Below are 72,089 nucleotides of genomic sequence, written 5' to 3'. Positions count from 1 at the left end.
AATGGTACCAATATAAACGTCAACTCGTCCCGCAAAAAACAAGACCTCACATGACTCTGTAAGCCAAAATATAGAAAATTATAGGTCTCAAAATGTTGTAACGCAAAAAATATTTTTTGCAATAAAAAGCGTCTTTTAGTGTGTGACAGCTGCCAATCATAAAAATCTGCTAAAAAAAACGAAAAACGCTATAAAAAAGTAAATCAAACCCCCCTTCATCACCCCCTTAGTTAGAGAAAAATAAAAAAATTAAAAAAATGTATTTATTTCCATTTTCCCATTAGGGTTAGGGTTAGGGCTAGGGTTAGGGCTAGGGTTAAGGCTAGTGCTAGGGTTAGGGCTAGGGTGTTAGGGTTAGGGTTGGGGTTAGGGTTAGGGCTAGGGTTGGGGTTGGGGTTGGGGCTAGGGTTAGGGCTAGGGTTAGGGCTAGGGCTAGGGTTAGGGTTGGGGCTAGGGTTAGGGCTAGGGTTAGGGCTAGGGTTAGGGCTAGGGTTAGGGTTAGGGTTGGGGCTAGGGTTAGGGCTAGGGTTAGGGCTAGGGTTAGGGCTAAGGTTAGGGTTGGGGTTAGGGTTGGGGCTAGGGTTAGGGCTAGTTAGGGTTAAGGCTACAGTTAGGGTTGGGGCTAAACTTAGGGTTAGGGCTGGGGTAAAGTTAGGGTTAGGGCTAGGGCTAAAGTTAAGGTTAGGGCTACAGTTAGGGTTGGGGCTAAAGTTAGGGTTAGGTTAGGGCTTAAGTTAGAGTTAGGGTTGGGGCTAAAGTTAGGGTTAGGGCTAAAGTTAGGGTTAGGGTTTGGATTACATTTATGGTTGGGATTAGGGTTAGGGGTGTGTCAGGGTTAGGGGTGTGGTTAGGGTTACGGTTGGGATTAGGGTTAGGGGTGTGTTTGGATTAGGGGTTCCATTAGAATTGGGAGTTTCCACTGTTTAGGCACATCAGGGCTCTCCAAGCGCGACATGGCGTCTGATCTCAATTCCAGCCAATTCTGCATTGAAAAAGTAAAACAGTGTTCCTTCCCTTTCGAGCTTTCCCGTGCGCCAAAACAGGGGTTTACCCCAACATATGGGGTATCAGCATACTCAGGACAACAACAATTGGACAACAACAATTGGGGTCCAATTTCTCTTGTTACCCTTGGGAAAATAAAAATTTGGGGGGCTAAAAAAATATTTTTGTGGGAAAAAAATTATTTTTTATTTTCACGACTCTGCGTTATAAACTGTAGTGAAACACTTGGGGGTTCAAAGTTCTCACAACACATCTAGATAGGTTCCTTGGGGGGTCTAGCTTCCAAAATGGTGTCACTTGTGGGGGGTTTCCACTGTTTAGGTGCATCAGGGGCTCTGCAAATGCAACATGATGCCTGCAGACCAGTCCATCTAAGTCTGCACTCCAAATGGCACTCCTTCCCTTTCAAGCTCTGCCATGCACCCAAACGGTGGTTCCCCCCACATATGGGGTATCAGCGTACTCAGGACAAATTGGACAACAACTTTTGGGGTCCAATTTCCCCTGTTACCCTTGGAAAAATGCAAAACAGGGGGCTAAAAAAGAATTTTTGTGGAAAAAAAAGAATTTTTATTTTCACGGCTCTGCCTTATAAACTGGAGTGAAATACTTGGGGGTTCAAAGCTCTCAAATCACATCTAGATAAGTTCCGTAGGGGGTCTACTTTCCAAAATGGTGTCACTTGTGGGGGGTTTCAATGTTTAGGCACATCAGGGGCTCTCCAAACGTGACATGGTGTCTCATCTCAATTCCAGTCAATTTTGCATTGAAAAGTCAAATGGCGCTCCTTCCCTTCCGAGCTCTGCCATGCGCCCAAACAGTGGTTTACCCCCACATATGGGGTATCGGCGTACTCAGGACAAATGGCACAACAACTTTTGGTGTCCCATTTCTTCTCTTACCCTTGGGAAAATAAAAAATTGGGGGTGAAAAGATCATATTTGTGAAAAAATATGATTTTTTTATTTTTACGGCTCTCCTGTTACCCTTGGTAAAATAAAACAAATTGGAGCTGAAGTAAATTTTTTGTAAAAAAAAAAGTTAAATGTTCATTTTTTTAAACATTCCAAAAATTTCTGTAAAACACCTGAAGGGTTAATATACTTCTTGAATGTGGTTTTGAGCACCTTGAGGGGTGCAGTTTTTAGAATGGTGTCACACTTGGTTATTTTCTATCATATAGACCCCTCAAAATGACTTCAAATGTGATGTGGTCCCTAAAAAATATTGGTGTTGTAAAAATGAGAAATTGCTGGTCAACTTTTAACCCTTATAACTCCCTAACAAAAAAAAAATTGGTTCCAAAATTGTGCTGATGTAAAGTAGACATGTGGGAAATGTTAATTATTAATTATTTTGTGTGACATATCTCTGTGATTTAAAGGGAACCTATCACCCCGTTTTTTAAAGATTAGATAAAAATAGTGTGAAATAGGGGCAGAGCTGGGCTTTACATTAGTGCCTTTTTGTTGCCTTTATTCCCCCGTTAGGCTGCCGAAATACCTTTGTGAAGTGTCCGTTTTGTCCTGTCACTCAAGTTGGTCAGGTCGGATGGGCGTGGTTAAATAGCGGTTCCTCCCCCCTGCTTCTCGGCGTGTCTTTCGTAAACGCGATCTGTGAATGGCACAGATCGCGCTTTTTCTTAGCAGTTGCACAGTGAATAGCATATTTTATATCATTGCGCATGCGCGGGTCGTAACTTTAGCCTTGGTGCCCCGGAAGTGATCATATGGGCATAGTGTTTATCTGGATGCCGGTAAAAAACGATAGATAGAGCGATAGGCAGGCGAGCGATTTTGGCACCAAACTTACGCTCGCAGGTCGGGCTGAGAAAAAATTACCGGCATCCAGATAAACACTATGCCCTTTAAGGGCATAAAAATTCAAAGTTGGAAAATAGCAAAATTTTCAAAATTTTCACCAAATTTCCATTTTTTTCACAAATAAACGCAAGTTATATCGCAAAAATGTTACCACTATCATGAAGTTCAATATGTCATGAGAAAATATTGTCAGAATCGCCAAGATCCGCTGAAGCGTTCCAGAGTTATAAACTCATAAAGGGACAGTGGTCAGAATTGTAAAAATTGGCCCGGTCTTTAACGTGCAAACCACTCTTGGGGTTTAAAGGGTTAAGATGATACCTTGGTTGATGAAATCTGTCTTGTGGTTGTTGTTTAATCCTTATTTGCTAGAGAAGAAAAAAACATGTCTTTCTCCAAGATGGCTCTGCTGGCACCTGCGATCGCTGATAGTTGACATTGCGCAGGCACCGGCGGCGCCATCTTGAAGGAAGAAAGGTGCCATTTTCAATTGGATTTTTTAAAATATCAGGATAACCTCATTCATATTAATTATATACACAGTACACATGCGATTATGCTGTAGCGCTGGCGCCTGCAGGCAGAAGGTTTTTTTTTCCATTATGTACACTAAATATTCATTATGTAAGCCAGGGGGCAGGTCACTGAGTGATCAGTGACCTGTCAGCAGTCTTCATTATGAGTAGCTAAGCAGAACACCGCATGAAGACCCCCCCAGAGACCGCCACAGAGAAAAAGCATATCATTAATTCAAAATTAAAAATAAAGATTAAACAACAACAAGACTTATTTCATCAACTAAGGTATCATTTTATTCAGAAAACCAGGCCAACCTGACACTATCTGTAGGTTACTAAGCACAATCCTGCTGACAGGCTCCCTTTACTCAGATGAGAACACCAGTAAGTGACAATTAATATTTATTCTGTACCTCCACTGTTAGGCTTTCAGAGTGATAATGGTAGTAAAAGTCTTGTTTGTAAAGCAACCTCCTTATCATTAGCACCGTCCATTATTACATAGCATCCTTCACTATTATGTATAGTGTTGTTCATTATTAAAGTGTCCTCTCTTAGTATATAGAGTTATCAGCCTTATTAAATACAGTGATTGATACCTCTGTATGTGGTTTGTATTGATTTGCTTTCTAGTGCAAAGTCAGTTGTGGAGTCAAATCCTGTAGGTTGGGGAGTGCATGTGCAGCGCCCCAGAGTCCTGGTTGCTGCAGTAATGTTGTTCTCCCACCAGGGGGAGCAATATTACGTCTGGAGGCAATAAAGGAGATCTCCTGTTCAGGTATCACAAACACACCACACACTTCACACTCCAGCCACCAGGGGGCGCAAAGGTTCTATCTATTAGGCCACTCCTCACAGTTAGTAAAACTGGTAGTTGGAGGGAAAGTTAGTCAGAGAGTTCTAGGCTGGGGACCGAGGGAGAAAGGTCTCCAGGCCGAGCTGTCTGGAGTGATCTCCAGCAGATCCAGACTCCGGTCTGAGGAGGACAAGGGTCCACGGAGCTGCGCCTGCATCCCATGCGGCAGCATCCAAAGAAAGAGACATTGAAAGGAAGCGTGTTCTAGTGAGTGAGAAACGAAGGCATAGCAACAAGTGGATACCAGAGAGGATAGTAGATGAGAGGAGCTGCATCCTTCTGGTGCGCGTTCCGGTAGCCAGAATACCGAGGGAGTAAAGTGCTCTACGTCATTGCTTCAGAGACTGGCAGGACCGTCAATTCCAAGTTGGCTGCCCGACCTTAAATACCTAAGAAGACAGGTGGCAACTTGTGAGGGTCAGGGCGTCTCTAGGGTCCCCATAAACAAGCCTCAGGCCATCAGTCATACGGGTTTTGTTCTATCCGACCACGGGGAGCAGAGAGAGAAGAGTAACAACAGTGAGGACCTCATTAGAGCTTAAGCAAGTGAGGACCTACTGTGTTGCTGTGCGCATAGGAAGGCTATTGCATTCCACCTGGATAAGGAGACTCTGGATTTGCCTTCAGACCAGCCGGACTCTGCCTACTCTGTGATCCTGCGGCCAGGACTGTGGACACTGAAGCCTTCAGTAAAAGGTAAAGAGACTGCAACCTTGTGTACTCGTTATTCACCGCGCCTTACACCATCACCATCTACACCTCTGGGAAGCCCTGGGGATACACTTCACCTGTGGGAAGGTATACCATCTAGCTGCCATAACATCACCCCAGCGGACCCCTAAGCAGCATCGGTCACCCTGACCGAATACCACAGGTGGCGTCACGAACATTATACAAACTTCACCTTTAATTGGACGCCCCTCAAAGGGCCACGGACCGGGTCGGGCCACCGTGACATCCCCACTGAGAACCGAAGGACCCGGTACCGAGTACCCCATTGCCCTTACACGTGGGGGCGCTCCACATGAGTAAAACATTAAACCAGACATGCTACAAAAGTCACTTTTTCTCAATTCTTTTACTATCTCCCATTTGTACACATGAGCATCTCTGTGTTCATGACATCATCTGTCATGTGAAATGTTACTGAGATGTCAACCACCCAGTCACATAACCCATCAAGTGAACCATCACATGACATCAGGAGACTCACTCAGTCTGAAAAGCCCAAGCCCATGGGTACCCTTAATCCAGCCCTGCTTGTTGCTGACAGGCCTTGCAGCTGTGATTTATAGTAAAATTCTCTGACACTTCAATAACAGTCAAGCTCTGTGACTTTTCAGATATGCAAACCCCAAGCTCTGTGTTATTTTTCATCCATCCCCTCATCCCCTATTGCATTCTAGGGAGTGTTATTTCCAAGATAAATATGAGGTGGAGGATATCTTTGATGCCACCACAGTTCTGTCTACTGATAATTTTAGTTGCCTCTTTGAAGGGCTTCAGTAGGTAACACACATCCCTCATCAGCTGTCAATGGAGGATTTCTAAATAACTGAAGTTCCAGTAGGCTTGCTTAAACTCTGGTATACAATCAGTCACTCCAATTAATGAAGTGTTGATTTTCCATTGCAAATCACATGGTGCTCAGACAGACCATTTTATTTTTGCAAAACCATAAGGCAGTGCTTTGTCACATAAGAATGGTTGAAATGACTAGACACTTTCCTGGACATTACCACCACCTTCTTCAATTAGGTATAATACTTAAAAAAAGAACACAATTAAATTCAAGATGTGGGCCATTCAAGGAGCATGAGTTACATTGACCAAAAATTGTGTAACGCAGCTAAGCATTTGAACTGTAGAACTGTATTCTCTATCTCTTCTGGATCCGTGTCATCTGAGTAAAAAGGATGACTGTTCATCTCATTCAACAAATCAACTGGAAGAAGTTGCTGATGCAAGACATCTTTCTTAGCCCACGGAGTGTTATTGCTTATTGAAGGGGCAGAACGAGGGGCAGAACGAAAATGAAAGTCCACAATGTAAAATATACCAAGTACCAGTGGCAGAGAAAAAGGTTCGTGCCCAACTGTAATTCAAGCTGACATTCTCATTGTCAGAGGTAACATCTTTCTGCTGTGACTGAAACGAGTGATGTCATGTATTCCATAACTCTCTCCACTTCCTCTAATAGGCTTTCTGGAGTTAAATGAGGCCATTATGATCTGTGTTTGGCAGTACTACTGCCCACATGGCTGGTGACAGTGATGGAGGTACTGCTAGCAGCTTCCACATTCTCAGTTGTGCTATCAGATAATTTATTTTGCCACTTTTTCTTTTACCATACATTTTTCCTATACAATAACTATTGTCAAACTTTTAAACCCAAATTTGTCCACACTTGATAAAAGGGATGTAATGAAAAATTCTAGATAGTCAAGTACCAGTCCAAAAATCCAAATTCAGCAACAGTATTGGTATGGCATGTGTGGGTGTCAAATTTAACTAGTAAAAGAAAGTTGTGCAAAAAAAAACAGAAAGGCAGAGTTAAATGTCTGGATTTAAAAAAAAAAAATGTTTAATGATTTATTTAAAGGGAATCTCCAATGTCTCTAAACAATATTAACATGCAGATATGAGTTTAATAGCATTCTAAAACTGCCTTGCTGCGGCACTGAAAGCACGTTACTAGGAAAAAAAGAACTTTATTCCTCCCGGAAGATTAAATTATGTTCTAAAGCTGCCCAGCCATTTCACTGAAGGCACGGCTACCTCGAGGAATGTAATTTTATTCCTCCCAGCAGCCTCTAGCTTTCAGTCATAGAGGAGTGATGGTTCAGCTTCAGTATACAGTGGGTGGCAGCTTTAAGCTCACCCAGCACATTGTCTGACAGCTGACTCTACAGTGTCCAAAAAGAGCTATCAGTCAATCTGCTAGGGTGTGCTTACAACTATATAAAAAGAAAACGGCTAAAAGCCGTAGCCAGCTCACCAACCAGACCACCAGATGTCGAGCACGAGAGTTCGTTCTGACTGAAACGCCAGGCAGCAGCAATGAGAAAAAGTAATAGATACTCCAGCTCCGAAAATGGTAAAAGTCTTTATTAATCCAAAATTTAAAAGGATAATCCAACACTCATCATGGACATGTAGGTGAAAAAAACATTATGGCTACGCGTTTCGATCCACACGGATCTTACTCATGCCTATAAAATTTACACAGTGAATGCTGCACATATAAGGATGATTGACCAATCATAGCACTTTGCATAGTCATGTGACTAGCCCGGAAAGGTCCTAAATATATACAATAAAGATCGTAAAGTGCCAATGCGATAACATATCTAAAAACAGAAAAATAAATGTAAAATATCAACAATAGTGATATAGTATTTCATTTCTCTTATTGAGACATGCGGGAAAGCGAGTATTGAGGCTATAAATCCAAAACGCCTCTCTTGTGAGAAGACGTCTCTTCATATCGCCACCGAGACTATGCGGATATATCTTCTCAATACCGTAAACTCTTAAATCCGAGATGTCACCATTGTGTTTTGTACCAAAATGTTTTGATACCATGGAGATATTTTTATTAGAAACATTACAATTACTGACATCTCTCAAATATTCGGTAACTCGCGTTTTTAATTTTCTCGTTGTACATCCTACATAGGAAATACCGCAGGTTATACAATCCATCTTGTAAACCACATTTTTTGTATGGCAATTGATGAAGCTTTTAATATTATAACTTATCGTTCTATCAGAATTCAGGAAAATATTCCCCACCTGGGAATGTGCACAAGTGCTACACGCTGTGGTACCACACTTAAAAAAGCCTTTACAATCAAGCCACGTTTTAGATTTAGAATTGTGCATAGTAGACTCAGTCTACTCACTTTACGATCTTTATTGTATATATTTAGGACCTTTCTGGGCTAGTCACATGACTATGCAAAGTGCTATGATTGGTCAATCATCTTTATATGTGCAGTATTCACTGTGTAAATTTTATAGGCATGAGTAAGATCCGTGTGGATCGAAACGCGTAGCCATAATGTTTTTTTCACCTACATGTCCATGATGAGTGTTGGATTATCCTTTTAAATTTTGGATTAATAAAGACTTTTACCATTTTCGGAGCTGGAGTATCTATTACTTTTTCTCATTGTGCTTACAACTACTGCTTATATGCCGCTATATATTGAGTGGTGATTGAAGCCGTGGCAGCATGCCGGTGTAAAGAGGTGGCGGGACCCTTGTCTGCCCCTCTCTCCTGTGCTGGGCCCATGCCCCTTATGTGGTACCCGGATGGTGTACCTGTTTATTAATGCATTAATGCTACAGTATATTCATGTGATGTCTTTATGCTGTATCATTGTAATGTATGTGCTGTGATGTTCCTTGTGTTTTGCATTGTTACTAACATGTACTGTAGTGTGCTGTGTTTGCCATACACATGTTAGAGGCAGGGACAGAAGGGGTAGGACTAGAACTGTCATTTCATATGCAAGGGACCAGGGTGCTCATTAACTGTGACCTAGTGGACTCGGCTATGACTACCACCCCGTGCCACCTCATTACACCTTTATGACTGAAAGCCAAAGGAATATAGTTCATTTCCTCCCGATAGCTGTGCTTTCAGTGAGGCAGCCAGACTGCTTTAGAACACTGTTAACCTGCAGGTTAATGCCATATCTGCAGATTAATAGCATTGGAGACATAACAGGTTCCCTTCAAAAACAATTCTCACCCCTTTTCCAAAAAAGGATGTAACAAGAAATGCAAGATAGAGGGGTAAATGTCCAAATAGCCAGCAACTGCAACAGGCCAGTGTATTGGTGAAGGGGGTTACGGGCCAGTTTGCTGTGGGACGGAACTGAGTTCTCTTTGCCCTGAAACCCCTCTTCTAAACAGGAGTATGACTTGTGTATGTGGAATTCATTCTTTACTCATTTGTAGTTAGTGTGTCCTTGTTACTTCCCCGTCCATGGGATCGGATACGGCTATAGGCAAGACAGGAGACCTTGGGTCTGGTTTAACAGGTTGAGCTTTACTGTGCAATTTGGTTATGCACTGCTGCAGCATATAGATTGAGTCAGAGTCCTTTTTATACAAAAAACACACAAGTAGTCAGCTCACCTGGAAATCTGCCACCTCTCATCTGTTCCTGCACGGAGGTAGGAGCACACAGTCCACGAGAAAAAAATACGATAGGTCCAGCAGGAAATTTAAGTAAAACTCTTTTTTATTTCTTCATATTTAAAACATGGATAATGGTAAACCACTCAAAAAGTATTGCACAGAATCACGCATAAAAAATTCATGGAGTGGCAGCGTTATTCCAACGCGTTTTGACTTAATGTCTTAATCATGGCTTCAAGTGGTTTACCATTAACCATGTTTTAAATATGAAGAAATAAATAAGAGTTTTACTTGAATTTCTGGCTGGACCTATCATATTTTTTTCCAGAGTTCCTTTTTGGTGATGTTCCCTTTGTCCTGTGTACTATTAGTCTTTGCCTTCATTCTGCCAACCTGCCCCCTTCTCAACCTTCACTGTTGGTATCAGGGACCTTCTATCCAGCAGTACAGCTTCCCTCATGGCCACCATATTTCCCTTCCTCCCTTCCGCTGACACCAGGCTGACATTTTCCTCATAGGGGCGATAGAGATGACACTCAATGCCTCTTTTGGACCCAAAACTGACCTGGCGTCCTCAAGAAACTCATGCTGTTTGGAGACTTGGCAATGACAGAACCTTTTCACCTCTGTTGCCTCCACTGTCTTTGAACTTGTGAACACTATAAAGTCTAGCCTTCCTCTGAGCTCCATAATACTGACTCTGAACTTGACTAGACTCCAAATCTTTTCTACTCTCTTCTCCATTCTGACTCTCACTGACTCCCACCAACTAAACTAGGAAGAGCTAACCCTATAAATTAATCTAACCCCTCCCAACTAATGGTCTAATATGATGTATTAACTGTATATTTTCCTGTGTAGTGCAAACTGTACCCATATGCTGCTAATGTGGATAGATCTCCCACATTCCCAGGGACAGTGTAGGATGATAGCAGGTGCGTAGGATGCAGTGACACACAGGAGGCAGAGCAAGGGTTAACAGGTTCTTTATGTATAGGAACAGTAATGGTACAAGAAGGGGGTAAAAGATGCTTTTGGGGAATAGAGGAAAGTCAAATGCACTAGAATATAACAGGTTAACTTATCAGTCTCTGTGCGCTGGAGGAAGGTGGCTGGAAGATCCCTCGGTGGTGCCGCAGGCAGCGCGAGATGTCTCCTATCCAGTCCTGCAGATGAGCGATGCACTTTCTCCTTGCAACAACGAATCCTCCGGGTTCTTTGGCACGTGATCTCCTGATCCGTGCGCACGATGAGGTAGATGTGATGGTCGGCGGCACAGAAGAAGAAGCAGAAGGTTCAGTAGGCAAGGCTGCAGTAGGAGCACACAGTCCAGCAGACACAGCCACAGGCACGGGCCGGTCCTTAGCAGGCACCGCAAGGATGGGACTAAGCAGTGTCTCCGCAGTGGTGAGCGGAGCCAAGGTACATGCTCTATTCTTGTCACTACCCAGTGCAGAAGTCTCTCTGAGCTGAGGGTAGGATGAGTCAGCACTCTGGCTAGCTGTGGGTATAGGCACAGCTAGCGGGTGTGGGTCAGTGAAGAGGGAGTTAACCGTCTCACTACTCACAAGCTCGGACCCCACCAAGTGTCCCGTCTTCCCGCTCAAACTGCTATTTATGTCGGAGTTGCCCCCTTCTGTCAGGTGCCCTGAATTGCTCTGGTCAACAAATTTCTTCCCCCTGCAACACTGGTGACAGCCCCGATGGTTCCGGCCCAGACACGCAGGAGGGACCGTTAGCCTGGCTCTCCTCCCTACAACGCCCTGAGGCCAAGCCTCCAGAACAGAAACACAAATCTAGCCATAGGAATAAAATCTCATGCCCACTGTGGTTTTTGCATTATGTAGTGTAAACTGACCTGCACTACATGTTTTAAATCTGCAACATGTCAAATTCTCTTTTGGTAATGCTGAGTTTTATTTGCATTTTTTTCCCATAAACTTGCAATAGGTAATGTGTCTTTAGTGAGTTTCCACTCAGCAGGTTACATAGACATCAATTAGCATAGAAATTCAATATGAGTATAAATTTACACAGTATAAATGTAAAACCCTGCTAGTGTGTAGCCCGGTGCTCCAAACCATGGTTCCCCCAGCTTCATCAGGCCCCAGCATTGAAATTATGCACCTCTCTGCCACATGATGTTGCTAGACATCTTTTAATTGAGAAGGAAAGTGTAAGCATGATGCTTCTTTTATCTGCTGCACTAAGTGTCCTTGGTTGACCACTGCCAGGGTTGCCAACCTACTAAAAAAAAATTGCCAAATTCACGGACGGACTAACATTTTTATGAACATCTGGCACACCCACTAAAGATCACACCCCCTGAAATGAAGCCTCCCCCCAAAGATCAGGAGTACTCTGAAAGGACGAAAATCATACCTAACTTGTCTGTGATCTATAGATAACAAATGTCGAAAGCTGATCAAATGTTTAAAATCCTGTGAAACAGTCTATCAATAAAAAGCAACATAAAGCACAAATATATTACACAAAGAACAACACAAAAGACACACCACATAGTCCTCCATACAGAATTATTAACCCCACATAGTGCTCCATACAGTATAATGGCCCCACATAGTGCTCCATAAAGTATAATGGGGGTCATATATTGCTCCATACAGAATAATGGGCCTCATGTAATGCTCCATACAGTATAATGGACCTCTATCCGGGATCCCTCTGCAGCTTATTCGGTAAGCGCTATAGCTTGCCGAATAAGGAGGGAGCCGAACATATTCGCTCATCTCTACTCATATACTGCTCCATATAGAATAATGGGCCTCATCTACTTCTCCATGCACAATAATGGCCCCATATATTGCTCCATACAGTATAATGGGCCTCATATATTGCTCCATACACAATAATGGCCCGATATAATGTTCCATATATTAAAATGGTCCCATATATTGTTCTATACAGTATAATGGGTCCCATATAGTGCTCCATGCAGTATAATTGCCCCATATATTTCTCCATACAGAATAATGGTCGGTGTTGTAATTTACCTTTTGGCTCCCTCTAGTGGCTACTAGTGATTTGACTCTGGGTATGTCATTCATCCCTTGTATGCTCACCTGGGTCGTTAGGTCAGGGGTGTTGCTATATAAGCTCCCTGGACCTTCAGTTCAATGCCTGGCAACGTTGATATCAGAGCTATCTGTAGTGCTCTTGTCTACTGATCCTGGTTCCTGTGTTGATTAAGCTAAGTCCGCTTTCTTGCTTTTTGCTATTTTGTTTTTGTTTGCATTTCTGTCCAGCTTGTATATAATCTGTATCCTGACCTTGCTGGAAGCTCTAGGGTGGCTGGTGTTCTCCCCCCGGGCCGTTAGACGGTTCGGGGGTTCTTGAATCTCCAGTGTGGATTTTTGATAGGGTTTTTGTTGACCATATAAGTTATCTTACTACATTCTGCTATTAGTAAGTGGGCCTCTCTTTGCTAAACCTAGTTCATCCCTGTGTTTGTCATTTCCTCTTACCTCACCGTTATTATTTGTGGGGGGCTTGTATCCTACTTTTGGGGTCCTTTCTCTGGAGGCAAGAGAGGTCTTGTTTTCCTCTTCTAGGGGTAGTTAGCTCTCCGGCTGGCGCGAGACATATAGCGACCAACGTAGGCATGTTCCCCGGCTACTTCTAGTGTTGGCGTTAGGAGTAGATATATGGTCAACCCAGTTACCACTGCCCTATGAGCTGGATTTTTGTACTTCGCAGACTTGCTGATATTTCTGAGACCCTCGCCATTGGGGTCATAACAGTTTGCCAGGCCAGTATTAAATGTTAAATGCATTGCAGAAGCGGGATTATAAGAAAGAAAGTTCTGAGTTTTTTTTTCTCTCTCTCATTTTTTTTTCTTTTCCCCTTTACCTCTGAGTGGCTTGTGATTGCTGCAGACATGAATGTCCAGACCTTGATTACAAGTGTGGACCAGCTTGCTGCTCGTGTGCAGGGCATACAAGATTATGTTACCAGAAATCCTATGTCAGAACCTAAGATACCGATTCCTGAACTGTTTTCCGGAGACCGATTTAAGTTTAGAAATTTCAGGAATAATTGTAAATTGTTTTTGTCCCTGAGACCCTGTTCCTCTGGAGACTCCGCTCAGCAAGTGAAAATTGTTATTTCTTTTTTACGGGGCGACCCTCAGGATTGGGCTTTCTCGCTGGCGCCAGGAGATCCGGCATTGGCTGATATTGATGCGTTTTTTCTGGCGCTCGGTTTGCTTTATGAGGAACCCAATCTTGAGATTCAGGCAGAAAAAGCCTTGCTGGCTATGTCTCAGGGCCAGGACGAGGCTGAAGTGTATTGCCAAAAATTTCGGAAATGGTCCGTGCTGACCCAGTGGAACGAGTGTGCATTGGCTGCAAATTTTAGAAATGGCCTTTCTGAAGCCATTAAGAATGTGATGGTGGGTTTTCCCATTCCCACAGGTCTGAATGATTCCATGGCCCTGGCAATTCAAATTGACCGGCGGTTGCGGGAGCGCAAAACCGCAAATTCCCTCATGGTGTTGTCTGAACAGGCACCTGATTTAATGCAATGTGATAGAATCCTGACTAGAAGTGAGCGGAAAATTCATAGACGCCAGAATGGCTTGTGTTACTACTGTGGTGATTCTACACATGTTATCTCAGCATGCTCTAAACGTCTTACTAAGGTTGTTAGTCCGGTTGCCATTGGTAATTTGCAACCTAAATTTATTCTATCTGTAACTTTGATTTGCTCACTGTCATCGTATCCTGTCATGGCGTTTGTGGACTCAGGTGCTGCCCTGAGCCTTATGGATCTGTCATTTGCCAAGCGCTGCGGATTTGTTCTTGAGCCATTGGAAAATCCTATCCCTCTTAGGGGTATTGATTCTACGCCATTGGCAAAAAATAAACCGCAGTTTTGGACACAGGTTACCATGTGCATGACTCCCGAACATCGGGAGGTAATACGTTTTCTTGTTCTGCATAAAATGCATGATTTGGTTGTTTTGGGTTTGCCATGGTTACAGACCCATAATCCAGTCTTGGACTGGAAGGCTATGTCAGTGTCTAGTTGGGGCTGCCATGGAATTCATGGAGATTCCCTGCCCTTGTCTATTGCTTCTTCTACGCCTTCGGAAGTTCCGGCGTATTTGTCTGATTATCAGGATGTCTTCAGCGAGTCTAAGTCCAGTGCACTGCCTCCTCATAGAGAATGTGACTGTGCAATTGATCTGATTCCTGGCAGTAAGTTTCCTAAGGGGAGACTGTTTAATCTGTCGGTACCTGAACATACTGCGATGCGTTCATATATCAAGGAGTCTCTTGAGAAGGGGCATATCCGTCCTTCTTCTTCCCCTCTTGGTGCAGGATTCTTTTTTGTGGCCAAAAAGGACGGATCTTTGAGGCCTTGTATTGACTATCGGCTTTTAAATAAGATCACTGTCAAATTTCAGTATCCTTTGCCGCTGTTGTCAGATTTGTTTGCCCGGATTAAAGGTGCCAAGTGGTTCACCAAGATAGACCTTCGTGGTGCGTACAACCTTGTGCGCATTAGGTAGGGCGATGAATGGAAAACCGCATTCAATACGCCCGAAGGTCATTTTGAGTACTTGGTGATGCCATTTGGGCTCTCTAATGCACCTTCAGTTTTTCAGTCCTTCATGCATGACATTTTCCGGAAGTATCTGGATAAATTTTTGATTGTTTATCTGGATGATATTCTGGTTTTTTCTGATGATTGGGACTCGCATGTGGAGCAGGTCAGGATGGTTTTTGAGATTTTGCGTGAAAATTCTTTGTTTGTAAAAGGCTCAAAGTGTCTCTTTGGTGTACAGAAGGTTCCCTTTTTGGGGTTAATTTTTTCCCCTTCTGCTGTGGAGATGGATCCAGTCAAGGTCCGAGCTATTCATGATTGGACTCAACCCTCGTCAGTTAAGAGTCTTCAGAAGTTCTTGGGTTTTGCTAACTTCTACCGTCGTTTTATCGCAAATTTCTCTAGCGTTGTTAAACCGCTGACGGATATGACCAAGAAAGGCTCTGATGTAGCTAACTGGGCTCCTGCTGCCGTGGAGGCTTTCCAGGAGTTGAAACGCCGGTTTACTTCGGCGCCTGTTTTGTGCCAGCCTGACGTCTCACTTCCCTTTCAGGTTGAGGTGGATGCTTCGGAGATTGGGGCAGGGGCCGTTTTGTCGCAGAGAGGCCCTGGTTGCTCTCCTATGAGACCTTGTGCCTTTTTCTCTAGGAAGTTTTCGCCGGCAGAGCGAAATTATGATGTGGGCAATCGGGAGTTGTTGGCCATGAAGTGGGCATTTGAGGAGTGGCGTCATTGGCTCGAGGGTGCTAAGCATCGTGTGGTGGTCTTGACTGATCACAAAAATCTGATGTATCTCGAGTCTGCTAAACGCCTTAATCCTAGACAGGCCCGCTGGTCATTGTTTTTCTCCCGTTTTGACTTTGTGGTCTCGTATTTACCAGGTTCTAAGAATGTGAAGGCCGATGCTCTGTCTAGGAGCTTTGTGCCTGATGCTCCTGGAGTCGCTGAACCTGTGGGTATTCTTAAGGAAGGAGTTATCTTGTCAGCTATTTCTCCAGATCTGCGACGTGTGTTGCAGAGATTTCAGGCTGGTAGGCCTGACTCTTGTCCACCTGACAGATTGTTTGTGCCTGCTAAATGGACCAGCAGAGTCATTTCCGAGGTTCATTCCTCAGTGTTGGCAGGGCACCCGGGAATTTTTGGCACCAGAGATCTGGTGGCCAGGTCCTTTTGGTGGCCTTCCTTGTCAAGGGATGTGCGGTCATTTGTGCAGTCCTGTGGTACTTGTGCTCGAGCTAAGCCTTGCTGTTCTCGTGCCAGCGGGTTGCTCTTGCCCTTGCCTGTCCCGAAGAGACCTTGGACACACATCTCTATGGATTTCATTTCGGATCTTCCGGTGTCTCAGGGCATGTCTGTCATCTGGGTGATATGTGATCGTTTCTCCAAGATGGTCCATCTGGTTCCTTTGCCTAAGCTGCCTTCCTCTTCTGATCTGGTTCCTGTGTTCTTCCAGAACGTGGTTCGTTTGCATGGCATTCCTGAGAATATTGTGTCGGACAGAGGATCCCAGTTTGTTTCCAGGTTCTGGCGATCCTTTTGTGGTAGGATGGGCATTGATTTGTCGTTTTCGTCCGCTTTTCATCCACAGACTAACGGACAAACGGAACGAACTAATCAGACTCTGGAGGCGTATTTGAGGTGTTTTGTCTCTTCTGATCAGGATGATTGGGTGACCTTCTTGCCGTTGGCTGAATTTGCCCTTAATAACCGGGCTAGTTCTGCCACCTTGGTTTCGCCATTTTTCTGCAACTCTGGTTTCCATCCTCGTTTTTCCTCGGGACATGTGGAGCCTTCTGACTGTCCTGGAGTGGATTCTGTGGTGGATAGGTTGCAGCGGATCTGGAATCATGTGGTGGACAACCTGAAGTTGTCACAGGAGAAGGCTCAGCGTTTTGCCAACCGCCGCCGCGGTGTGGGTCCCCGACTTCGTGTTGGGGATTTGGTATGGCTGTCTTCTCGATTTGTTCCTATGAAGGTCTCCTCTCCCAAATTTAAGCCTCGATTCATTGGTCCTTACAAGATATTGGAGATCCTTAATCCTGTATCCTTTCGCCTGGATCTTCCGGTGTCGTTTGCCATTCACAACGTATTTCATAGGTCCTTGTTGCGGCGGTACGTTGTGCCTGTGGTTCCTTCTGCTGAGCCTCCTGCTCCGGTGTTGGTTGAGGGCGAGTTGGAGTACGTGGTGGAGAAGATCTTAGATTCTCGTCTCTCCAGGCGGAGGCTTCAGTACCTGGTCAAGTGGAAGGGCTATGGTCAGGAGGATAATTCCTGGGTGGTCGCCTCTGATGTGCATGCGGCCGATTTAGTTCGTGCCTTTCACGCCGCTCATCCTGATCACCCTGGTGGTCTTGGTGAGGGTTCGGTGACCCCTCACTAAGGGGGGGGGTACTGTTGTAATTTACCTTTTGGCTCCCTCTAGTGGCTACTAGTGATTTGACTCTGGGTATGTCATTCATCCCTTGTATGCTCACCTGGGTCGTTAGGTCAGGGGTGTTGCTATATAAGCTCCCTGGACCTTCAGTTCAATGCCTGGCAACGTTGATATCAGAGCTATCTGTAGTGCTCTTGTCTACTGATCCTGGTTCCTGTGTTGATTAAGCTAAGTCCGCTTTCTTGCTTTTTGCTATTTTGTTTTTGTTTGCATTTCTGTCCAGCTTGTATATAATCTGTATCCTGACCTTGCTGGAAGCTCTAGGGTGGCTGGTGTTCTCCCCCCGGGCCGTTAGACGGTTCGGGGGTTCTTGAATCTCCAGTGTGGATTTTTGATAGGGTTTTTGTTGACCATATAAGTTATCTTACTACATTCTGCTATTAGAAAGTGGGCCTCTCTTTGCTAAACCTAGTTCATCCCTGTGTTTGTCATTTCCTCTTACCTCACCATTATTATTTGTGGGGGGCTTGTATCCTACTTTTGGGGTCCTTTCTCTGGAGGCAAGAGAGGTCTTGTTTTCCTCTTCTAGGGGTAGTTAGCTCTCCGGCTGGCGCGAGACATATAGCGACCAACGTAGGCATGTTCCCCGGCTACTTCTAGTGTTGGCGTTAGGAGTAGATATATGGTCAACCCAGTTACCACTGCCCTATGAGCTGGATTTTTGTACTTCGCAGACTTGCTGATATTTCTGAGACCCTCGCCATTGGGGTCATAACAGGTCGCCATATATTGCACCACACAGTATATAATGGCATCATATATTGCTTATTGCTCCATATAGTATAGTGGCCCCATATCTTGCTCCATACAGAATAATGGCCCCATATATTGCTTTATACAGTATATTGGCCCGTATAATGCTCCATACAGTATATAAAGGCCTTATATAATGTTCTATACTGTGTCATGGGCTCCATATATTGCTCCATACAGTATTTAATATCCCCATATATTGCTTCATATAGTATAGTGGCCCCATATATTGCTCCATACAGAAAAATTGCCCATATAATGCTACATACAGTATTTTGGCACCATATAGTGATCTATACAGTATATAATGACCCCATGTAATGTTCCATACAGTATAATGGGCCCCATATATTGCTCCATATATAATAATGGGCCCTATATATTGCTCCATACGTATTATATGGTGCCATGATCGCACGGTCTCATGCTGGGCACTGCCGGGATCAACTCTGACGATCGGTGTTAGCATCAATCACAGGCATTTAACCTCTCTGATGCTGCTGTCAATAGTGACAGTGACATCACGGGTCATCGCAGAGGGAGCTCTCTCTGTGCTCCCATCGGCACAACGCAATGCAATTGCGACCCTGGGCCAAAGCATGGCCATAGGGTCACCCAGGGATGGTGGCCTGTCAGCTCATGCTCAGATCACAAGCTGACACGCCTCTTCCCTGCATGTCAGACACTGATCTAATGCTCTGCAATGCACAAATTATTGCAGAGTATTAGATCAGCGGTCTATCAGTGGGAAGTTGATGTCCCATTCTGGGACAATGTAAAACAGTAAAAAAAAGTTAAAGTGAATCTGTCACCTAAGGCTGGTTTCACACTTGCGTTTTTGTCTGCATGCGTTTTTTAAAAAAACGCATGTGTGAAAAACGCATGTAAACGCGGTAAAACGCATGCGTTTTTTAGACGCATGCGTTTTTATAGAAAAACGCAAGAAAACACAAGAAAACACAAGAAAAAACAAGAAAACCCTAACCCTACCCCTACCCCTAACCCTAACCCTAAACGTGACTGAAATACGTGGCACTGAAATACGTGCAACTGAAATACGTGGTACTTAAATACGTGGCACTCAAATACGTGGCACTTAAATACGTGGCACGTGGCACTTAAATACGTGGCACGTGGCATACGTGGCACTGAAATACGTGGCACGTGGCACTTTAATACGTGGCACGTGGCACTTAAATATGTGGCACGTGGCACTTTAAGTGCCACGTGGCACATATTTAAGTGCCACGTGCCACGTATTAAAGTGCCACGTGCCACGTATTTAAGTGCCACGTGCCACGTATTAAAGTGCCACGTGCCACGTATTTCAGTGCCACGTATGCCACGTGCCACGTATTTAAGTGCCACGTGCCACGTATTAAAGTGCCACGTGCCACATATTTAAGTGCCACGTGCCACGTATTAAAGTGCCACGTGCCACGTATTTCAGTGCCACGTATGCCACGTGCCACGTATTTAAGTGCCACGTGCCACGTATTAAAGTGCCACGTGCCACATATTTAAGTGCCACGTGCCACGTATTTAAGTGCCACGTGGCACATATTTAAGTGCCACGTGCCACGTATTAAATACGTGGCACGTGGCACTGAAATACGTGATACGTGGCACTTAAATACGTGGCAATATGACTGTCAGAAAATGTTCATTAAACGGTTAGGGGTGAGGTTAGGGGTAGAGTTAGGGTTAGGGTTTAGATCCCTTTATCACCTTGATGGTGGTGGGTGGCTTTTCAGTGTGTTTTCTGGTTTTTTTCTATAAAAACGCATGCGTTTTTAGCGCAAACAAACGCATGTGCTTAAAAACGCATGCGTTTACATAGACAGCAATGCATTTTTTTGCCGCGAAAAAATGCATGCGTTTTTTCGCGGCAAAAAAACGCGCAAGAAAATACTGCAGGTAGCATTTTTGAAAATGAACGCATGCAGACAAAAAACGCATGCGTTTGAAAACGCGACCAAACGCATGTGCAAAAAAACGCATGCGTTTTCAATGTTAAATATAGGAGAGAAAAACGCATGCGTTTTTTGTGCAAAAAACGCTGCAGACAAAAACGCAAGTGTGAAACCAGCCTTATTTTGCCGCTATTACCTGCGGCCACCGCCATTAGGGGCTTATCTACAGCATTCTGTAATGCTGTAGATAAGCCCCCGATGTATCCTGAAAGGTAAGAAAAACAAGTTATATTATACTCACCGAGGGGCGGTCCAGGTCTGGTGGGCATCGCAGGTGCGGGTCTGGTGCCTCCCATCTTCGTGTGATGACGTCCTCTTCCTTGCTTCTGTTACGGCCCTCAACAGGGCAGAGAATAACGCCTGCGCAGGAGCCGCGACAGAAGCAAGGAAGAGGACATCATCGCATGAAGATGGGAGATGCCAGACCCGGACCTGTGACGCCCATCGGACCCGGACGGCACTGGACCGCCCCTGGGTGAGTATAATCTAACTTGTTTTTCTTATCTTTCAGGTTACATCGGAGGCTTATCTACAGCATTAGATAAGCTGTTACAGCTGTAGATAAGCCCCTAATGATGGTGGCCGCAGTTCATAGTGGCAAAATGAGGTGACAGATTCCCTTTAATAAAAATTGTAAAAATATATTTTTTTAAATCACAAAATAAAGGACAAAAAAAGAAAAAATATTAATCCATTTAATACATTTAATTATGCAAAAGCAAAAAACAAAACACAAATTTGGTATCTCCGCATCCAGAACGACCCGACCTATAAAACTGTTCCACTAGTTAACCCCTTCAGTGAGCACTATTAAAAAAATAAATGAAAAACGAGGCAAAAAACTATGCTTTATCATCATACCGCTGAACAAAAAAGTGGAAAAAACGTGATCAAAAAGACCAATGTATACAAACATGGTATCTCGGAAAATCTCATCTTGTCCCGCAAAAAAACACGCTGCCACACAGCTCTGTCAGCATAAAAATGAAAAAGTTATAGCTCTCAGAATAAAGCAAAGAAATAATAATTATTTTTTCTATAAAATAGTTTTTATTGTGTAAAAGCACCAAAACATAAAAAAGACGTAAATGTGCCACTGTAATTTTACTGAGCTGAAGAATAAAGCTGCCTTATCAATTTTACAAGACGTGGAAATGCATAAAAAAACAAATTCCTGAATTGCCGGTTTTTGTTCATTCTGCGTCCCAAAAATTGGGATAGAAAGCGATCAAAAAATGTCATATGCCCAAAAATGATACCAATAAAAATGTCAACTTATGCTGCAAACTACAAGCCGTCAAACAACTCTGTCAGCTGAAATATGGAAAAATTATAGCTATCAAAATATAGCAATGCAAAACTTGCTTTTGCAAAAATAAGTTTCTTTTAGTTTGTAACAACAGCCAAACATAAAAACACAATATAAATCTGGTATCGCTGTAGTCACACTGACCCAAAGAATAAAATTATCTAATTGCTTAGCCCTTCTTCCACCCTGAGTCTCGCCATATGGCTAAGCAGTACTGTACAGCCACATAATGGGGTATTTCCACATTCAGCAGAAATTTCCTAGTGTGAAAATGTAAAATCTGAGGTTAAAACAAAATTTTGGGGGTAAAAATGTAATTATTTTTTCTTCACTGCTCAATGGTATAAAATTATGTGACACACCCGTGGTGTCAATATGATCACTGCACCAGTAGATGAATTCATTGAGAGGTGTAGTTTTAAAATGGGGACACTTACAGGGAATTCGGCTGTTCTGGCACCTAAGAGGCTCTACCAATGTGACATGTCAACCCTCAAACCAGTCCAGCAAAATCTGAACTCCAATATGGCTCTTCTTCCCTTCTGTGCTTTGCACTGTGCCTCAAAAGTAGTTTTCAACCATGTATGGGGTATTGGTGTATTTAGGAGAAATTGCACAACAAATTTTGGGGTCCATTTTCTTGTTAACCGAGGGAAAATGAAAAATTGGGGGCTAAGGTAACATTTTTTGGGGAAAAAAATTGATGTTTTATTTTCATGGCTCAACATTATAAATTTCTTTGAAGCACCTGGGGTGCTCACTACACATAATAGATAAATTCCCGGAGAGGTCAAAATGTAGTCACTTGTGGGGATTGTTTGCTTTTTAGGCACATCAGGGGCTCTCCAAATGTGACATGACATCCGCAGAACATTCTATCAAAATCTCCAAAGTGCCCATTCCAAAATGTCACTCCATCTTATCTGATCCATACCATGTGCCCAAGCAGTAGTTTCCACCCACATATGGTGTATCTCCATACTCAGGAAAAATTGCACAACAAATTTTGTAGTCTCCAGTTAGGTTTGTGAAAATTAAAAAATTTGAGCTAAAAGAAATTTTTTTGTGTGTAGAAAATGTGATTTTTTTTATTTTCACTGCTCAACATTTTAGAGTTCTATGAAGCACCTGGGGGTTCAAAGTACTCAACATACATCTAGATAAGTTCCTTGAGGAATTTTCTAAAATTGGGTCAATTGTTGGAGGTTTTCACTCTTTAGGAACATCAGGGGTTCTCCAAACTCGACATGGTAATGATTCCAGCAAAATTTTGCATTCAAAAAGTCAAGTGGCGCTCCTTCCATTCTGAACCCTGCCATGCGCCTAAACAGTAGTTTTCCCCCACATGTAGGGTATTGGAGTACTCAGGAGAAATTGCACAACACATTTTGCGGTCTATTTTTTCCTCTTACCCTTGCAAATATAAAACAATTGGGGTTTAAAGTAATTTTTGGTGAAAAAAGTTAAATGTTAATTTTTTCCTTCTACATTCCATTAATTTCTTTGAAGCACTTGAAGGGTTAACAAACTTCTTGAATGTGGGTTTGAACACTTTGTAGGGTGCAGTTTTCTGAATGGTGTCACTTTTGGGTATTTTCTGCCATAAAGGCCCCTCAAAGTCACTTCAAATGTGATGTGGTCCCTAAAAAATGGTTTCATAAATTTTGTTGGAAAAATGAGAAATCGATGATCAACTTTTAACCCTTACAACTTCCTAACGAAAAAAAATATGTTTCAAAAATTGTGCTGATGTAAAGTAGACTTGTGGGAAATGTTATTTATTATCTATTTTGTGTGACATAAGGGCATAAAAACTAAAAGTTTGAAAATTACTAAATTTTCCAAATTATTGCCAAATTTCCAATATGTTCACAAACAAAAGCAAGTTATATCAAAAAAGTTATCACTATCATGAAGTGCAATATGTCATGGGAAAACAGTCTCAGAACCAGGCTGCCGTCACACTAGCAGTATTTGGTCAGCATTTTACATCAGTATTTGTGAGCCAAAACCAGGAGTGGAACAATTAGAGGAAAAGTATAATAGAAACATATGCACCACTTCTGCATTTATCACCCACTCCTGGTTTTGGCTTACACATACTGATGTAAAATACTGACCAAATACTGATAGTGTGACGGCAGCATCAGTGGGATCCGTTAAAGCTTTCCAGAGATATTACCATTACCACATAGGCTGCCGTCACACTAGCAGTATTTGGTCAGTATTTTACATCAGTATTTGTAAGCCAAAACCAGGAGTGGGTGATAAATGTAGAAGTGGTGCATATGTTTCTATTATACTTTTCCTCTAAGGGTATGTTTCCACGGTCAGGAAACGCTGCTTGTTTGACGCTGCGCAGAGCTTGAGCGTCAAACAAGCAGCGTCCAGATGTTCCAGCATTGTGGAGGGGATTTTATGAAATCCCGTCTCCACTATGCGTGGAAACCCGCACGCGGCGGCCCTGCGACTCCGGACATGCTGCGCGTCTTTTCAGATCGCAGCATGTCCGTACACCTTGCGGGGACGCAGCGTCCCCGCAAGGCATATCACAGGGCCCTATGGGACAGAGCGATCATCCCGGATGTGAAGAGTTAACACATCCGGCATGATCGCGTCCCAGAAAGGGGGCGGGGCTTAGCGCCGAGCGGCGATACCGCCGGCCATCCTGAACGTGGAGACATAGCCTTATTGTTCCACTCCTGGTTTTGGCTCACAAATACTGATGTAAAATACTGACCAAATACTGCTAGTGTGACGGCAGCCATAAAGTGAGTAGAAACATGGCACAACCTCAGCCCCGTTATAGAAAAAAAAAGACAATCCCATCTGTTGATGCGGGCACATATTTTATCACAAGAATTTTCTATTGCCACCATTATGGTTGGCGTTGTTATGGCAGCCGTGAAGACATGTTCACAATAATGCAGAGATGGAGACTGATTGAGGAGACACTGTGGCCAACCCAGTGGACTCCACAGACATTATCCATGAAAAATCAGTAGTTCATGAGTGCTGGATGAAAAATGAATGCCTTGTGTACATCATCTGTCATTGCAGTGGTGACATATATAGACAGCTGTTAAATGTATTCTCACTGTCACAGATTACTGCTGTTATGATGTGTTGGCGACTATAGATATTCACATATGTGTGTTTATATATGCTGAATACAGATAACTCAGGTATTTGTCATATTTAATATAGACCTTTGTTCATAACTAGAGGTGAGCAAATAGTGAAATATTCGGATTCGGGAAAATCGGCACAAATAATTTCTAATATCCGTGTATTCATACCGAATAACGAATGCAATGCAAGTCAATGGGAATGCCGAATATTTTTCTGCTGGACCCAACAAACAGGCCTGGGAGCCTGAGAAAAAAGCTGAAATGGATCGGAAAGCACTAAAACTCGATGGGAACATCATGGAGAAGATGTCTGCATGCCTTTCTGCCTCACATATGGTATCTGGGAATAATGTTGTCAGACTATTGCACCATTTTTACAGATTTATAAGAAGACCTACCAAACCAAACCTACATTTTTTTTAAAGGGAAAAATGCTAAGAAACATTTGTTCCTTCATAATTGCATGTATATAAAGCAAAATAGAAAAAAAAGTAAAAAAAATATAAAAAATTATAACTGTCCTTTAGCATATGTTCACACGGAGCGTTTTGTCTTTAGTTTTTCTTTTAACATTTGTGAGGGTTCTCACTCCTACATTTGGGAGGTCCATTCCTCATTCAAAATTGTTAGCTAGATAGTGAAATACATATTCCCCATCACTTTACAGTGGCAACTAAAACATGCCCATTTGAATTTTAGGCTTTGCCCACCACCACCATCACGTCCACTGTCATGTCATTATGCGGCCCTCGCTTGACATTTTCAGAGGGCCAGCAGGTGCCATGAAACCTGAGTTTTCTGAGCTCCACGGTTCATTTTGGCCACCGGATCCCAATGGAACCACTGACATAGTGGGTGAAGCTGGTGTAAGGTGAATATAACACAGGAGTTGGGGGCGCTGTATGATCAGTGTCAGTAAATTGGATTCTATCACACACCAAAAGCATTAGAATTAAATTCTGAATACTGTGCATGCAAGCGAGGGCCTGTATTGTGGTCAGTCTGTCAGGCCTTAAACCCATGTCAGGAACATGTACAAGCCTCATTTTCCTTGGAAGCAGTCTCCTCAAGGGAAATTGACAGGAGTGCCATTGACCAATCTGCATAAGCCTATGCACTTCTTCTGGGAACTACCCAACCAGACAGAATGTATTTTTTGCATGGTTTTGAGCAACAATGGAGTAATTACAGGATGTGTCCCAGAGAGTGACAAGGTCTGTGGAGTGTATTACTAAGGTAACAGGCAGTGGTAGAGAGCTCAGGTAAAGGCTTTTTTTCACTAAAATTTATCAAATTTAAGGGAAGTGACAGTTTAATAAAGAGACACCTGGAAAAGCCAGGAATGGTCTTTGTCCAGCACCGGACAATGTAAAGTGCTAATGAATATGTATGCCCTACATAACTAACAATTTGGGAAGAGACATACATGCTGACAAGGGACAACTGAACGCTGTACTGGGACAACGAACTGGAAGTGGTTGCTGACTGTTGTGTCTGTGCAACTGCAGGTTGTGGGCAAGTGGTATTAGCACCTGCTTCCTGGACAGCATATTGGGAAGAACATGACAAAGGGGAAGGGAGAGTCGTTATACCCTCATACCCTCAGACACGGATTTTGTACACAGGCATTCCGCCCACCTACTGGGATTGTGCATATGTAAGTTTCACCATTGCACAATGTACAAAGGTTTCCAAAAATTACCCGAGGGGTCTGTATCATGCACGTCAACAGAGACTGTGAAGGGGATCTCACAGTAAATTTTGCAGTTATTATAATTGCTAGACATAGCGAGTACAAGTTTCACCATTGCACAATGTACAAAAGTTTCCAAAAATTACCCAAGGGGTCTGTATCATAGATGACGAAAGATACTGCGATGGGGACCTCACATTAAATTTTGCAGTTATTATAATTGCTAGACATAGGGGTGCAAGTTTCACCATTGCGACCTTTAATAACCTCTATGATCACAGCTAAGGCTGTAAGTGCAGGGATTTCTGCATGTGGTTCATACTCCATACTGAGGAAATGCAGATGTTTAAAAATGTTGTTTTAATTTAATCATCATTTGCAGATCAGTAACATGTCTCCATCCTGTGTTTTCCATAATAAAACTTTTACTTCCTCGTGTTGCAATTTCAATGTTGACGCTTGTAAATCGTAAGATAAGACCCTATCTGCATTTTTCTTTTTCCTGCAAGTTTTTATTACCAGAAATTGAGTTCTGGTTTGTTCAAATTCACATTTTTTGAGTTTGATAGAGATGATTCCTCTGTAGACGTTCCACGACTAAGGCCGGAGTCACACTTCCATAGAATACGGACGAGTGCTATGTGAGAAAACATCGCATAACACTCAGACCAGTGTTAATCTATGGGGCAGTTTACATCACCGTTTTTTTTTCTCTGGCATATTCAGCATGCGTGTAAAATCACAGCAGGCTGCGATCGCACAATTATTTTGTCTGAGACTCACCAATGCAAGCCTATGGGTGCGAGAAAAACTTGAACACCACACAGACCATTCATCTAGCTTGCGACAAATAGGCACACATTTTCCTCATTTAAGCACATTGAACCATTAAATTCAATGGGGAAAAGCAATAAGAAATGTAAAGCCATACGGATGTCATACGGATGCCATATGCAGGGGAGGAACTACCACGGTCGCAGGGGTCGCAGCTGCGACTGGGCCCGGGGTGCTTAGGGGCCCGCCCAGTCTTTGCTCCTAAGCACTGAGCTACAAAATTGTCCGCCGGCCCTTTAAATCAGTGGGTGGCTTTAAATGCGGATGGCAGGTCCGCAATTCTCCGGTGCCAGCCTGCTGTATTGTGCCGGCTGCTGACCCTTTAACCCCCGAGTGCAGGGTAAGCAGCGTTCATTACAGAACGCTGCCACTCCTGCACAGCTGCACAGGAATGATGTCATTGGGGTGGGCGGGGTTACCGGGTGGGCGGAGTCACCGCCCAATGCTCTTCTGTCCTGACTCCCGAAATAGGAGCTGCTGCCCTACAGAGTCCATACTCCAGAGCGATCTCTGTGCTGGCAGCTCTGTGCCTCTCCGCTGGTGATCTGTGCCCCTCAGCTCTGTGCCACCCCCCACTGTTTGCCCCAATATGATCTGTGCCCCCCGCTGTGTGCCCCAATATGATCTCTGTGCCCCACGCTGAGTGCCCCAATATGATCTCTGTGCCCCACGCTGAGTGCCCCAATATGATCTCTGTGCCCCACGCTGAGTGCCCCAATATGATCTCTGTGCCCCCCACTGTGTGCACCAATATGATCTGTGCCCCCATTGTGTGCACCAATATGATCTCTGTGCCCCCCGCAGTATGCACCAATATGATCTGTGCCCCCCGCTGTGTGCACCAATATGATCTCTGTGCCCCCCACTGTATGCACCAATATGATCTGTGCCCCCCGCTGTGTGCACCAATATGATCTCTGTGCCCCCCGCAGTATGCACCAATATGATCTGTGCCCCCCGCTGTGTGCACCAATATGATCTCTGTGCCCCCCGCTGTGTGCACCAATATGATCTCTGTGCCCCTTGCTGTGTGCACCAATATGATCTCTGTGCCCCCCCCGCTTTGTGCCCCCCGCTGTGTGCCCCTATATGATCTGTGCCCCTCGCTGTGTGCACCAATATGATCTCTGTGCCCCCCACTGTATGCACCAATATGATCTGTGCCCCCTGCTGTGTGCACCAATATGATCTCTGTGCCCCCCGCAGTATGCTCCAATATGATCTGTGCCCCCCGCTGTGTGCACCAATATGATCTCTGTGCCCCCCCCGCTGTGTGCACCAACATGATCTCTGTGCCCCTTGCTGTGTGCACCAATATGATCTCTGTGCCCCCTGCTGTATGCACCAATATGATCTCTGTGCCCTCCGCAGTATGCACCAATATGATCTCTGTGCCCCCCGCAGTATGCACCAATATGATCTCTGTGCCCCGCTGTATGCACCAATATGATCTCTGTTCCCCCACTGTATGCACCAATATGATCTGTGCCCCCCACTGTGTGCACCAATATGATCTCTGTGCCCCCCGCAGTATGCACCAATATGATCTGTGCCCCCCGCTGTGTGCACCAATATGATCTCTGTGCCCCCGCTGAGTGCCCCAATATGATCTCTGTCCCCACCCGCTGTATGCACCAATATGATCTGTGCCCCCCGCTGTGTACACCAATATGATCTCTGTACCCCCCACTTAGTGCCCCAATATGATCTCTGCCCCCATGCTGTACACCCCAATATGATCTGTGCCACCCCGCTGTATGCACTATGATCTCTGTGCCCCCCCCGCTGTGTGCCCCAATATGATCTGTGTCCCCCAGCTATGTGACCCCTGTGATCTCTGTTCCCCCTGTGATCTCTGTGCCCCCCAGCTATGTGCCTCCTGTGATTTCTGTGCCGTTTGTGAGCGCAGCCCTCGTTCGTGCTTCGGTGTGTGTCAGCAGCCCTGGTCAGTGCGGGCAAACAGGTGAGTGTGTGCACACCAGGACCTGTGCAGAAGTGTGAAAAGGCCGCACAGACGCCTGAGCCTCACTCTGAACAGCTCTCTCCTCACCAATCCCCGGCCGGCATCCGCTCCAAGTCCTCAGCACCTCCGACGCTGGCTGGACAGTGGACCCTCCTCATCCTCCTCCATCTCAGGTGAGTACCAGCATGAAATCTTTTTACGTATACGCATTTGCAGTTTGACCTGTATACTGTGTATAGACTGCTGTATGTACAATATATAGGTGACACTGCTGTACATAATCACCTTATCACCTATATAATGTATATACAGAAGTCTATATTCATTATATAGGTGTCACTGTGACTAATGTGTATGTACGTGATATGCTGTAGGTGATACTGCTGTGTATATATAGTGCGACTATACACTGCAATCACAGTATCACCTGAATGCTGCTGCCAGGATCATATTCCTCACCAACCGCTACACCAATGCCTCTACCTTGTGCCAGTCATTACATTGGCTACCCATCCACTCCAGAATCCAGTACAAAACTACTACCCTCATCCACAAAGCACTCCACGGCTCAGCACCACCCTACATCTCCTCTCTGGTCTCAGTCTACCACCCTACCCGTGCCCTCCGCTCCGCTAATGACCTCAGGTTAGCATCCTCAATAATCAGAACCTCCCACTCCCGTCTCCAAGACTTTACACGTGCTGCGCCGATTCTTTGGAATGCGCTACCCAGGTTAATATGATTAATTCCCAATCCCCACAGTTTTAAGCGTGCCCTAAAAACGCATTTGTTCAGACTGGCCTACCGCCTCAACGTATTAACCTAACGATCCCTGTGTGGCCTAATAAAAAAAACAAACAAAAAAAAAAAACATAATCAGGTTCCTCGCATCATGTTCTCATACACTTTATGCAGTTAATAGCCCTCTGTGTCTGTACTGCTACACACTTAGGCAGTGAACTGGTTCATGCAGCTTTACATGAACACTCGAGCCTTACACTATGGCTGGTCCAAATAACTAAAGCATTTGTTACCATCCACCTCTCGTGTCTCCCCTTTTCCTCATAGGTTGTAAGCTTGCGAGCAGGGCCCTCATTCCTCCTGGTATCTGTTTTGAACTGTGATTTCTGTTATGCTGTAATGTCTATTGTCTGTACAAGTCCCCTCTATAAGTTGTAAAGCGCTGCGGAATATGTTGGCGCTATATAAATAAAAATTATTATTATTTATTATTATTATCACCTATATAATGTATGTGCAGCAATCTATATACATTGTATAGGTGAAACTGCGACTGCGGTATGTACGTTATATAGGTTATACTGCTGTGTATAGCCCACATAGGCCAGCCGCAGTGTGCGTGTTATATATACACACACACATACACACTGCAGCTGGCCTATATGGGCTACACACAGCGGTCGCAGTATTTTACACACAGTGGTATAATCTATATAACGTACATACCTCAGTCGCAGTTTCACTTATATAATGTGTGTGTGTGTGGGTCTGTATATACATATATATATATATATATATATATATATATATATATATATATATATATATATATATATATATATATATATATATATATATATATATATACACACACACCACTCTGATTGATTGTGATAAAAGTGTCGGACTCTTTATTGGCCCAAGTGGCAACGTTTCGGCTCAATAACTGGACATTTCTCTGATATGAAACTGAAATGTTGCCACATGGGCTAATAAAGAGTCCACTGTTTAAAGGGATTGTCTCCCACTAGGACAACCTCATCTTAAACTAAATGTTCAGCCCCAATAAAATAATAAAGCCTATACTCACCTCCTGTGCCGGCGCCGTTCTGGTGTCGCTGTCTCCATCTTCAGACAAACTGAACGTGAAGAGGAAGTCCAGGATGAGGGTGTGAGTTTGGATCGGGATACCCTCCACGAGGCTGGAGGTTGTGGTCTGTATATGCAGCACCCCAGAGTCCTGGTTGTTGCAGTACTGTGGCTCCGCCACTATGGGGAGCTATGGTACGTCTGATTGCACTAAGGAGTTTCTCTGACCAGGTACATTCTCACCACACTTCACACTCCGGCCACCAGGGGGGGTGGTCCTATCTAGTAGGCCACTCCTCACAACTCTGGTAAAACTGGGGGTTGGACAGGAAGACAGGGAGAAGTAGCTGGGAAGAGCGAGTGAGAGGACCTGTCAGGGATGGGGATCCTGGCAGACTCCTCAGAGCAGAACTAACCAGCAAACAACGGGAATACAGAAAAGGAGGATACCAGCAGGGGTTTTGTTGAAAGAGGCAGCACCTTGCTGAGGCGCAAACAATCGGTGGCCGGAACGCCGAGCAAGTAAGAGACTTTAAGTACATTGCAAACCACGGCAGGACAGCTAATTACAGGTTGGCTGTCTCACTTAACACCTAAGCAGACAACGGAGGCAGCTGTGGGAGAGGGGCGACTCTAGAGTCCCGGAAGAACTCCAGGCCTACCCCGTCATACGGGTGCGTCCTACCATATCACCTGGAGGACGGAGAACGAACAGTAGAGACAGAAAGAAACAGTTGTGAGGACTATCCCGGGAGCTCAGCAGGGAAGAACTACAACACACAGCGCTAGAAGGTAGATACTGATTCCCACCTGTGAGGAGAACTCCTGATGTGTCGTTGGACCGGCCGGTCTCTGAAAACCCAGTTAACAGCGCTCTGGACTGAGGTCTCCAACATCTTCAGTAAAGAGGTAAAGAGACTGCAAACTGGTGTCCTCGTTATTTACCGCGACCTGCACCGTTATCACACCACTTATTGCACCGGACGTCCCCCATTGACAGACAGGGCCACGGACCGGGTCTAGCCACCGTGACAACCCCAGGACTGAGACCTAGAGGCCCGGCTCCGGGTACCCCTCGGCCCTGCGGCGGTGTGGGGGCGCTCCAACTTGGCGTCACGAACAGGATGTACTTAAGCCTGAAGAATCAGGTCATGTGTGCCTTGGAACTGTGACTTATTGTGCTTGGACCGTACTTTATTGAAAAGACTGTGCTGTGCCATTTGCCGCCAAAATTCGCCATTGCCGCGCGCGGAGGGAGGAGCCTTAGCTACGTGGGCGGGATCAGCCAAAAGAAGCGCGGAACGGAAAGCGCGGTGAGGCGCCAATCCCGGAAGAGGAACTCCAACCTCCAGCAGGTTAGTGGGAGGAAGGGACGGCCATGTCCGAGTCGGGAGGAGAGGAGGTGGCGGTCGCAGCCGCGGACGCAGGGGCAGCTCCGGTCCCCGCAGCGGGCGAAGCCGCGGCCCTAATACCACCACTGACTGCCGCAGAACCCGCTGCCCCCATCAGCCAGTCAGACACTGCCGCTAATGCAAAAGCCATAATGCCCTTCTCCATGCCCTACCTGCCCGGAGCGGCCTGGCTCCCACGATACTCTGGGGAGGCGCATACGTTCACTGACTTTAAAGAAGGGCTCTGCAGCCTGCTCGAGTTCTATCCCCTAACCGAGCCCCAGAAGGTCCATATGATAACCGGCCAACTCTTTGGGGCGGCTCTGAGAGAATTGAAATCCTGGCCCGCTGAGGATAAAGGAACTGCACAACAGATTTTTGCCAAGCTTAAAGCCACCTTTGATACTCGCACTGCTACAGAGATTAAACTGACTTTTTATGGATGCAAACAAAAGTCACAGGATAGCTTGCGGGACTATGCCCTTAATCTCCAGGAAGCGATGCGGGCCATTAAGCAGAGTGACCCCGGCAGCATGCAGGATGAAGATAAAATCCTGAAGGAGCGGTTCATTGAGGGGCTCCTGTGCAGTCACCAGCGGGGCCAATTGCACTTTCTGGCCATGCAAAATCCAGACTTGACTTTTGCGCAGTTTAAAGATAAAGCTATCCAGGCATTGCAGGAGCGACAGCCCAGCCGCGCAGTACCACCCAGGCGCCCCGCTCTCACATACCACCAGGAGGTGGCATCGGATACCCCAGTTGCCGCGGAGGCCGACGCCCAGAGCTTCGAGGACGACTCCCCTGCAGGACTTCGTCTCCAGATGCAAGAGCTAACCAAGAGCGTTGCTGCCCTGGCCCGGACGGTGCAGTCCCTACAGGAGGCCCCCAAAGAGAAGATCCAGTTGGCTTCCAGCCCGGAGGATGTCCCTTGGATGCGACAGAGGAGGACTCCGCCGACCAGGAGCCGGCCCGACGATCGCTTCCACCAGGATGGACGACCCATCTGCCGCCGCTGTCACCAGGTGGGCCATCTTGCAAGGTACTGTCCTTTAAACGAGCAACCCCTGGGGCAAAGGGCCAACCCCCAGGAGTAGGACGGTCAGGCCCGCAGCATTGGAGAACCAAGTATATCGGAGGACGACCAGTTCTCCCTGTAGTGATTGATGGAATCCCCTTGAATGCTTTGCTGGACACCGGTTCTCAGGTGACGACTATACCTTACGTGCTCTACAAACGGTATTGGGAGGACGCTGATATTACTCGTGGCCCTGATGATGATTTCACCATAATCGCCAGTAATGGTCAGCCATTGCCACAAGTGGGGTATAAGGAGGTCACCATCAAAGTGGGGCGGGTGGAATTGAAAGCCCAAGGGATTGTGATTGTAGATATTGATCGTCGAGAATGTAATCCCATGATGACTCTTGGTACTAATGTTATAGAAAATTGTCTTGCAGAAGTGATTGTTTTGTTGCAACAGGTGGCAGAAAACGCTGGCCACAGTGAGCAACGTGCCCTGCAGAAGGAAATCAGAGCTCTGATGCAGAGACAGCAGGTAGAGCTGACTGGTGGTGAGATTGGTCGTGTCACTGTAAGTGATTCAAACCCCATCGCGATACCTCCCAAGAGTGAAATGTTAATATGGTGTCGAGCAGCCATAGGCCTCAGGGGTAAGGACTACCAGGCCTTGGTAGAACCTGTATATTCAGACAATAGGCCTACTGTTCTGACAGCCCGGGGGGTGGTAGACGTCCGACAGGGGAGAGTGCCTGTACGTGTCCTCAATTGTGGGGAGGAAGAGGTCCACCTAACCAAGTATACTACGCTCGCCAAACTGTTCACTGTCAATAATAGTGTAATACAGACACCTGAACCCTTGGGCCCGTCAAACGTGGCGGAGAACAAAGGTTCTGCAGAGCACTCGAAAGATTGGTGTCGGGAATTGCATGTGGGCACTGACTCTACCCCATCTCATCAAATACAGGGGGCTTACAGGGTGGTACACGAGTACGAACAGGTATTCAGCAAACACCCCTCAGATTTTGGGCAGGTGAAAGGGATCCAACATCACATCCCCACGGGAGATCATCGACCCATAAAAGAGAGATATCGCCCTGTACCCCCAGCTCATTACCAGTGTGCCAAGGACATGTTGCGGGAAATGAAGGAGGCTGGGGTGGTGAGAGACAGCTGTAGCCCCTGGGCGGCTCCGTTAGTCCTTGTTAAAAAGAAAGATGGTACAATGAGGATGTGTGTTGATTACAGACAGTTGAATCGCATTACACATAAGGACGCATACCCACTGCCCAGGATAGAGGAGTCTCTGGCTGCTTTAAAATCTGCTAACTATTTCTCTACCTTAGATCTCACCAGTGGGTACTGGCAGGTTCCTGTGGCGGAGGCAGACAAGGAAAAGACGGCCTTCACGACGCCAATGGGCCTCTGTGAGTTCAACTACATGCCCTTCGGATTGTGCAATGCTCCCGGAACGTTCCAGAGGATGATGGAGAGCTGCCTGGGACACCTGAACTTTGAAACCGTGCTGCTATATCTGGATGACGTCATAGTCTTCTCTAAAACCTACGAAGACCATCTGAAGCACCTGGCCGAGGTGTTTGAAGCCTTGTCCAAATTCGGCCTAAAAGTGAAACCGTCCAAGTGTCATCTGCTGAAACCAAAAGTGCAGTACCTGGGCCATGTGGTGAGCGCTGAAGGAGTGGCCCCAGACCCCGACAAGGTCACAGTGATCCAGGACTGGCCAAAGCCTAGTGACCTCCACGAAGTCCGGCAGTTCCTCGGGTTGGTAGGTTACTACCGGAGATTCATTAAGGATTTCACCAAGAAGGCCGCACCCTTGCAAAATCTGCTGGTGGGCCAACCAAAGAAGACCAAGGGGAGGAAAACCCCCTTTGATTGGAACGAAGAGCTGGAGGAATCCTTCACCTGCTTGAAGTCGGCGCTGACGGGGGAAGAGGTACTGGCTTACCCCGAATACGACCAACCGTTTGTGCTGTACACAGATGCCAGTAATGTGGGACTAGGAGCCGTGCTGTCTCAGGTCCAGAACGGCAAGGAAAGAGTGATCGCTTACGCCAGCAGGAAACTCCGTCCCACGGAAAGGAACCCTGACAACTACAGTTCCTTCAAACTGGAATTCCTTGCCCTTGTCTGGGCAGTGACGGAGAGGTTTAAGCACTACCTGGCTTCCGCGAAATTCACCGTCTTCACGGACAACAATCCGCTAACGCATCTGGATACCGCCAAACTCGGGGCCTTGGAACAGCGGTGGATGGCCCGGCTGTCCAACTATGATTTCACCATCAAATATCGGGCAGGGCACCAGAATGCCAATGCCGATGCTTTGTCCCGAATGCCCAATTTACCAGAAGTGGGAGAAGACCCGGAGGCACTTGAAGAGGTGGAGCTGCCTGCCTTCCATCGCCCCAAAGCCACTCAGAGCTCTCACCACGTGAAGAACAGGCACAAGAACCAACCGGATGCCACGCTGAATCCCCTGCCCCACCACGGATGGGCAGAAACCCAGGATAGTGACCCCGCGGTCCGTCAGGTGAAGGAGCTCTTGACGCAGGCTGGGTTGCACCCTGGCCCAGATGATCCACAAGAAACCCAACAGCTGTGGAAGGGAAGAAGCAAGCTGTTTATCCATGATGGCAAGCTGTGCAGGAGGAGCATCGACCCACGTACTCATGAATTGGTGTGGCAGATAGTGGTGCCAAGGCGAGATGCGCCCATGGTTCTGGGAGCCTACCATGATGGAGCCGGACACTTCGGATGGAAGAAGCTGGAGAAGCTACTCCGAGGGAGGTTCTATTGGATTGGCATGAAGAGAACCATTGAGAAGTGGTGTCGGGAGTGTGGTCCATGTAGTCTGCGCAGAAAGGACCGTGACAGCCAACGGGCCCCCCTGCGGCCTATCATCACCAAACGGCCGCTTGAACTGGTCGCGCTGGATCATGTGAAGCTGACACCTAGCCGGTCGGGCTATATCTACGCCCTTACCATCGTGGACCACTACTCCAGGTTTCTGGTGGTTGTGCCTGTTAAAGATCTAACGGCCAGGACTGCCGCCAGGGCCTTCCAGCAGCACTTTTGTAGGCCCCATGGCTACCCAGAGAAGGTACTGACCGACCAGGGACCTGCCTTTGAAGCAGAAGTATTCCAAGAATTCTGCCAGTTGTACGGGTGTAAGAAGATCAGAACTACACCGTACCACCCTCAAACCAACGGGATGTGCGAGAAGATGAACCAGGTAGTAATCGATTTATTGAAGACCTTGCCTGTGGAGGAACGGAATCTGTGGCCGACAAAGTTGCCTGACTTGGTGGATATGTACAACCACATCCCAGTAAGTTCCACCAACTGTACTCCAGCGTACCTGATGCGAGGAAGGTCTAGTCGGTTACCCGTTGATCTGGACATGGGGGTCCTAGTACCCGAAGATACCTCGCCGGATGCGGATTGGGATGCAGAAAGGCAGCGAAGGTACCGCGAAGTGCAAGAGTGTGTGGAGAGAAGTCTCGCCCAGGCTAGGCAGAGGCAAGAAAGGGACTACAACCAACACGCTCCTGCGATTCCCCTGTCACCTGGTGAGCAAGTGCTTAAACGAAAGAGGAGGTTACACAAGCTCGATGACCAATGGGAAGCGGAACCGTATACCATCTTGCCATCCGACTTCGACAACACTAAGGTCTGTCTCATTAGCAAGGACAAAGGGGAGACCTCGACAGCGGTATCCAGGGATCACCTTAAGGTCTGCCCCGATAAATTGAAAGAGAGGGGCACGGCCCCAGAAATCTCCCCGCCGGTGGAAAAGGAGAAAATGTTCCATACTGTCCTTGGTGACTTTCCCCAGTCCTGGACTCTGATAAACCAAGCCGTTGCGGTACCTGTTGTAATGTTTGAACAGCCGGACCCGCCAGAAACAATGGTGGAACCAGATCATCCGGCCCCGCAACCTCAACAAGCCTTGCCTGAAGAAGCCATGCCAACCGTTGAACCGGCAAATCCTCCCTCTGCTATCAGTGAGCCTGCCGTACCCACTGTTGATAGCAGCAGCTCTGAGAGCCCCAACCTGCCAGTGCTACCCAGACTCACTAGAAGTGTAGTTAGAAGACAGCGCACTACACCAGCGGTAGCAAGCATAGCGGGCCCTGTTAGGCCAATAGCAACCCCTGCGCTGCGAAGGTCCACACGCAGCACACAGAACCAAACTCCCCTCCGCTACAAAATGTGGAGGTATTGATAAGGGCTGCTATTTCATTAAAAATGTTTGTATGCATATCTTTTTGTTACAGGTTGTTAAAATGGACAATAGAGTAATGGACAGTGAATTGCTCAAAAACTTTCATAAGGGGGACCCCTTTGTTTACCCGGGGTCCCCGCTGTTTCAACCACTGAACTGAGAGTCATAAACTGTGCATGACCTAACTTTTGCAACGTTCAAGAATCCTCACCTCCCGTAAAGGGAAGCATTGTTATGTTCAATTGTTATGCTATTTCAAAAGTTTGTGTGTTTCCTGTTAACATGTATTATTGTTCTTGTTTTCCCAGTCCCGGAGTACTGGATTTAACCGGGGGGGAGTGCAGCACCCCAGAGTCCTGGTTGTTGCAGTACTGTGGCTCCGCCACTATGGGGAGCTATGGTACGTCTGATTGCACTAAGGAGTTTCTCTGACCAGGTACATTCTCACCACACTTCACACTCCGGCCACCAGGGGGGGTGGTCCTATCTAGTAGGCCACTCCTCACAACTCTGGTAAAACTGGGGGTTGGACAGGAAGACAGGGAGAAGTAGCTGGGAAGAGCGAGTGAGAGGACCTGTCAGGGATGGGGATCCTGGCAGACTCCTCAGAGCAGAACTAACCAGCAAACAACGGGAATACAGAAAAGGAGGATACCAGCAGGGGTTTTGTTGAAAGAGGCAGCACCTTGCTGAGGCGCAAACAATCGGTGGCCGGAACGCCGAGCAAGTAAGAGACTTTAAGTACATTGCAAACCACGGCAGGACAGCTAATTACAGGTTGGTGTTAAACCTAAGCAGACAACGGAGGCAGCTGTGGGAGAGGGGCGACTCTAGAGTCCCGGAAGAACTCCAGGCCTACCCCGTCATACGGGTGCGTCCTACCATATCACCTGGAGGACGGAGAACGAACAGTAGAGACAGAAAGAAACAGTTGTGAGGACTATCCCGGGAGCTCAGCAGGGAAGAACTACAACACACAGCGCTAGAAGGTAGATACTGATTCCCACCTGTGAGGAGAACTCCTGATGTGTCGTTGGACCGGCCGGTCTCTGAAAACCCAGTTAACAGCGCTCTGGACTGAGGTCTCCAACATCTTCAGTAAAGAGGTAAAGAGACTGCAAACTGGTGTCCTCGTTATTTACCGCGACCTGCACCGTTACCACACCACTTATTGCACCGGACGTCCCCCATTGACAGACAGGGCCACGGACCGGGTCTAGCCACCGTGACAACCCCAGGACTGAGACCTAGAGGCCCGGCTCCGGGTACCCCTCGGCCCTGCGGCGGTGTGGGGGCGCTCCATATACAGACCGTGAACTTCACTCTTGTGAACACAGCCTACAACTAATTCTGTAATGGTGCATGTATACTTACGCAGATCGTGTTCGTTCGTGCGTGTCGCCATTTCTAATTCACCTATATATTTTGGCATGGTGGGGGGGCCCCATTTGAAAGTTTGCACCGGGGCCCATAACTTTGTAGTTACGCCACTGGCCATACGGATACATAGTAGCGAGAAAATCACATCATCGCATTGCAAAAGCATTACACATGGATGACCATACCGAGAACATTTGTATGACCCCTGGCAAGGAGACTCGGACCGATTTTTCATACGTCAAGTGTGACTCCAGCCTAACTCCCCATGCCTGCGTTGCTCCTCCAAGGAATCTGAAAAAATAAGAACGTAATCAAGATAAACAACAACAAATTGATCCAAGAAATCTTGAAAAACATCATTAATGAAGTGCTGGTGGCAGAGGCATTGCTAAGGCCAAAAGGTATAACCAAATATTCAAAATGTCCATATCTATTTCTGAAAGGGAACCTGTCACCCCAAAAATGGCCTATAAACTAAGGGTACCGTTACACTAAACGATTTACCAACGATCACGACCAGCGATACGACCTGGCCGTAATCGTTGGTAAGTCATTGTGTGGTCGCAGGAGAGCTGTCACAGACAGCTCTCCAGCGACCAACGATGCCGAAGTCCCCGGGTAACCAGGGTAAACATCGGGTTACTAAGCGCAGGGCCGCGCTTAGTAACCCGATGTTTACCCTGGTTACCATCGTAAATGTAAAAAAAAACCAAACAGTACATACTCACATTCCGGTGTCACGTTCCTCGCCGTCTGCTTCCCGCACTGACTGTGAGTGCTGGCTGTAAAGTAAAAGCAGAGCGCAGCGGTGACGTCACCGCTGTGCTATGCTTTACGGCCTCTATTAGGCCAGAATATTTTGGTTAGTGAGAGAAGAGCGTTGCTTGGGAAGATCCAGGGGGGTCCCTGTCAGGGGTGGGATCCTGACAGAGGCCTAGCGAAAGGACAGATCTTTACGGAGCCGCGCCTGCACTTCATTGCGGCAGCATCCTAAGAAAGGACACGAAGCAAAGTATATTGTGGAGAAGTGAGAAACGAGATCACAGCACAAAGGCGATAGAACCAGTAGGAGTCGTGCCCCGAGATCGGCAACATCCTACTGAGGCGCGTAGCCGGTGGCCAGAACGACGAGGAAGTATTGGGCTCTACGCATTACTTCTAACCAACGGCAGGGCAGTTAATTTTAGGTTGGCTGCCTCACCTTAATCACCTAATGAAGACAACAGAGGCAATTGTGGGAGAGGGGCGTCTCTAGGGTCCCTATAAAATAACTCCAGGCCTACCCCGTCATACGGGTGCGTCCTATCCATATCATCTGGGGGACGGAAAGAAAGAACAGAAACATACACGACAGTTGTGAGGACTATCCCGTAGGGTGCTCAGCAGGGAAGTACTACAACACCCAGGCGCTAGTAGGTAGGCACTGATTTCCACCTGCAAAGGGAACTCTGGATGTGCCTTTGGACCGGCCAGTCTCAGCCAGCCCTGTTAACAGTGCTCTGGATTGCGGATGCCGAAGCCTTCAGTAAAGAGGTAAAGAGACTGCAACCCTGTGTCTTCATTATTTACTGCGACCTACACCACCACCTACACCTTTTATTGGGCGCCCCTTAGCAGGACCACGGACTGGGTCGAGCCACCGTGACATCCTCAGAACCGAGAGACCCGGATCCGAGTACCCCGCTGTCCTGCATCTGAGAGCCGCTCCAGTAGCACAGACAACAGCGGCACAGGTCATCTCGTCGCAGTCTCTGGGAGGTAGGAAGATTTCCCATGCTCAAAACGTATCTAACATGGTATGGAGTCTAGTATGGGGAACCACCGGAATGGGACTTCGCTCTGCAGTGTACACAAGTCCTTAGTAGAGAAGTTCTGGCCTAGCCGTCTGTCTCTCTCTCCCTGTGTCGCACACTTAAAGCAGTCTCTCTCTTCAACTAGGGTCACCTCCTAGCGTGTTGGGTAGCGGGGAGCTGACAGTTTGTCGTTCCCAAACAGTGGACCTGTATGCAGGGGTCTGTCAAGTATGCGGTCACTCTTGGGCAGAGCATGTGCGGTAATCACTATAACAACGGGGATTGGCACCTGGCTTAGCACCGCATGGCTCCACACAGCTCCGCTCTGCTGGCACGGCTCTGCACAGCTCTGCCGGCACGGCTCGGCTCTGCTGGTTCAGTTCTGCTCCCACAGCTAATCCCCTCAGCACTACAGCTCCTATCCTGGACAGCAGCAGCACAGCCTGTCACAGGCCCAGCACTCTCAGGTGGGGGAAGCGCTTACCAAATAAGCTGCAGAGGGAACCCGGATGCATAGATCGCTCCGGCTGATCAGCTGTTCGGCTCTGCAGCTAAATGTGTCGCGGCTATGTGACAGGCTGTGTGAATATTAATCCCAGTTGCCACCGCTACAGGGCAACCGGGAAGAGCTGGGCAAAGCGCCAGAATTGGCATATCTAATAGATGCGCCTTTTCTGGAAGGCTGCAGGCTGCTATTTTTAGGCTGGGGGGCCAATATCCATGGCCCCTTACCAGCCTGAGAATACCAGCCACCAGCTGTCTGCTTTAGTAAGGTTGGTTGTCAAAAATGCGGGGACCCCATGCCATTTTTTAAAATTATTTATTTAAATATTTGAAAAATACGGCATGGGGACCCATCTATTCTTGATAACCAGCCTTACTGACAGCTGAGGGTTGCAGCCCCTAGCTGTGAATTTTGCCTGGCTGGTAATTAAAAATACAGGGGAACCCATGCCTTTTTTTTTTAATTATTTATTTACAGTGCAGGAGCCGGCTAATGAATACACCCATCAGCAGCTTCTGCTTTCACTGTTATTAGCGACAACAGGCGTCAGATGATGGGAGCTGTAGTTCCATCAGCTGACATCCGTGACTGGAGGTAAAATTTATACCTATGATCACAGCTGTGAGTTCATGCTGCCTTTTCACAGTGTGAAAACCGCAGCTCTCTGACTGGCGGGAATGATTTCACCACCGATCAGAAGTGGTGTTTGCCACACTGTCATGCACATGACAGCATGGCAAACACTGAATGCTCGAGCCCCCCATTCAAGTGACTGGTGTCCGGGTCCCGATATTGTTCTGGTACCTGAACCCGAACTTTCTGCAACTGTTTGGCCGAACCCGCTGGACCCGAACATCCAGGTGTCCACCCATGTCTACCTGTCACTGGTAATCGGAGAAGGTTGCATCTGAAAATAGATGTGGTATTGATTTAGTTATTTAGGAATCCATGGTAATGATAACGATCCTCATTGAACTTTGTGGGCAGTGGCATGCATGCGTTTGATTCCGGGCCAGAGTTGCACGTATCCAAAAGTTACCTCTGTAACTCAATCATTTCTTTTCGCTGACCCAACATCTGAGTTTGCAACTTAGAACATTTTTCTTAGTATGTGGCCCCAACTTGTTGCCTCATTTAGTTTGCAACAGACTCCATTTTGTGCATGAGATTATTCTATTATGGACTGACCTGGGTTGGAGTAGTGGTATTAAAACCACCAGGGTCAGCTCCGGCAGGTAGCGTAGTCAAGGATAGCCAAGGAATCGGTTCACAGGAGCAGCAATGTAGTTTAAAGGAGCAGCATGTAGCAAAGAAAAGGGATAGCCCAGGAGTCGGTAAACAGGAGTAGCAATGTAGTTTAAAGGAGCAGCATGTAGCGTAGTCAGGGATAGCCAAGGGGTCGATACACGGAAGCAGCATTATAATCTTAGAATGAAGTCACAGGTGAAAGGCAGCTTGACTAGAGGCTGGTAGCTTAATGATCTCCCAAGGAAAAGAGTGCAATGCCAGGTTTAAATAGGGTGTTCAATCAGGATGGAGCCAATCAGGAACTCAGGGTGGAGACAATCAGAAACAACACAGGTATAAGTATTTGGGTTAGCACGAAACTGTTCAGTGAGTTGAATAGCTCAGAAGGAAGAACTGCCACCTGTTGCACAAAAGCTGCTGGGTTCAAGTCCTGACACCTATCATTGTTCTCCCCATCTCCATCATTTATCTTCCTGCACCCCCATCATTGTTCTCCCCCACTTCCATTATTGTTTCCCCCCCCCAGCCGTCATTGTTCTTCCTACAACACCATCTACATTATCTGATTGTCTGGTGTCTCCATGGCTCTTATACTAAAAGGACTTTTTTATAGGAATGAGCAGATTGATCCACGGAGGATTGCCATTAAGAAGCGAAGATCACAGAAAAATAATCCTGGTGGGGGAAGGCCAAGGAGCGCCATTTTAGGATTTTACAATATATAGATAGAAGGTCAGACCACATAGCTCATTCCACATAGGGATATAAAAAGACCTACCACAATGCTAAAACACATGGAAAATGAGAGTGGTAGTTTCAACGTTTTACGAGATGAAGTTAACTAGCGTACATGCTGAAACAATAATGATGGCTGTTGCCACAATTAACTTTTATTTTTTTATTGGGGTGTGGGGAAAATAGGGTCTGAAAAAAATCAAAACATTTTACACATTTTATTTTTGCTTACCTGTTTAATTTTCCAAACACCCCACAACTATACTGAGCCATAACAGCATTTTTTTGCCTGTGTCTTTACTTTATGGTATTTATTGTTTTTGGAAGCCAACATGGACAATGTATGGATCATAAGATCATGTTTGCAAAGATCTAAACAGGTTATCATCCCATTATGATGAATCGGTATTGTTTTTGCCTAATTGTTGTCTTGTTTGTATGTTATTTATCTTGTTTCATAGGCAAAAATCTTCAATCAGGACCTTGAATTGTATAGATAATTTATATAATAATTATATAATAATTTATATGATAGTGTCAACCAATGCAAAGCCATAGTTTTTGCGTGAAATTTGCAGAACCAACCTGACCACTTTACCAATCTCTATTCATATTACAGATAAAGTTGACTTACCCCTAGTTGTTCTATACCCCCCAGCTATCCACCAAACCTTCAATATATATCCAGAAATTGGAGGCAGCACACCGTTCAAGTGAAAAAAAGCTTGAGAAAGGTTCTCATTAAAGAACCAAAACGTTGGTATGATGGACCATTGAGTAAGAAGCTTTTTTCACTTGAATGGTGTGACGCCTCCAATTTCTGTGTATATATATATATATCTATATATATATAGATATATATAGATATATATGTATATATTTACAGCTGTATTCAGAATGTTATATTTTTTCTTACCTTACGTTTAAAATTTTGTGTTCCCCATGTTTTTGTTTGGTACCATGTCTTAGTACCAAAGGGGTATAAGGGTAAGAATTACCATTATATATAGCTAGGTAAATATACTTTTTATAAAAATTTATTTTTTTACAATTGTTTATTTTTTTTCTCTTCAAATTATTTTTGCTGACTACAAGTACTTACAAGTTAAAAAATCAAAGACAGAAACATAATGATTAAATACCCTGCAGTAAGCAAAAATAATATACGGCACTTAGTTAACATGTTTTTAATTAACAAAATGCAAAAGCCATCCCGCCTCATCAAGACAACCGTAATTGGGACAGTCCTAACTCTAATATTAACAACCTTACCATTTGTCAAGTGACATGCATGTTAGGCCTCTTTCACATGTCCTGATATTTCCGGTACCGCAAACAACGGTTCTGGAGATATCCATGTCCATGTGTCGTGTGTGTAATACTTGCGGCACACATGTGGCAACCGTGAGCTGCATCAGTACCACACGGATGGCCGCTGGGGAAGAAGCGCTACAGTAAGTGCTGTTTCCCGGCGGCGGGTGCTGAAGACGGCTCTCATCATTCTCCCCTGCTCTGCTGGCAATCGGCGCAAGCAGAAGAGAATGATGAGAGTTATATTAAAGTCAAAACAATGACAGTAGGTGGGGGAGTTTGGGACTATTACTCCCATCATCCGACACCTGCTGCTCCTAATAACAGTGACATCAGGAGCGGATGATCGGGTTATTCCTCACCTGCCACCTGTGATGTTATTAAATAAATGAATGAAAAACTCAGCTTGGGTTCCCCCTACTTTTGACAACCAGCCTCGCTAAAGCTCACAGCTGGGGGCTGATATTCTCAGGCTGGTAAGGGGCCATTGATATAGGCCCACCAGCCTTAAAATAGCAGCCCGCAGCTGCCCAGAAAAGGCACATCTATTAGATGTGCCAATTCTGGCACTTTGCATGGCTCTTCCCACTTGCACTGTAGCGGTGGCAAGTGGGGTTCATATTTGTGGGGTTGTCACCTTTGCATTGTAAGGTGACATCAGGCCCATGGCTTAGTAAAGGAGAGGTGTCTATAAGACACCTCTTCATTACTAATCCTATAGTTATATGGTAAATAAAGACACAGACAGAATAAAGTCCTTTAATTGAAGAAATGACACAGACTTCTTTAATAATCTTAATTAAACCATACTTACGACCTCGCCTAATTCCACCGAAGCCCTCGATATCCTGTAATAAAAGCAAAATAGAAATAACAATATACCATATCTGTTGGTCATTGTGTCCCATGCCGTAATCCATGTCCGGGGGCTAAATAGTTTTCAACCTGGACGGTGCCAAGATGCGACCGTTCAAGCTGAGAACCACTGGTGAATGAGCAGCATCATTGACCAATGGTGACATCATCGAGGCCGGGCTGGACTGCGGTGACCTCAGGACTGTGGGAAAATGCCAGTGATGATGTCACTGCTAGTCAATGATGCTGCCCTCGCAGCAGCTCATTTACCCGTGGTTCTCAGCCTGGGCGGTCGCATCTTGTCGGAAGCACTTGTTAAATGCTGCTCTCAGAGTTTGACAGCGGCATTTAATTGGTTAATAGCCACTAGTGGATTGCGATTCCACCCGTGGCTATTGCGGGCACATGTCAACTGTTCAAAACAGCTGACATGTCCCCGGAAAGATGTGGGCTCACCGCCATAGCCCAAATCAAAGGGAGGGAGTCTGACATCGGCGTACTATTACGCCCAATGTCAGAAAGGGGTTAAAGAGCTCAAAATGGGTTCAATACACTACTAATAGACCTCAAATACTTATACAAATATATCCTGGGCAATTAGAGACTTTATAGTAATGTGATTCACAGGTAATCCAAATTGGTTGGGAAAATTTGTCAAAGTTGAGCAATGATCTGCTCACTTCTAGTTGTCTGTGATGAGTTAACCTTTTTAGTTCAATCTGTCTTTAGAATTATGTCCCTATGTATTCATGCCCTATTTACTCCTGCTAACTATATAGACTGTTTCTCAACAATTTGACAAGTACAATATATGTTTTTTTTCCTTGTTCAGTGACTCTTGCAAATAATATGTGAATTTTGCAGTTCAGTTATCTGCTTATTGCTGTAGAATCAGTATAACCTGGTCGCCAGATGTCTCCACAGATGGAAAAATCCTCAAAGAATCTGTCATAGCTGTCATTACCTGTTCTCCAGCTATTTAATACACGATATGCACTATCCTATTTTACTAATCAGTTACCACTATGAAGTGCCGGTAAATGCCCCTTTAAATAAATAAATAGATAGTTAGATCTCCTTTTGTATGGGGAAGTTTAATCTACTGTATATATTTTTGCAGCACAGAGACACCAGCTTGTTGAGTAGATAGAAGATAAATTGATTATTGTGTTCAATAAGCTTGTATAAATTCATCTCCACTCCTTTCTTGTTCTTCCTTTTGCATCTTTATTTTGTGCATATTCATATTATATTTCTGAGGTTGTCCTCTATCCTGCTGTTGTTAATCATTTTTCCATTTTGCCTACAAGAACTTTTCCACACAGCAGTCACATATCTTTATTGGTCAGTTTTCACATATTTTTAAGAAGCAGATAACTTTGTGATCTTTGTTTCCGTTGACGCATCATTCCATTTGAAGGTGTTTTCTAGGTCTTTCATCCAAGCTCTATCAATTACATCTGCAACATGTTCTTTCTTTTTTCTGCCAAATCCATTGTTGTTAATAATTGATTGAAGTAGAGAAAGGCTGTCTATGACTTTGATGTCGGTGCCCTGAACTCTAAAATAAACTGTCTTTTCTTGTCTCGTAACCTATATCATCTTTACATCCACCGATGTCCTAGATTATCCCTTATACATTTCTTATAAGGGTCTTTTTGGATTTATTTACTTCCATCTACTATTGCAATCCCAGCAGTATATTGAAGGTTGTCATTTTTCCATAAATCTTAAAGGTGTTGTCCATTCACAATATCATATCATTGGGGTCCAATACCTGGCACCTTAACCATTCAGTTGTTTTAAGCCCCTTCGTGGCGATCAGATGTAAATATTGCGAACCGTTCAATGTGTTTACATTAGATCCGCAGAGCTTTTCGTGCAGGTGTCAGATCCCCACTTATCTTAAATTGATGACCTGTCCTATGGACTGGGCAACCCTTACAACTCACTAATGACAATTTTTATTTTTGCGCTTTTATTTTTTCTCTTCTATTAAGAGTTATAACCTTTATATTTTTCCATAAGCATAGTCATATGAGGATTTGCTTTTTTGCAGCCAAGTTGTTATTTTGAATTACACCATTCATTTTCACATACAATATGCTAGAAAATAGGAAAATGTTGAAAACAATTACAATTTTGAAATTGTTTTTAGGTTTTTTTTTATGGTTTTGATATATAGCTTTTCTGCATGGTAACAATGACCCAGTAGCATGATTCTTCATGTTACTCTATTAATCTGATTCCAAAATTAAATAGTTTTATTATTTAAATGGCTTAAAAAATTCTGAAATTTATGAAAAATAATAAAGAATGGTTTGTGTCACCATTTTCTGAGACCCCAAACTCTTTTTTATTGTTTTTCTATCTATGGAGCTATATAAGAGCTTATTTTTTTTGTGTGCCGAACTATACTATTTATTGATACCATAAAACCTACACCATTTTTGGGAAGGCAATTTTTTTTTCTTTACAGAAAAAAGCGATTTTCCCATTTATCCCCTACCTTCAGGCTATTACCTGCCCTGTTTTAAGCCCTCACCAGCCCCTCCTCTTTCTCTTGGTGCAGGAGATGCATGACCCACCTGGCTGTTGAGGATGATATTTCTCTCAATCTTATTATTATTATTTATTATAACACCATTTATTCCACTGCACTTTACATGTGAAAAGGGGTATATGTAATAAAAAACAAGTATAATAATCATTAACAATGCAAGTCACCGACTGGTCCAGAAGGAAAGAGGACCCTGCCTGTGAGGGCTCACAATCTACAAGGGATGGGTGAGGATACAGTAGATGAGGGAAGAGCTGGTCATGCAGCAGTATAGTGGAGTGATGGTTTCTGCAGGTTGTACGTTAGACAGAAGAGGTAGGTCATCAGGTTCCCTTTGAAGGCTTCCACGGTAAGCGAGAGTCTGATATGTTGCAGTAGAGAGTTCCAGAGTAGGGGGGATGCACGGGAGAAATCTTGCATGTGATTATGGGAAGAGGAGATGAGAAGGAAGTAGAGAAGGAGATCTTGTGAGGATCAGAGGTTGTGTGCAGGTAAGTACGAGGTCATAGATGTATAGCGAAGACAGGTTGTGGATGACTTTGCATGTCATGGTTAGGGTTTTCAACTGGATTCTCTGGGTAATAGGGAGCCAGTGTAGGCATTGACAGAGAGGAGAGGACAGGAAATAGCGTGGGGACAGGTGGATTAAGGTACCTTCACACTACACGACTTTGCAACGATAACGATAGCGATCCGTGATGTTGCAGCGTCCTGGATAGCGATCTCGTTGTGTTTGACACGCAGCAGCGATCAGGATCCTGCTGTGATATCGCTGGTCGTTGCTGAAAGTTCAGAACTTTATTTGGTCGTCAGATCGGCGTGTATCGTCGTGTTTGAAACCAAAAGCAACGATGCCAGCGATGTTTTACAATGGTAACCAGGGTAAATATCGGGTTACTAAGCGCAGGGCCGCGCTTAGTAACCCGATATTTACCCTGGTTACCATTGTAAAAGTAAAAAAAACAAACAGTACATACTCACCTTCTGCTTTCTGTCACACGTCCCCCGCCGTCAGCTTCCCGCACTGACTGTGAGTGCCGGCCGTAAAGTAAAAGCAGAGCACAGCGGTGACGTCACCGCTGTGCTGTGCCTTACGGCCGGCAATCACAGTCAGTGCAGGAAGCAGACGCCGGGGGACGTTACGGACACCGGAATGTAAGTATGTACTGTTTGGTTTTTTTACATTTACACTGGTAACCAGGGTAAACATCGGGTTACTAAGCGCGGCCCTGCGCTTAGTAACCCGATGTTTACCCTGGTTACCCAGGGACTTCGGCATCGTTGGTCGCTGGAGAGCTGTCTGTGTGACAGCTCTCCAGCGACCACACAGCGACGCTGCAGCGATCGGCATCGTTGTCGATATCGCTGCAGCGTCGCTTAGTGTGAAGGTACTTTTAGTCGGGCGGCAGAGTTTAGGATAGGTTGGAGGGGTGCGAGAGCGTTAGAAGGGAGGCCACTCAGTAGGAGGTTGCATTAGTCAAGGCGGGAGATAATGAGTGCATGGACTAGGGTTTTGCAGATTCTTGGTTAAGGAATGTAAGGATCTGGAAATGTTTTTGAGTTTGAGTTGGCAGGTAGTGGAAAGGGCTTGGATATGTTGTTTGAGTATAATCTGTTTATGTACATGGGAGAGTCATGTGGTTTACATTAATACTGCAACATTAAAATAAAATGAAGTTACAAATACTAATATGTATATTTTCTTTTCTTTGAGAAACTGCTGTAAGTCACAGCTGGTGGTATGTGAGATAAGATAACGGATCTATGGTGATCGAGCTTCGAACGCGTACGTGTCTGTCTGGAGTCAGGAGATTGGCATATCACTTCCTAGCTCCCCAGTTGAATAATGGTTTATATGCCTTAATAATGGCTATTGTTGATTTGAATACATGCTGACCGACCTTCATCTAGCAAAGAGATTTACAAGTTGTCTGGACTGATTACTTATCTTTGCTAATAACTCTGAACGCTGAACACTGGAGCGTGGGAGAATGTGCAGGCATTTTCCCATGCTCCAGAGTTCATCGCGGGTCAGGCCAGCAGGGACGGCAGCATCAGTGATGTCACCACTAGTCACTGATGCTGCTTCGGGAGCATCTCATTCATTCACCAGTAGTTTGCAGCCGGGGCGGTTGCATCTTAGCAACATCCCGGTTGCAAACTGTACTGTCCCCAGATGTGGATTACTGTGTGGGACACAATGCCAGACAAGTCTGGTATATTGTTGCTTTATTATTTTAGGTTTTCCTACAGGAGATCGAGGGCGTTGCATGGATTAGATGAATAATAAAGATGGGAAGCTGTGTTTAGTGTTTTATTTCATTAAAATAATTTATTGACACCTCTCCATTACTAAGCCTGCTTGATGTCAGAATACAATACAAAGGTGACATCAACCCCACAACTATTACACCACTTAGCACCGCTACAGGCAAGTGGGAAGAGCGAGGCTAAGTGCTGGAATTGACGCATCTTAGAGAATGACATATTTCTGGGACAGCTGGGGGCAGATGTTTTTAGCTGGGGGGGCAATAACCATGGTACCTTCCTAGGCTATTAATATCTGCCCCCAGTCGCTGGCTTTACCTTTTCTGGTTTGAAAAATTGTGCGGAGCCCACGCCAAAAATAATCTTTTATTAATTACACACATGTCCCCTAATTTGCACACACACACTACTAATTGGTTTGGTCACTGACATCTATAAATCTACCTATTCTGCATCTATTTACTGGATGTAAACTATGTCTTCTATTCTGTCAGCCCCTGCATTGATTTTACAGAAGCCAACAAATGAATTACCGGCCAATATTCTATTTTTCTCTCTATGAAATATCTAAATATATATATATATATATATATATATATATATATATATATATATATATATATATATATATATATGTGTGTGTGTGTGTGTGTGTGTGTGTGTGTCACTGCCATATATATATATATATATATATATATATATATATATATATACAGTGTATATATATATATATATATATATATATATATATATATATACTCACCGGCCACTTTATTAGGTACACCTGTCCAACTTCTTGTTAACACTTAATTTCTAATCAGCCAATCACATGGCGGCAACTCAGTGCATTTAGGCATGTAGACATGGTCAAGACAATCTCCTGCAGTTCAAACCGAGCATCAGTATGGGGAAGAAAGGTGATTTGAGTGCCTTTGAACGTGGCATGGTTGTTGGTGCCAGAAGGGCTGGTCTGAGTATTTCAGAAACTGCTGATCTACTGGGATTTTCACGCACAACCATCTCTAGGGTTTACAGAGAATGGTCCGAAAAAGAAAAAAAATCCAGTGAGCGGCAGTTCTGTGGGCGGAAATGCCTTGTTGATGCCAGAGGTCAGAGGAGAATGGGCAGACTGGTTCGAGCTGATAGAAAGGCAACAGTGACTCAAATCGCCACCCGTTACAACCAAGGTAGGCCTAAGAGCATCTCTGAATGCACAGTGCGTCGAACTTTGAGGCAGATGGGCTACAGCAGCAGAAGACCACACCGGGTACCACTCCTTTCAGCTAAGAACAGGAAACTGAGGCTACAATTTGTACAAGCTCATCGAAATTGGACAGTAGAAGATTGGAAAAACGTTGCTTGGTCTGATGAGTCTCGATTTCTGCTGCGACATTCGGATGGTAGGGTCAGAATTTGGCATAAACAACATGAAAGCATGGATCCATCCTGCCTTGTATGGAGCATCTTTGGGATGTGCAGCCGACAAATCTGCGGCAACTGTGTGATGCCATCATGTCAATATGGACCAAAATCTCTGAGGAATGCTTCCAGCACCTTCTTGAATCTATGCCACGAAGAATTGAGGCAGTTCTGAAGGCAAAAGGGGGTCCAACCCGTTACTAGCATGGTGTACCTAATAAAGTGGCCGGTGAGTGTATATACAGTCATATGAAAAAGTTTGGGTACCCCTGTTAATCTTAAGCTTAATGTATTATAAAAATTGTTTTTTTTGCAACAGCTATTTCAGTTTCATATATCTAATAACTGTTGGACACAGTAATGTTTCTGCCTTGAAATGAGGTTTATTGTACTAACAGAAAATGTGCAATCTGCATTCAAACAAAATTTGACAGGTGCATAAGTATGGGCACCCTTATCATTTTCTTGTTTTAAATACTCCTACCTACTTTTTACTGACTTACTAAAGCACTTTTTTTGGTTTTGTAACCTCATTGAGCTTTAAACTTCATAGCTAGGTGTATGCAATCATGAGAAAAGCTACTTAAGGTGGCCACTTGCAAGTTGTTCTCCTGTTGAATCTCCTCCAAAGAGTGGCATCATGGGCTCCTCAAAACAACTGTCAAATGATCTGAAAACAAAGATTATTCAACATAGTTGTTCAGGGGAAGGATACAAAAAGCTGTCTCAGAGGTTTAACCTGTCAATTTCCAATGTGAGGAACATAGTAAGGAAATGGAAGAACACAGGTACAGTTCTTGTTAAGGCCAGAAGTGGCAGGCCAAGAAAAACATCAGAAAGGCAGAGAAGAAGAATGGTGAGATCAGTCAAGGACAATCCTCAGACCACCTCCAGAGATCTGCAGCATCAACTTGCTGCAGATGGTGTCACTGTGCATCGGTCAACTATACAACGCACTTTGCACAAGGAGAAGCTGTATGGGAGAGTGATGCGAAAGAAGCCGTTTCTGCAAGCACGCCACAAACAGAGTCGGCTGAGGTATGCAAAAGCACATTTGGAGAAGCCAATTTCTTTTTGGAAGAAGGTCCTGTGGACTCATGAAACCAAGATTGAGTTGTTTGGTAATACAAAAAGGCGTTATGCATAGCGGCAAAAAAACACAGTGCGTTGTATAGTTGACCGATGCACAGTGACACCATCTGCAGCAAGTTGATGCTGCAGCTCTCTGGAGATGGTCTGAGGATTGTCCTTGACTGATCTCACCATTCTTCTTCTCTGCCTTTCTGATGTTTTTCTTGGCCTGCCACTTCTGACCTTAACAAGAACTGTACCTGTGTTCTTCCATTTCCTTACTATGTTCCTCACAGTGGAAATTGACAGGTTAAATCTCTGAGACAGCTTTTTGTATCCTTCCCCTGAACAACTATGTTGAATAATCTTTGTTTTCAGATCATTTGACAGTTGTTTTGAGGAGCCCATGATGCCACTCTTTGGAGGAGATTCAAACAGGAGAACAACTTGCAAGTGGCCACCTTAAGTAGCTTTTCTCATGATTGCATACACCTAGCTATGAAGTTCAAAGCTCAATGAGGTTACAAAACAAAAAAGGGCTTTAGTAAGTCAGTAAAAAGTAGGTAGGAGTATTTAAAACGAGAAAATGATAAGGGTGCCTGTTGTGAATTCCGTTCTTGGACTCCCTCCTGTGGTCATGAATGGTACTTCAGTGAGTTCAGTCTTTGGACTCCCTCTGGTGGCTTTGAGTGGTACTGATGATCCTTGAGGCTGGCTTTCCCAGCTGCCCTCGTTTATCGCTAGGCTGGCTTCTCTATTTAACTCCACTCAGATCGTTACCTTATGCCTGCTGTCAATGTTTCAGTACTGGTTCAGATCGCTCTTGGATTTCTCTGATGACCTGACTGTTCCAGCAGAAGCTAAGTCACTGCTTGCTCATTTATTGTTCATTGTGTTCTGAATATATTTCTTAGTACATGCTAAGTTCTGTCCAGCTTGCTTTCATGATATTTCCTTGCTAGCTGGAAGCTCTGGGGGTGCAGGGTTGCACCTCCACACCGTGAGTCGGTGGTTTTTGTAGTTTTTTGTGCTGACCGCATAGATCCCTTTACTATCCTCTGCCTATCTAGTGAAGACTGGCCTCCTTTGCTAATACCTGTTTCATTCCTGTGTTTGTGACTTTCCTCTTAACTCACCGTCAATATTTGTGGGGGCTGCCTTTTCCTTTGGGGAATTTCTCTGAGGCAAGGTAAGGCTTTATTTTCTATCTTTAGGGGTAGTTAGCTCTTAGGCTGTGAAGAGGCGTCTAGGGAGAGTTAGGTACGCTCCACGGCTATTTCTAGTGTTTGTGTGATAGGATTAGGGTTTGCGGTCAGCAGAGCTCCCACTCCCCAGAGCTCGTCCCGATTTCCAGTTTAACCATCAGGTCATTCTGGGTGCTCCTAACCACCAGGCCATCATAACAGGTGCCCATACTTATGCACCTGTCAAATTTTGTTTGAATGCAGATTGCACATTTTCTGTTAGTACAATAAACCTCATTTCAAGGCAGAAACATTACTGTGTCCAACAGTTATTAGATATATGAAGCTGAAATAGCTGTTGCAAAAAAAACATTTTTTATAAAACATTAAGCTAAAGATTAATAGGGGTGCCCAAACTTTTTCATATGACTGTATATATATATACAGTATATATACTGGATATGCCTACTCTATGTATACAGTATATGTATCCTGTCTATTCTATTCTAACATGTCAGTGTGATTTTTACAGTAGCCGCATATGAATTGCCAGCTTTTCAAAGGACACCGCTGCGGCGTAAAAATCGTACAACAGTCACACATGGAATGGGATGCTGTGGATACTCCCTTTTCTTAGTCATAGTATGCCTACCTTGGCTTCTTCATACTGCAGAGATGGATGAATACTTGCCAATATTTAAGAAATAACCTTTGAGAGATTCCGAGAACTGTGAAGTGGTGCACAAAGCACAAGTTTTTTTTACCATATGCCTTTTCCCTTTATATAATTATATAAACGCATTCTGCTTGACTTTAGGGAACTCTATCTGCAGATTTCCAGGTGTATAGACACTGCTATGATGGCGACAGAATGTGGTGGTAATGAAAAAGTTTTTGCATTCATAGAAGCTCTAACTTCATTTTTACTTCCAAGCAATTGTACTTTTTTTTTCTTCTCATTTCCCTCTTTAACCTCCTAGTCAGCATTTATGAGAAGTACTTTTTTTACAGGATATTGAGAATTTCAATTCAGTTTGATCACATATTTTTCAACCTATTCTTCATCTGTGCCAGTTATTGGGGTGTGAACCTGCAGGTTTACTTGTGCACAAAATCAAATTTACATTAGAAGATATTAGCATATCCCATATTATGCCAGATAGGCATCACAGAGGGAGGTGCCCTGATCAGGACCCTTCATATGAGCTAGAACAGATACCCACATAGTATCAGTGGCTACTGCAATTGTGGTTCAAGCCCCATTGTGTCTACCAGTTCCAGCGAGGTGGATGGGATTAATAGAAATCTTGTGCCCCAGTGATTCTTTTTTACTTGGCATAAACTGATCTGTGGTGAGTGTTTGAAATCCACAACATGTCAATTTCTTTTGTGGATACGCTGAATTTTCTGTGTGGAATTTCCCATAGATTTGCAGTAAGCAGAGGTAAAAAAATTCACACGCATTTTAAGTGTGTTTTCAAAGCTGAAACACATCAAAAACTCATGTATTCCACACCTAAGTATGACAATAAAGTTTCCTCAAAGTGCAAATATCAGGAACCAAACGCACCAAAAATGACAAAGCACAGCGCCAAAGTGCAATAAAAATGCATGTTAAAAAAACGCACTCACAAATGCAATGACAAAATGTAATTAACCTAATTTAGATAATAGGTGCAGAAATAGTGCAGAGGCAACATCAAAAAACCATCAAAGGCTCATAGTGGGAACATAGTCTTAGGGTACGTGCCCACAATCAGGAACTGCATATTTATGCAGCGTCAAACCCGCAGAGGACAGTTGTGACAGCATAGTGGATGTGGTTTCAAGAAATCCCATGTCCACTATGCATGCACAATCGCCTGCGGATCACCTGCGGAGACAGACATGCGGCGCGTCTTTCAAGATCGCAGCATATCAATTTCGCTTGTGGATATGCTGTATTGAATGAGGTAAATCCACATGGTTCAGTGAACTACTGCTAGTTCCGGATCATGGGCACCCAACCTTAGGTCACGTTCACATGTTGAGTATTTGATGATTTTTTTAAATCAGTATTTGTAAGCCAAATTCAGGAGTGGAACAATCAGAAAAAAGTATAATAGAAAAACGTCACCACTTCTGTATTTATCACCAACTTCTGGTCTTGGCTTACAAATACTGAGGTTAAATCCTCACCAAAAACTCAACGTGTGCACTTGGTCTTAAGCTATGTTCTTGAAGCGATGGCCGGGGGACCACCACGGTGCAGGAAGACTACTGTACACAAGATGAGGTGCAAACAACAAAGGGTAGATTTATTGGGAGGCAAGGAATGAAGTGGGTGAGGAAGATGCAAACAGGGGTATACAATGGCAACAGACACTTTTCAAGAGTTATAAACTTTATGTTGTCCATAAAATAGCACGGTGCTCCAACTATTACAGACTCAAAATATGTCTCACGAGCAAATGTAAACAATAAACAAATAGCAATGCTACTCTACATATAACCTCCCTGGCCTTTACTAAGCAGGCCACATGGCTCCCGTGTACTGACTACTGAAGCCTACACTAGGCCCTAACAGGTGCACCAAACAGGAACAGACTCACGGTGATGTTGGGGACTCAGGTCCAGTCCCAGGGGGGCCCCAGCAGTCTAATATGGTGGTGCACACGGCTTTCCGTCAGCTCTGTGAAGCGTGGTCTTCTCCTTGCTTCTGGATCCTAGTGATGTTCCTGGAAACTGTATGTCCCTTTCTCAGTATCTTCATGGCTTCACAAACTAGCACAGAACAGCCACCTTTGCTGTATCCGGAAAAGTCTTGCAAATTTCACAAGTACACTCCGTCCCAGGCTGTGGGATCTTTCTTGTAGCACACAGCACAAAGTTCTCCCTGTAGCAGCTTCAGCTCACACACACAGTTCAGGCTCAACTCCTCCCCTAATTCTAGGGCAGTTCATCTTCACAGTCTATAGCAGGGGGAAGCAGGACATTCCATCACACCAGAAAAGGGGGTGCTGTCTCTTAAAGTGGCAGCGTGTTACTGTCCATAACAGCACCACCCTCTTACATGCCTCCCTTCTTAATGATGGTCGTCCTCGGCCATCACAGAATCAAGGTTGAAGCGTAATGAAGGAATGTGCAATGCGGAAACAGTACCTATAGAGGAGGCAACAAAGGTGTAAAAACAGACAAAGCACACTGTTCTACATATCGGACTGGTGGAACCCCTGCATTAGACCACTGGGATCTCTGAAGCTCTTGGCTGTCAGGCAAGGCTTGACTATCTTCCAGAGGAACACTTGTTGCAGGAGACATTGTGAGCTCTTGTCTGGTCTCATCCTCGCATGGTGGTACTGGTACATCCATGGGATTACCGTCTCTGTGCGGCTGAGGACCCCCTACTGTGTCAGGGACGGTCGACCACTCATCATCGATTTCACCATCAGGCATGACAGATTCAGGAAGTGGAGTGGCGCCTTCAGGCGACAATGGCGTAGAACAGACCTCACACCGGCAAGGCCGCAGCATATTTCTGTGAAGTACTCTAGGGGCAGATGCCCCATTCTCAATCTGTACCTTGTAGACAGGGCCATTAGCATACACTCGCTCGATAACCTTGTACGGCTGTACTTCCCATCTCTCACTTAATTTTCCCTTAGGGCGTTTCTCTCTGACTAATACTCGGTCTCCAGGTTGGAGCGGTAACTCTTGAGTCGGTTTGCGGCCCGTATGTTCTTTTTCTTGCAGCTGCTGACCCGCCAACCGCCATATCGTTTGCAATCATTGCGAATGCTCTTTCACCCACGAGGTGACAGTTCGCTCCATCAGCTCCTCTGGCTGTTCCAAATTCAGCTCAATGATCTCTCGTCCAGCTCTTCCAAACAACAGTAGATAGGGGGTATAACCCGTGGTGGTGTGGACCCTCTTGTTGTAGGTGCAGACCAATTCTGGCAGATAGTCTGGCCAACACGCCTTCTTATCCTCCTCCAACATTCTCAGCATTTGAAGTAAGGTTCTGTTGAAGCATTCACAAGCTCCGTTGCCTTGAGGGTGGTAAGGGGTGGTCCGGGACCGCTCTATGCCATACATGCGATACAATTCTTCCATCACCTTGCCTTGGAAACATGCGCCTTGGTCGGAGTGGATGCGTCTTGGGCACCCATACACCCGGATGAAGTCTTGACAGATGGCTCGCGCCGCTGATTCCGCAGTCTGATCTCTAGTCGGAGTGACTACTGCGAACTTAGAGAAATGATCGGTCATCACCAAACAGCATTGCAGCCCCCAGGCCGAGTGTCCCACGAGGAGATAGTCGATCATCTAGACTTCTAGCGGTTCCTTAGTTTGTATGGTCTGGATAGGTGCCCTCTGTTCAGTACTCTTAATGAGGTCACGTACTCAACATTGCCGGCAAACCTCTTCCACCACAAGCTCCAACCGGGGGCAATACACATACTGCTGTAACCATTGGTAGGTCTTTGTGGGGCCAAAGTGCGCTCCAAATTCGTGGGCTACTTAGCTACTTCTTGAGCCATTCTTCCTGGGATGACCACTTGCCACCTTACTTCCATATCTTTTGGCTGTTGCCTCTTACAATATAGCACCGACTCTCGCACTTCCAGTCTATCCCACTGGTGCAACACACTCCTCATTTCAGAGTCCAGATCATCTCTCTCTTGTTTTCCAGTCTTCCGCTTTTGCGTTACCCACCATTTCATCTGTCTCAGCCCTTCATCTTCATCCTAAACGTGTCCCCATTCCTCATTGGTTCTCCCCAGGGACAGGGGTAATGCGCAGGCCTCCCTTCTTGACTGGGCCGCAACCATTGGGGGCTTAAACTTACGAAAGGCTGGAGTTTCCTCCTCTTCGAGTTGCTCATCAAGATCCCCCACTGGAGTCTCCACAGTCACTCTTGACAGCCCATCAGCATTTGCGTTTTCGGTAGCAGAGCGATAATGGATGGTAAAGTCGAACTTGGCTAGGCGAGCCACCCACCATTGTTCTAAGTCCCCCAATTTAGCATTCTCAAGGTGGGCCAGGGGATTATTGTCTGTTCGAACTTGAATCTTGGTACCTGTCAGGAAGCCTGCAAACTTTTCTGTCATGGCCCACACCAGGGCCAGGAGCTCTAACCGGAAGGAGCTGTAATTGTGAGGGTTTCTTTTGCTGTCTCGCAGGGACCTGCTGGCATACCCGATGACTCTCTCATGTCCATCCTGTATCTGAGAAAGTACTGCACCGAGTCCATGAAGGCTACCATCTGTGTACAACAGGAATGGTTGATCGAAGTCTGCGTAGGCCAAAATCGGGGCGGAGGTAAGGGCATTCTTTATAGCCTGGAAGGTCTCGTCTTGTCCCTGTGCCATGGGGATGCGCTGGGTCTTTGGCACTCCAGCGGTCCCCCGCAGCAACTCATTGAGAGGACCTGCCACCTTCGCGAAGTCTTTAACAAACCGGTGGTAGTACCCAGCGAGTCCCAGGAAGGCCTGGAGTTCTCTCACTGTTCGAGGGACTGGCCACTTCTGGATAGCAGCCACTTTTTCTGGCGAGGGTAGAACTCTATCTTGTGACACTATGTGGCCTAGGTACTCGATCTCTCTCTTGAAGAGGTGGCACTTCTTTGGCTTCACCTTCAGGTTATGGGCCCACAGTCTTCCGAGTACCTGTCCAAGCTGGGCAAGGTGTTGTTCGAAGGAGGCTGAAAACACAATGATGTCATCCAGATAGATCAGGGTAGCCTCAAAATTTAAGTCTCCCAAACACTTTTCCATCAGCCGTTGAAAGGTGCCTGGAGCATTGGAGAGCCCGAAGGGCATCCGGTTAAACTCGAACAGCCCCATAGGGAGGATGAAGGCGGTTTTCTCTCCATCTTTCTCTGCCACGGCTACTTGCCAGTATCCGCTTGCTAGGTCCAGGGTGGAGAAGTACTTGGCTTTCCCCAACGCTGTCAAGGATTCCTCGATGCGGGGCAACGGATACGAGTCTCAAACAGTGTAGGCATTGAGCTTCCTAATTTACACAGAACCGGATGGTCCCATCCTTTTTCTTGATGAGCACCACCGGGGCTGCCCAAGGGCTCTGACTACTCTGCACCACTCCTGAATCCAGCATCTGCCTCAGTAATGTTTTCACCTCTTGATACATCTTGGGCGGGATCTGCCGGTATCGTTCTCGATTTGGACGAGCTTCCCCAGTCGGTATCTCATGCGTGATGGCTTCAGTACAGCCGAAATCTTTGGCATGACGGGCGAATGCAGCCTGATTTTCCCACATCATAGTTTCTATTGCTTGCACACGCTCAGGGCCCAGAGCCTTCACATCCACTTCCATTTGATCAAGGATAACCCATCCACTTCACTCCGGGGATGGCGTCTCTTCATCCCCCGCAGCAACTGCTAGGGTCCACCCCACGCCTTCTCTCGGTGATAAAGACATCTCCTTCTAACTCACCACTTCACCCTTATGTAGGTACACCAGGGCCAGATCTGTCCCTCGTAGCAAGGTGACCTGTTATGATCCCTAGTGGCTGAGGATCACAAATAGATCAGCAAGTGAATAAACTAAGGACGAGCTCTAGGGAGATGGTAACTGGACTGATCGCAAATCTGAACCTATCCAACACAACTAGAGGTAGCCGGTGAATGTGCCTAAAAAATTCCTAGACGTCTCGAGCCAGCCTGAGGAACTAGCTACCCCTAAAGAGAAAGAAAGACCTCGCTTGCCTCCAGAGAAATAATCCCCAAAGATATAGAAGCCCCCAACAAATATTAACGGTGAAGTAAGAAGAAGGCACATACATAGGGATGAAATCAGATTTAGCAAAAGAGGCCCACTAGTACTAGAAAGCAGAAAATAGAGCAGGGGTCTATGCGATCAAATAAAACCCTTACAAAATATCCATCCTGAGATTTCAAGAACCCACACACCAACTCACGGTGTGTGGGGAGAAACTCAGCCCACTAGAGCAACCAGCAAGCGAGGGAATTACATTTTAGCAAGCTGGAACAGAAAACATGATAAACACTGCTGATCAAAAAATGAGCAAACAAAACTTAGCTTATCCTGGATGGACTGGGAGCAAGGTAGTCAGAAGGAATCTGAGTAGCACTGATTACATCGACAGCCGGCAACAAGTGGAAGTAAAACAGAGCTATATAGGAACCTCCCAGAGGATAACGAACCAGCTGATAGCCAGAGACCAGCAGGATAACAGACAAAGCCACCAGGGGGAGCCCAAAGCAAAAGTCACACCATACCACCAGTGACCACAAGAGGGAGCCTGAACACAGAGTTCACAACAGTGACCTCCCCGGGGCCCACATTCAAAGCTCATATGGGGACATGTCCTCACTGGACCACAGCTATCGTACGAGCTATCATGACTTCTTGGTCCACTCCTCCGCCTACCACAGGCTGAACAACCACTTCCAACCCATCAAGGGTTCGGTGAGTCCCCACTGGAAGGTATACTATAGTTTCTCGCTCGGGAGGTAGGATTACAGGTTCTTTACCAGGAGCCCTGATGACCCCTACAGTCTGATAAGGTGGCACACTCTTCTGCGTCCCACAGACGCGGATCAGTCGTTGAAGAGCTTCTTGAGTAGGCTTATGTGTAGTAGCCTTCTTCCAATATCCAGGTCCCCGTTTGGTAAACATAATCTGATCGATGATCTTTTTAATCATAGACCTGAGACAGGGACAAGGGGGCATCCTCTACGTCTGGAGGAAAGAAGGTTTAAGCATAATAACAGACGCGGATTCTTTACTGTAAGAGCAGTGAGACTATGGAACTCTCTGCCGTATGATGTTGTAATGAGTGATTCATTAATTAAATTTAAGAGGGGACTGGATACCTTTCTGGAAAAGTATAATGTTACAGGGTATATACACTAGATTCCTTGATAAGGCGTTGATCCAGGGAACTAGTCTGATTGCCGTATGTGGAGTCGGGAAGGAATTTTTTTCCCCATGGTGGAGTTACTCTTTGCCACATGGGGTTTTTTTGCCTTCCCCTGGATCAACATGTTAGGGCATGTTAGGTTAGGCTATGGGTTGAACTAGATGGACTTACAGTCTTCCTTCAACCTTAATAACTATGTAACTATATGTAACTATGAGTTCACGTAGAATATTCATTCCCAGTACTACAGGCACATCTTCCTTGATAGGCTCAGGGACTAGCAGGATCCCTTTTCTCCCAACTTCTTGCCCACAGATTCGAATATTCATCCACACGACCCCTGTGACCGGGATCGGTTGTTGGTTGGCAGCAAACAACCGGATCAATGTCTCTTTTTCTGGCTTGGCCAGGTCCTGGAAATGCTGCTTGAAGTACGCTTCTGGCATCGTTGTCACTTGTGACCCGGTATCTATCAGGCAATCCACTAGAACTCCTTTGAATTCAGCACGTAGGATGGGGCTTCCAGCAATCAAGTGTTCGTTATGATATGGAGCGACCTCTCTCCTCGCCTCCCCCGCAGAGTGCCGCACTACTGCGGGGGGTTGGTAGTTTAACGGCGGCTTCCGCTGGCTTTGAGTATAGTTCCGACAGTCTCTGGCAAGGTGCCCCCGTCCTCCACATTCCCAGCATTGGAGCCTCCTCCTCGCCGGGGGGTACTTCGAGCCTGTCCTCGTGCCTCCGATGCCTGACGGGAGGGGGCTTGCTCCCACTGATCCCTTATTGGTCGGGCTGAAAAATGGTTGCATGAGTATGGTGGGTCAGACTGTTGTAGTTCCCCCACTCTTTGCTCCACCTGGGTCAGTTTTTCTTGAACGTTGACAAGGGACCGCTGCAAGTCTTGCACCACCTGGACCAGCACCTCCTGATGGTTTGGGTCCCCTCTGGTATTGGCGCCCTGTACACGCATCTCCCCAGACGCATAGCTCTCTTCTTTACTTCGGGCCACTGTTTCCGCCAGGATTTGACGAAACGTAAGGGCCGGATCTGCCCAGACCTGTTCTGACAGTGCTCGCCTCAAGGATGTGCTGTGCAGTCCCAGAATGAGAGTGGCGATCAGTGGTGTATAGAGGAGACCCCTAAAGTGAGGGGATCAGCGGTGTCAAGAAGAGACCCCTAAGGTATGGGCCGATCAGAGGGTGTACCAGTGGTCCTTTGCAGAGACTCGTCCTGCCAGGTCTCAGGCGATTGACTTATTGCTGTTGGTGGAGGAATCGCTCCAGCCTGAGACTTTAACCCTGGCCCAGATGGTAGAGTGGGTGGTCGTCAACCGGTTGGTGAGTGCTCTGCCAGCTGCCATGCAGCGTCGGGTGGAGCAAGGGGACCTGGGCACCCTGGACCAGCTGATAAGATGGATTGAACAGTATTCAGCCAATCAAGGACTTTGTGTCAGAGCATGGGAAAAGTCCAAAATCTATTGGTGGGGTTACCAGGACCAATCCCGTAAGGTCTAAGGTCCAGTCGTGCCGCAGTTATTAAGTGTTGGCAGTGTCAAGGGCCCGGACATGTGGCTGTCAACTGTCCCCTGAAATCTGAGCCCATGGACTGCAGGTTTGCTAGTCAGGTGGCTATGTATGCCCAGCCAGTCTGTACCTCCACTGAGCTACAGTGTCCAACCTGCAGCATCCAGCTGTTACAGCATAGTGGATGGGATATCATGAAATCCTATGCCCACTATGTGTGCACCGATGCCCATAGCTCACCTGCAGAGACGGACATGCAGCACGTCTTTGCAGACCACAGCATGTCAATTTATGAAGCTGCTTAAATTACCCATTCACTATCATTAGATGGGGTAAAACCGCATTATCTTCCTAGTCACATGCGTATTAAGAGCGGGAACGCAGCTTACTACACATGAGTACTAATTTAAATAATGGTGAATCTTGTGACACAGCCAGAAGTACAAAAAAAATGTTGTGGGGTCCCACCTATATTTGTTAACCATCCAGATAAAAGCAGACTACTGGGACTGGTATTTCAGGCTGGTAAGGATCCAATATCCATGAACCTTACCAGCCTGATAATACCAGGCCGCAGCAGTCTGCTTACCTTGGATGGTTAGCAGAAATAGTTGGATCCCCTCCAAAAAAACAGCGTGGGGTCCCCCTATTTATATTAACCAGCCAAGGAAAAAGCATACAGCTGTGGCCTAGTATTCTCAGGCTGGTGAGGCCCATAGATTTTGGTCCTCACCAGCCTAAAAATAGCAGCACGTAGCCACCCCACAATTGACGCATCCAAAGTTGCACCAATTATGGCACTTTACCTGGCCCTTCCCACTTGCCCTGTAGTGGTGGCAAGTGGGGTAATATTTGTGGGGTTGATATCACCTTTGTATTGTCCAGTGACATCAAGCCCATGACGTCTATAAGACACTTATCCACTACTAATTCTATAGTTATATGGTAAATAGAGACAAAGCCAGAATAACATTTTGAATTGAAATAATCACACAGACTCCTTTCATAATCTTAATTAAACCATACTTACAGTGTGACTCCCCAGAGTCCTGGTTGTCACAGTGGCATTGCTTTCCTCACGGGGAGAGTGATGTCAGGCTTGGAAGCGATGGGAGATTCCTCTTAACAGGTAGTTAGCACATACAACACCGTTCTGACTCCAGGCCAGAAGGGGTAGCTCTACACCCGACTTCAGGGGAACTGCTCTCTCTGTTTGGGAGGAGTTATTTGCTAGGCAGTTGGTAGACTGTTGGGAAGAATTAGACAGTTGGTGCCAGACAGCAGACTGGAGCAGTCTGAGGCAGAAGGACGGGTGAGGGGCCGTACAGCCTGAGGTGTTGTAGCTCCTAGATAGCGAGATATAGAAGGAAGAACAGCCTATAGCTAACGTGTCAGAGAGTGAAGCACAGGAGAGTGACAACAAGGGAGAATAGCTGCGACTGAGGCTACCTCCCTGACAGAGCGCAGATACTGGTAACCGGAAGACCGAGGTTGTGTCATACTCTAGGAGTCACAGCAGAAACCGGTAGGACAGCTAGACTACATGTACTGTATCTTGTCCGCCCTAAGAACCAGGAGACACAGTGACTCATAGAGCCTTGGACGTGATAGAGACCCTGTAAAAAGGCTCTAGTCACCTGTCATACGGGTTTGAGTCCTACCTAAAGGGGGACAGAGAGAACTGAGAGGACCTTGCCAGAAGCCTTAGGCAGTAAGGGACTACAATACCACTGCACTAAAAGGAAGGCTTTTAACTCCACCTGGTTAAAGCTGGACTCTGAACTCGCTTCCAAGCCGGCTGGACCCTGCCTGTACCTGTGATCTGGTGCCCTAGACTGTGGCTGCCTGCTACCATCAGTAAACCAGGTAAAAAGACTGCACAACTCCATCCGTCATTCTTTACTGCACCTCTCACCATCTTCATCTACTACCCCGGGAGCCCTGAGGACCTACTTCACCTGTGGGAAGTTATACCATCTGGCTGCCATAACATCACCCCAGAGGACCCCTTTAAGCAGCATTGGTCATTGCTGACAGAATACCACAGGTGGTGTCACGAACATTTATTATTTTACAAACCCTTTAAAGACTATCCCTTTAACATGGGCGCCCAGGGCCACGGACCAGGTCACCACCACCATGACACATGCCTTTAAGTAACGGATCCGGTACCGAGTACCCCACAGCCCTAGCGGGCGTTCCAACTGCATTGCCTATTCCACCAAAGCCCTCGATCTCCTGTAAGGAAATTAAAATAAAAAAGCAACAGTATACCATACCTGTCCACTTAGAAGATATACAGACTGTCCCAGGATGAGTCCAGCTCTGCTACATCTGGATGTCTTTGGCATAACGTTCGCATTATGCCACCATCCAGCCTGACATCCAGACACAGCGGAGATGACCACCGGAGATAACTCATGACCGCCAGGGACCGTGCACTGCAGTTCTCGCGGTCAGCTGACCGTGAGAACTTGACTAGTGACTGGAGATAAACCCATTCTTGGTGTTCACGTGCACGGCAGTTCTCACAGTCAGCTCAGCTCATCGCAATAACTGAAGTGAACGCGAACTTTCCGCTGAAACACGGTAAGACATTATTTAAATTAGTACACATGCGTAGTAAGCTGCGTTTTCGCACTTTATACGCATGTGACTAAGAAGACAATGCGGTTTTACCGCATCTAATGATAGTGAATGGGTAATTTATGCAGCAGAGACGGAGCGTCTCCACTACATAAATTGACATGCTGCGGTCTGGAAAGACGCGCCGCATGTCTGTTTCCGCAAGGCTGCCGGAGGCATCTCAGAACTCATAGTGGAGATGGAATCCCCTCCACTATGCTGTAACATCTGGCCGCTGTGTGTTTGACACTGCGGTTGTCCAACCCGCAGCGTTTACTGACCGTGGGAACATACCCTAAGGGATTTTACCGATAACATTATCACTCCACGTCACACAGTGCAGATACAGAATAATATTTACATCCAGGCACTTTCCGCTGACGTCTTATCTGTTTAGAGACTATTTCTGCTGTTTCTTCTTCATCTGGTCAGACCATCATGTCGACATCTCCCAGCCATGACTCGCTCACATGTCACGATGATTGTCCCAACCCTAAAAATAACAAGGTCGCATTTTATTGTATACAGGGCTGGCGTCAGCACCCGGCGTACCCCGGGCAAGTGCCGGGGCCCTGGTGAGACAGGGGGGCCCATTCAGGGCCGGCGTTAGGGGCAGGCAGCTGCCTGGGGCCCCTGCTCCCCCAAGGGCCCTCAGCTAGCGGCACATCACGCAGCCACTATGGGGCCTCTGTGAAGCAGGGGGGCCCGCCTGTCGCCAGCGCCAACCCCCCGCCGCCGCATTGAACTATAACGGCGTCTGCCGGTAAAGTTCACAGCAAATGATGGAGGAGAGACCGTCACCTGACACTCCCTCTCCCATCATTCCCCATTCTGCCTCTGACACTGCCGCTGCGGGTGCACGATGACGTCATCGCGCACGCGCTGTGTGTCAGGCAGTGCAGCGGCAGCCGCCGAGACCAAAGCAGGGAGCAGAGCCGGCACGTTGAGAGGTGAGGAGTGCTTTTTTTTTAACTATAACAGTGAGTACTGGACTATGGGGCCATTCTTGGGGGGAGGGGGGCTGTGCTGTATACTACATGTCTGTGCAATATACTACATGGCTGTGTTATATACCACGTAGGCTGTGCTATATACTATATGGGCTGTTATATGCTACGTGTGGTGTGCTATATACTACATGGCTGTTCTGTATACTACGTGGGCCGTGTTATATACTATGTGGCTGTGCTATATACTATATGGGCTGTTATATGCTACGTGGGCTGTGCTATATACTACATGGCTGTTCTATATACTACGTGGGCCGTGTTATGTACTTTGTGGGCTGTGTTATATAATATGTGGCTGTGCTATATAGTATATGGGCTCTTATATGCTACATGGGCTGTGCTATATACTACGTGGCTGTGTTATATGCTACGTGGGCTGTAATATACTACATGGCTGTGTTATATGCTACGTGGCTGTGATATATACTACGTGGGCTGTGATATATACTACGTGGGCTGTGTGATATACTACATGGCTAGTGTATGTGCGATCATGAATCGTGGTATGTGATAAAGGGGCCCACTGAGACTCTTTCGCCCGGAGCCCTCAAAAACCTGGAGCCGGCCCTGGTTGTATACATATATGGTTTTCCTCCCTGAATACAGATATTCACCCCTCCATTAATACACTATTAGCCATGCAGCATTAAAAATATAAAGTGACTAGATGGTGGCCCGATTCTAACGCATCGGGTATTCTAGAATATGTATGTAGTTTATTTATGAAGTTTTCAGAATAATGCAATTTATACACAGGATTCGGCTGGCCGGGCCCGACCAATTAGCGAAGCGTGGTTCAAATTCCGCGCCAATTCATGGCCGGACTGCGCCTGTCACTGATTGTTCGCTGCCGGCCGGGCGTGACCAATCAGTGAAGCCAGGGCCGGCTCCAGGTTTTTGAGGGCCCCGGGCGAAAGAGTCTCAGTGGGCCCCCCTCTTTAACACATACCACGATTCATGATGCACAGATACAGCAGATAAATATACCACAGCCCACGTAGCATATAACACAGCCCATGTAGCATATAGCACAGCCATGTAGCATATAGCACAGGCCACATAGTATATAGCACAGGCCACGTAGTATATAACACAGCCCACGTAGCATGTAGCACAGTCCACATAGCATATAGCACAGCCAAGTAGCATATAGCACAGGCCACGTAGTATATAACACAGCCCACGTAGCATATAGCACAGTCCACATAGCATATAGCACAGCCAAGTAGCATATAGCACAGGCCACATAGTATATAGCACAGGCCACATAGTATGTCACACAGCCCAGGTAGCATATAGCACAGCCCACGTAGCACATAGCACAGCCACGTAGCATATAACACAGCCACGTAGCATATAACACAGCCACGTAGCATATAGCATAGCCACATAATATATAGCACAGCCCACATAGCATATAGCACAGCCATGTAGCAATAGCACAGGCCATGTAGTATATAGCACAGGCCATGCAGTATATAACACAGCCCACGTAGCATATAGCACAGCCCATGTAGCATATAGCACAGCCCACATAGCATATAGCACAGCCATGTAGCATATAACACAGCCACGTAGCATATAGCATAGCCATGTAGTATATAGCACAGCCCATGTAATATATAGCACAGCCCACACAGTATACAGCACAGCCTATGTAGTATATAGCACAGCCCACGTAGTATACAGCACAGCCCATGCAGTGTATAACACAGCCCACACAGTATATAGCACAGTCCATGTAGTATATAGCACAGCACTGTAGTATATTGCCCAACCATGTATATTGCACAGCTATGTAGTATATACTGTAGCACATCCCATGTAGTATATAACACAGCCACGTAGTATATAGCACAGCTCACGTAGTATATAACACAGCCACGTAGTATATAACAAAGCCACATAGTATATAGCACAGCCCACGCAGAGTATAACACAGCCCATGTAGTATATAGCACAGTCCATACAATGTATAACACAGCCAACATAGTATATAACACAGCCCACACAGTGTATAACACAGCCCATGCAGTATATAGCACAGCCTCGTAGTATATAGCACAGCCACGTAGAATAATGGCCCAGCCATGTATATTGTACAGCTACGTAGTATATAGCACAGCCCACGTAGTACATAACACAGCCACGTAGTATATAGCACAGCTCATGCAGTATATAACACAGCCCACGTAGTATATAACACAGCCACATAGTATATAACACAGCCACGTAGTATATAGCACAGCCCATGTAGTATGTAGCACAGCTCATGCAGTATATAACACAGCCACGTAGTATATTGACCAGCCACGTAATATATTGCACAGCTATGTAGTATATAGCACAGCCCACGTAGTATATAGCACAGAGACGCAGTATATAACACAGCCACATAGCATATAGCACAGCCATGTAGTATATTGCCCAGCCATATATATTGCACAGCCACGTAGTATATAGCACAGCTCATGCAGTATATAACACAGCCACGTAGTATATTGCCCAGCCATGTAATATATTGCACAGCTACGTAGTATATAGCACAGCTCACGTAGTATATAGCACAGCTCACGCAGTATATAACACAGCCATGTAGTATATTGCCCAGCCATGTAATATATTGCACAGCCCACGTAGTATATAGCACAGAGAAGCCTGGCGGCCGCGACCAATCAGCGATGCAGGATTTCCGTGACAGACAGACAGACAGACAAACAGACGGAAGTGCCCCTTAGATGATTATATATAGATAAGCAGCACTGTTCCCCAATTAACTATAATCTCTGCCGCCCGATAATATAAATGATTCAGTCTCTGACTCTTCCCATTTACCTATGTGCACACGGAAAGTATGCAAGGTTTTACAGTACAGCAGAAAAAAAGCAGAGACGTTTACCTGCCCAGGCTTCCAAACAAATGCACTATGAGGGTGCAGCGGACCCATGTAGTTAAGATAGCAGCAGCACAGGTGCAAAAATACCAATAAAACAACCACTCATGGCCTACCAATCCATGGAGAGGGTGGTTGCTTGGTATATTGATGCACAATAGAAGTTTGTATGGGGCACTGTTCACATGCAGGTGATGCACAGCATCCAGGTTAACAACCTATTAGTAAAGCCCATACTATTCGATTAGGCGGGCTGCACAGCACTATCCAAATGCATCCCATGTGAACAGACACCCCAGTTTACAAGTCCAAATGGGCCAAGCTGCACCCTGAAAAAATAAAGTACAGAAAATACATCAAAATCCTCCATACCTCACATATTTTTATAAGTCCTCTTTTTGTGGTTTTGCTGTTTAGTGTTAGGACTCGTAAGTGTGAGGACCCTTGATGCGGGTTGCGATCTTGCATACCTTGGCCAAAATATTGACTAAAACATCACATATTTTTATATGTATTTTCTGTACTTTATGTTTTCAGGGTGCAGCTGGGCCCATTTGGTCTTGCAAACTGGGGTGTCTGTTTTCATGGGATGCATTTGGATAGCGCTGGGCAGCCCCCCTAATCGAATAGTATAGGCGTCACTAATAGTGTTGAGCGATACCGTCCGATACTTGAAAGTATCGGTATCGGAAAGTATCGGCCGATACCGGCAAAGTATCGGATCTGATCCGATACCGATACCCGATACCAATACAAGTCAATGGGACTCAAGTATTGGAAGGTATCCCTGATGGTTCCCAGGGTCTGAAGGAGAGGAAACTCTCCTTCAGGCCCTGGGATCCATATTAATGTGTAAAATAAAGAATTAAAATAAAAAATATTGATATACTCACCTCTCCGACGCAGCTTGGGCCTTACCGCTGTGAACCGGCAGCCTTCTTTGCTTAAAATGAGCGCGTTCAGCACCTTCCATGACGTCACGGCTTCTGATTGGTCGCGTGCCGCTCATGTGACCGCCACGCGACCAATCAGAAGCCGTGACATCATCCCTCAGGTCCTAAATTCCTAGAAGGGAATTTAGGACCTGAGGGATGATGTCGCGGCTTGTGATTGGTCACGTGGCGGTCACATGAGCGGCACGCGACCAATCAGAAGCCGTGACGTCATGGAAGGTGCTGAACGCGCTCATTTTAAACAAAGAAGGCTGCCGGTTACCAGCGGTGATGTCCAGGGGCCTCCGGACAGGTGAGTATATCAATATTTTTTATTTTAATTCTTTATTTTACACATTCACATGGATCCCAGGGCCTGAAGGAGAGTTTCCTCTCCTTCAGACCCTGGGAACCATACACTGGAAACTTCCGATTCCGATTCCCGATACCACAAAAGTATCGGATCTCGGTATCGGAATTCCGATACCGCAAGTATTGTCCGATACCCGATACTTGCGGTATCGGAATGCTCAACACTAGTCACTAATAAGCTGTTAACTTGGATTTTGTGCACCACCTGTATGTGAACAGCGCCCCATACAAGCCTCTATTGTGTATCAATATGCCAAGCAACCACCCCTCTCCATGGATTGGTAGGCCATGAGTGATTGATTTATCAGTATTTTTGCACCTGTTTTACTGCCATCTTAACTACATGGGTGCACTGCACCCTGATAGTGCATTTGTTTGGAGGCCTGGGCAGGTAAACGTCTTTGCCTTTTTTCTGCTGTGCTTGAATTTTTGGATGATTTTTAAGTTTTCTGTTTGTGGTTTTAAGGATTTACAGTACAAGCAAAGTGAATGAGATCCCTGAAGTCTCATGCACACGTTGCTTATTTTTTCCTTGCAGATTTGCAGCAGATTGAAATCTACATAATGTCAATTTTGCAGCATATTTCACCCATACTATTGAGTAGGGAAATACGTAACAAAAGCATGTAAAAAATGTTGCAAAAAAAATAAATGTGTTTTATGCCAACACCTTAGGATATGCAGCAGAATTTTCCCTTGCAGATCCTGAACATGAGCACATAGCCTTAGTCTCTGTCCTGTGTCCCCCCATTCATTAAAAGTACTTGACAGCATCATAAAGAATTTGGGGGTGGCAGAAAATGTTATCAAGTACTGAACATCCTCCGCCACCTCCCAATTCATTACAATTCCCTGACTTCTTCACATTTCACTTCATTATAAAGGGTCCTATGCACCTTACCCTCTCCTCAGCATGACAATTAATTGTAAGATGGTGGAGGACACTATCGAGGGCTTAACACCCTCCTCCACCGCCCAATTCAATTTACATAAATATCTAATGTACTCCTCCCCCTCCCTCTGTTCAT

The sequence above is a fragment of the Ranitomeya variabilis genome, chromosome 4, assembly GCF_051348905.1.
Source record: "Ranitomeya variabilis isolate aRanVar5 chromosome 4, aRanVar5.hap1, whole genome shotgun sequence".
In the NCBI taxonomy this organism is placed as follows: domain Eukaryota; kingdom Metazoa; phylum Chordata; class Amphibia; order Anura; family Dendrobatidae; genus Ranitomeya; species Ranitomeya variabilis.
This window is presented reverse-complemented; position numbering follows the sequence as displayed.